Source organism: Cupressus sempervirens, chromosome 4, assembly GCF_028749045.1.
Source record: "Cupressus sempervirens isolate cs-2001-9-10 chromosome 4, ASM2874904v1, whole genome shotgun sequence".
NCBI classification, from domain to species: domain Eukaryota; kingdom Viridiplantae; phylum Streptophyta; class Pinopsida; order Cupressales; family Cupressaceae; genus Cupressus; species Cupressus sempervirens.
In genome coordinates this window covers 150,476,096-150,537,043 of record NC_143121.1, presented here as the reverse complement: position 1 = coordinate 150,537,043, position 60,948 = coordinate 150,476,096, and the positions used below count along the sequence as shown (strand labels likewise).

Here is a 60,948-nt window from a genome sequence, read left to right as displayed (position 1 = left end):
AGTGGGTTAGATAGCACATGATTTATGTAATACCACTTAGTGGTTTTGTGGGACTTGATACTATATAAGTAGCCACAAGGGTATTTGTTGGTTTGAGTGAGAAGATAAAAGGTAAAAAGAAAAAAAAGAGTCAAGCAGGACAAGGCTTGACAGGTTAGCCAAGGGAGCATTTGTGAAGGTTGGAAGCATGGCATGGGATGTGTAGATTCATGCTTGCTCACATGGATTGCTTGGTTGTGGCTATAGCTTTAAAGGCTTCCATAGTTGTACTGCAATGGTATTTTTGCTAAATAATACATGGTGATGGATGCTTTTGGAGGCTAGCTTTTTCCCTCAATAAGGGTTTCCTAGGGTATATCTTGTGTCACAATTTTTGTGGGTATGTTGTCTATTCTCTTGCATGTGGATTTTAATTGCATATTTATTTCAGCTCTATTATTGGTTATGTGAAAACAATTATATTATTTGTTGCAATTTTCCTTAAATTAACCAATGTGAAACTAGTTGAGCTTTGTGGTGATGCGATAGGGTTGGAGAATGCTGGTACATTGTTAGATGTGGAACTTGAAATAGTGCCCACATTATTAGCATCCTGATTGAGTTCCATATTTTTTCTTGACATAGAAATCCATAGTGAATATCAATATATTTAAATTTGTATAAATTCACCCCTACGCTGAATAGGAAAATTGTAGTTACATAGTGTTTAAATATAAAAACCCATAGTGAATATCAATATAATAAAAGTCTCATTAAAAATTATAGTTACGTAGCATTTAATTATAAAAACCCATAGTGAATATTAATATAATAAAGTCTCATTAATTTATCAATTATCACTCTTTTTAATATATGTTTCCTCACCCTATGTTAACACAATTTTATATTATAACTTCATTCGTGCAAGATACTAAAAAAATTGATACTTAAAATATTATAACTTCTAAAACATATTTTATTGATTTAGGTCACACCAATTATAGGCGTCTAGGGCTTTCCTCTATATGCATTGCAACTTGTGCTTTGTAGAATTACTCTTTTTAGCTTATTGTTTATGTGTTGGTTGGTTGTTTTTTGATAATGATTGATTTCATGCAATGTTTGTTTATGTGGCATTTTATATTTCTCTCAAAATAGATTTGTAAACATGTGTTCCTATAATTAAAATTTAAGATTGACTCAATTATATAGTACAGATTTATATAATATTACCTACTTATATATTATATATTATATTATACAAATAATAATTAATTTATATAAGTTTATTAAATTATTAAATTTGTTAGTTTTTCTATAACTTCACTATTCATCCATTTAAATCACTTTTTTACCCATTAATAAAATTTATTTTAGAATTGAAAGAGGTACAGAATTATGTGGTTGTAGATAATCACTATTTATAATATATGTTTCCTCACTGATCTTAACACAATTTAAATCCATTCCCTACCCTAATTAAACCCTTGGGAAAATGTTTCCCTATGTTTGACCCTAAACCTATTGAAACCATATTCTAATTAACTCATAAGGAAAAAGTATAGTCTAATTAAAACACATTATTAAACACTAACTCTAATATTATATTATTGAATCATAAGCACAATTCTATCCGTAATTGGAAAATAATTTTAAACCTAACCCTAATATCATTTACAAGTCTTAGATTCATCGTACCCAAAACCCTAACTCTAATTATATTGTCATGGAGTGAAACATAAGTCTAAATCTTAATACTCTATGTATAAATTATGATGGAAATATATAAAACTAAAATGCAACCAATTATAAACTAGCATAATTATAACATTTATAAAACTATTTTCTAAGAATAAGTTGTACTTGAAACACTTTCAAATGTTGAATGTTAAATAATTTATCGTATCTTATTTTTTTGTCATTATGTTTAAATAATTCTATAATCCAAAATTAAGCACATTAACTAATTATCTTAACTTTATAAATAAAATTTATCATAATCAAGATTTATAAAAAAAATTTCCTATGCTATAAAGCATTTTAATTCTTAAAAATAAAATATATCATTAACCAATTTTCAAATCAAAAGTATTAATGCCATTTATTTCATCCACAACTAAAACTAAAATTCCTACTTTATATTTTGTTTATCCAAAACCAAAATCAAACTTTAGAATGAATTCCTATTTAGAAATAGTTATGATTCTCATAAGATAATTTCGAAAAATACAAAATAGTTATGATTTTCTTTAGGAGAGTTTCTTAAAAGAAAAATAATTACAATTATCTTAAGAGAATTTCTAAAAACCAAATAATATATGCTTAAGGGAAGAGAATAAATAGTAAGAAAAAAATACTTAAGCTAGGCTCTAAGTCTGGAATGCTATGCATGACATGGTGACTGCTCATTGAAGTGGAATGGTGTGAGTTAAAGAAGATAAAAATTAAGAAATTTAGAATTTTAGAGAAGGAAAATGTGTTATGAATATAAATAAAGGGTGAATCATATAAATGAGCAGTATCTTATACTAAAAATTCTCTTCATTCAAAATAACTAAGCTTTAGTGTATTTGATATTATACTTGTTGGAATTCTTTAGAATAACTGAGAGAGGCGGGTGAATCAATTATCCAAGGTCCAAATGTACAAATTCAAATTTTCAATGCTCAGTAGACCCATATCCATAAAACATGAAAAAAATGTAGGTTACTGTCCTAGGTCAAAATAAATTTGTAGAAATGTAAACATGAAAAAACATAGGAATATTCACACAATTTGACACACAGATTTTACATGAAAACCAAAATTGCGAAAAACCACTAGTAACATGCTACTAATTCTCACTCTTCTGAAGTGATGCCCTATGAAAGGCCAACTCTGTTAAAGGTTACAATACACATTGATAAATGTGACCTGGTTATAGAATTTCAATCACCCTATTTGGAGTGAGTCTTGTTAGAGGACTTTAGACCATTCCATTAAAATGTCACCTAGTTAAATGATTTACAAATGACTATTAAGTCAACCTTAATCCAAAGGATTTACCCTAGACTGATACAATGATTAGAAAATAACAATAAGGCTTGATTTGATAACAAATTACAACTCACTTGCAAATTATAGATCTTTGTTTCAGTCCTCCATTCTGTTTGGCATTCACACACTTTATCTCTAATAGCTTGTTCACACTTCAAGAATTCATACTCTTAAGCCTTCTTGCTTTGCATGCCAACTGCAATCACTTCTATTCGGTCACTAAATGAAGCAATACCCTAGCCTCCTTGTCTTTCTTAGGTTCTCGCAAATGGAAACCTTTTCTTTCGACCAATTATCTTTATAAATAGAGAATTAAGACCTTTTTAGGGTTATGTAGGATACAATGAATCTACCCACTTTTCTATTTGGTTTCTCAAGAAATTTCTTCTACAATATTCCTTGAATTTGCCTCAAAATGGTTTACCTTGAGTTTTGTTCCACCAATTCATCATAGTTATCTTCCACATGCTTACCACAATTCAAGAAAACAAAATAGTCGGCTTAGATTCACCAAATTTTGAATTTAGCATTGTTTTCTATTATTCAACAACTATATTGTTCAGTCACTCAACCAACATTAGTTCACTCAGAAAACACTAAAGTATACTGATGTTAAGCACCAACTAAACTTTACTCGGCATATATTAACAATCACCTAACTTGCATTATTTTTCATCTTTTATTGACATCTCTTATTTTTCACTCGGCTTCCACTAATTTCTACTCGACTTGTACTGACTCTTCGACAAGGTTTGGCAGACACTTTTCTTACTTGATCTTCTTCTAGTCCTCAATTGAGTAATCTTTCATTTTAGACTTTAAGTAGATAAACAATACACTATACTATCAATGTCTTAGTGCTTCTTTTATATACCAAATAACTCAACCTTTCGTTAGGTGCTATTGTTATCTTCTTTTTTCAAATCCTCTTCATCAATCAACTATATGATAACTTTCAAACCAAAAAACAATTGTCTCACCAATAGGTAGCAGGTTTGACATCAATTTAAAATATAAATGAATGCTTACTTGTCACATTGTAAACTGAAAAATGAAATATTAGTGTAATGGATCGTAGATGGCCATGTCTGAATAAGTAGCATTCGATATTGCCAGATTGTCTGAACATTCTGGTGACAAGTCTTGCAATAATAAGCCTATTGGCTTAATAAATAATATAATATAATATAAATTAACCAAGTGTAATAATTTTTTGTTCTAGTAATGGATCCCACTTTTTGGGTAACTGTAACACTGAAATAGATATTTTTCTAAAAACCTACATTTTTTAGATGCGTATTACTAAAAAGTGTAAAGAATTTGAAGATGATATCAACTAATTTTTTTTAGCATTTTCTTTCTAGTTTCTATTTTTTAAATTTTTTTTTAAAAAATTCATTTAAAGTTCATTTTTCCATCTCTTTTGAGAAATGGTTTATATGAAAATTGACATTTTCAAAGAGTGATGTGTGGTTTGATCAACATAACTTTTTAAATTTTTTTTTATCAACAAGCCTACATGTAACATCAAAGTAAAAAAAAGGAAGAAAAAATGGCATCCGCATCCATTTTGTTGCCCAAGTCTGTGTCCTTGGCCTTCTCCGCTTCTGGGCTTGATCTTAATCTAGCTTTTGTCTCTATGCCAGCGGTCATAGCTACTCACAATGGGGAACTTGAGTTGGTTTTTCCATCAGTTACTCCTGACTCTGACTTCTATAGCTTTGCCCTAGCAGGGGTCCATTCCATCCTCCATAACTCATCTATTAGGGTTGGGTTATGATCAATTGGTGGTAATTCCATGGTGTCTCCACCTCATGGTGCTAGCAGATCTGTAATATCTTACACTAATGTTGCAGCTTATGAGGTAGGCATCAAAGGGTAGCCTGTGTGTTTGGGGTCCCAAGATGCTACACCAGTTGCAGTTAGTAACTGGATAGTGCTTGATTTAGAGCTAGATATTGTTGATGAGGTCTCTACTTATGTGGATGATCTCTCCTCCAATGTTGTTATCTTTCATTTTAAGGGTTTCTAGCCCTCTTTGCTAGAGCTACACGCTTGGATCACCCAAGTTTGGAAGCCAGTCATTTTAGGGACATCTCAGCTATACCTTGTTACAAGGGGTTTTTTCATTGTGAAATTTGAAACTACTAAATACAAAAATGCCATCCTGCATTGTGGTTTCTCATGAGGGAGAAGTTTCCCTTGATGGCTAAACCTTGGTATAAGGAGTTTGACCTATCGACAAAATCTTTTAATAAGATCCCCATGTGGGTCAGGTTGCCAAATCTCCCCCTTCACCTTTGGGTGGATTCTATCTTGGGGGCAGTGGGGGAAGCCCTCAAGGACTTCTTGTTGGTAGATACTACATCTTCCAATGTGTTTAGGATGATGTATGTCTGTATCCTGGTTGAGATTGACATGTCTAAGGGACTCCCTGAAATGATTAAGTTGACATCTCTGCATGGCCCTTGGAAACAACTTCTTGATTATGAGGGCATCCCTTTTCGATGCAGGATATGCCACAAGACTGACAACCTTGCTTCCTAGTGCTCTTTTGAAAAAGCTAGACTGAAGAACTATCCTTCTTTGGTGGAAGGGGGTTTCACACAACCACTACACAGTTTAGAAAGATTCCTCTGATGGGAATGGTGACTCTTCTCAGGACACTTTGGTGGAAAACTCGACTGCTATTTCTGATGGCATGACTATTTTTATGATGGAGACCTCTTCTAATAACCCTCATATAGATTCTGTCTCTAGCAATTTTACTCTTGTCCCACTTACAACTTCATCTCTGGATATTGCTGCCACATCTTTGGATGTTATTGATCATTCTTCTACTATGGTTCATTCCCCGACTGTGTAGGTTTTAGGGGATGGTTGTGGCATTGATTTATTGGTAGAAGGAATTTGTTTTGGTGGAGGATGGATGGACCATAGTTAAATGAAAAAAGGTCAAGCCCTCTACTCCTTTTGATATGGCTTTACATTCCCAAAAGTTGGGACCGAAAGGGAAAACTTGAGTTGTGGTTGTCCCTTTTGTTGGTTTTCCTTGCTCTTTGGCCTGTTGTTTCTTTGTTGTTTGACATGGTAAGGGAATTATTGTCTATCCCTCTTTTTTTTACCATGGGGCTTCAGGTGCCAATTCAAAACCTATTTGTGTGGCTGATGAGTATTGTATTATCTATGATGCCACCCTGGTCACTATCTCTTGCTAGGTGATCCATTTCACCTTTGGTCTGTAATTTTGTTTGGTTTGGGCTTCATTGAAAATTTTATGATTTTTAAAGGCTTTCAAGCTCTTCAAAACCTATTTTCCTTATCAAAAAAAATAAATATAACTTCTTTTTTTTCCAAAATATAAGAATGAAAAAATTCTTTCAATGCTAGAATAGTAACATCAATATCTAGAAAGTTGAGTTGTTCTTTTTCAATTTGGTTAATAATTTTAGATTTTATTGAGTGGCAAAGTGATGCTAACAATAGTTTAGATGTAGGTTGTTTTTTATCAGTACAACTTGGTTTGTGTTTATCGAATTAAATTTTTTCTTTATTATCTAGAAAGGTAACACACATACTTTTGATGAAAATATCAAGAAAGAATATCACTTTTACATAAGTGAAGATAAAGAACATGATATTCATTATGCATAATATTGTTTCAAATTTTTTTTGTATGTATCAAAGAAAGGGGCGTAGGTATTGATAAAGATTATGTTTGGTTAGATAGGTGTGCTGTGAAATTCAAATCATCTAGACCATTTTATGCATTTTGTTGACATCATCATAATCAAAACATACCATGTGCATGCAGTTTCTTTGAAAGTGGACATGGAAAAGGTGAATATGATGGTGTTGGAGCTTGTATCAAACACGACCTATGAAAATATCAAATGAATTATAAGTGAGTTTGAATAAAATATGCACATGATGTTGTTGAATGTTGCAAGACATATTTTTCATCAATCAAGGTTGGTGCATCATCAAGAATGACTTAAGCAGTACCATGTAGAGCCTTGTGGGAGATATCAGGTACATGCTCATATATTTTTTCTTATTTAATTTAAGATAAATACACATGTATATATATTTGTCTCTAATTTTTTTGTATATAATAAATATGTCTTTAGGTGTGGATAGAAAAACTATGCATGGTTGCAAAAGGATAGAAATAACATGATATTTACAATCTTTTATGAGTACCAATCATCAAAATTAAACATTGTACATGAGAGACTATTCATGTTCTTGTTTGTGTTGCATTGCTCAGAATTATTTTGAATGCATCAATCAGGATCATGGATATGTAGGTCCATGAACTTTGGTGTCACTTGTTGTTACTAATACATATAATGGAGATGAAGATGAAAATTATGATGTTGATCCTTTGAATTCTACTGATTATAACTATATCTCTGGACTAGTTTGAATTGGGAGGTATTTTTAATTTAAAAAATAATATATATTTATATTAAAGTCATAGGTAAAAGCACAAACCTGTGTCACCCTTTTGTAAAGGAAAAAGCTAACAAAAGTATAACTGTTCAACTCTAATGGGTTAAAATTGGTATTACTATTTTGAATTTGAAAATGAAGTTAATTAATGAAATGTGTAGAAATAGATGAAATTTAGGAATATAATTTTTCATAATTATTTGGAATAAGAATTGATATATTTTCCAAATTTTTTAAAGATATTTTTTAGCTGCTGAAAAATGCTAAAAGTTAGGGATCTAGTTCGCACCCAAAAAAATATGGAAATAAACTTATTTGCCTTTGATCTCAAACTATGTTATAGATAACATATATAGCTAGAACAATAAAATATAAAATCGCCTTTAGACCAATATTTTCTCTTTTATAATGATTAAAATTTCAACTCACCTAAAATTAATAGTTTTGATCTCCCACCACATTTTTCAAAAAAAATCTATTCTAACTAGGAGAAAAAATAGACATTCTAAAAGATGACTCTCTCCTCTAGAACGTCATGTAATTTTTAATTTTTTTTGATAAGATTTAATACTTTTTTCTTTCTCAAATCAGCATCTTTTTTAATGTTAAAATATGTGCTTGTAGAATTTTTTAATTACAATATACTATATTTAATTAAAACACTATAAAATCTATATGATAATATTCTTGACTCTGAGTTCTATAAAATGGTGTTTATATGCTATCAAAAAAAATCATAAAAAATAGTAAGAGTCATTGAAACACCACTTTTCTGAAATAATTTTATTTCTTTAGTAATTGGGTATATACTATTATAAAACAAGCATGTAATAGACATTTCCAATTGAAAAAGTGTGAGACCCTACATAACTTAACTAAAACGAATTTATCCAAATCATATGTTTGAATAAAATTGATTTTTAGATAGAAATACTCAAATTCAGTCATTTGATAAGTTAGCTTGAAAGGTGACACAACTTTGTACTTTTACCCTCTAAACAACCTGACAATTTAGCTCACATATCCAAGTGTGCATTTCTTGTGTATAGGGGAAGTCTTGGCAGTTATTCTTGAGCCTAAAAATATAGAAAGAGTGAGTTACTATTTATTGTGTTGCACTTCTTAAAGGATGAAGTTAACTGAACCTGAAGAGAGAGATGGAATGCTATTCCCTACAATGTTATTTCTAATATGTGTGTGTGTGTGTGTGTGTGTGTGTGTTGTTTCTTATTAAATGGTGAATTTATTTATTACTAGTACACATTTTAACATTTAAATGCATGGTGTGCATGTTTAGTTGTTTTGAAGGTAACATATCTCAGCCAAAATAGATTAGTGAAACATGGAATTCACTTTGTTGATTACCAACCTAATAATAAGGTGCTTCAATATAGTCACCATGTTATTGCTACCACCATTACTCTGCATCTAGTTAAACATCAAACTAGACATCACAAGTGGAGACTAGATATTGAGGACCATGAGAGAATATGAAATGTTCTCCATGAGCATGTGGAACCACTTGGAACCACTTGAGGTATTTCATATTTATGACTTGCCTAGATATTTCATAAATTTACCAAGTTACTCAAGAGATGTTTAAAATATATTTTCAAATTTAATACATCTAGGACTTATACATGTATGTTCATTTCATGTTTAACACACACACACACACACACACACACACGCATGTAACTTCTAGGACTATATATATATATGTATTTATGTATGTATGTATGTATGTAAGCATGTATGTATGCATGCATGCATGCATGTATGTATGTATCTTTATTTAATACATTTAAGACTTATATGTACATGTTCATATCATGTAGCTTAGGACTTATATGTACATGTTCATTTCATGTAACTTTGGACTTATATGTGTATGTACATGTATTTTCATTTCATGTTCAAGACATAAATGCATGTGTGTATATGTATTCATGCATGAATGTTTAGGACTTATAACATTGTACATGTGCATTTTTATTCTATGTAACTTCTAGGACCTATGTGTGTATGTACATGTGCATTATATGCATATGTGCATGTTCATTTTACATAACTTAAGACTTATATACAATGTATGTACATGCATGAACCCATTTCATGTTAATCATTTTAAGCATGCACTACAATGCTGAATTACCTAAATTGAACCAATTATGTACATATAATGTTCAATCATGTCTACAATTGAATCAATTGAATATCTAATCATAAATTGAACTAATCATGTGTCTGATCATAAAGTAGAAACATATATCACATGGACCATTTAACCTAGAAACATATGAAATATAGCATATAAAATAGAAACATATATAACATGTCCAATCATACATCAAATCATATACATGAATATGTCTTGAGAAGATCAATGATAAAGTACACACGTGCATGTCCTGAACTAGAGAGTCATCTAGACACATACCAAAAAATTGACCCTCTAATCAAGAGTCATGAGTATCATGTGTCTATGGAGTATCAATTGACCCTTGAAAATTAAAGTAGAGCAATTCATTAGACATACATACATTTATATATAGAATTTACTAATTTAAAATATTTGTACAAATTTATATGCATTGACACAACTTCATGTATCTAGTATTGAATTAATTAAAAAGTCTATTTAAAAATCACTTGAGCACTAGTGGGTGTGACATCCATTAGATCTGTACACTCATGAGTAGTAGGTGTCACATTGATAATGTCTCTCCTCCCACCACAATCAAAGCCCACACTAGAAGAAGCATGCTCTGCTATATGTGCCTAAAAATTATAATTTATTTGCAAATATCAACACATGAATACATAATTGTATATAGATATTAGTTATTGTAATTTTTTTAAAAAAAAGAGCTACCTAGGTTTGAGGTGCAAGAGGGTCACCAGTGACATGTACTAAGGTGCCATCAATAGAAAGCCCATATCCAATTGTATCAATCCTCTGTAATAATGAGGAGTGCAAAGGAGTAACAAGCTAGGATGGAAGTGGTGTAGAGTCATTAGATGGAAATAGCATCTATACATCTACTTAGAGTGTTAGATGTAATACTCTAGGCTATAGTTGTAGTGCATCCTATCCGATCAACCACTTCCCTCTGAGAAGTAATGACAAATCTATCTACAATACCAACCATTATTGGTGTCACTGCTAAGGTTTTATCACCCACCAATGCACAATGAGCAATAATATGACGAGTTGGATCATGATACATATAATGATAAAAAACTCTATTGCATCCCTAACCATAAAATCCCAAAAGATCTAAATAGTTGATGCAGTACCCCAAACAGAACTCTATGTACAATTGCTAAGCAAAATACAATGGAATTTGGTTGTTATTGGGATAACGACCATGTGTTTCTAAGAGTTGAGGGTATATCATACAAGTAATCTATTGAATAATATATTTAGTAAGCTTATATCCCCTTACCTGGTTCTTCACCTTATAAATGGGAAGATCTCTTGTTTGATAGCCTCATTAGAAACTAGACTTTGAACCTACACTAAGGATATACCATCCAAGATCTTTTCTTTAAGCTCAATGAAAACTCCTATCTATAGACTATCATGGAAATGTAGACTTGTGATCTAAGTTTGTCAGTAAGATCCTTAAGAGTAGCTAAAATTTGTTGATAGATGTCTTTGTATAAATGATCTTGAGATCTCTCAATAGATTTGATCTTAGTATAGAAATCTTAGAGGTGGAAAATTGGAATGTAGTCTCCAACCATGGAGTATGAGGGTGGATAGGGGGTACATAAGCATGTGGCCCTCTCCTTGTCCCTCTTCCCGTTCCTACCCCTACCCCTCCCCTTGCTCCTGATCATGTCTGAGTCCATGTCCTTGACCCTCTCCCTATCACTGATCTTAAGGCTAAGGCTATCCATGATCATGGGATGTCATCTATGGGTAACATGTGCGAACTAAATGCTAACTTAATATTAAGTATTTGAGTATATACAGGAAGAATTTAGTAATCTAAGGTCTTAAGGGGTCATAATAGGTCCTATTACACACTATTAGGTCCTATTAGTATTCTAAGGTCTTAAGGGGTCCTATTACATCCTATTAGGTCTTATTAGTAATCTAAGGTCTTAGGGGTTCCTAAAGGTCTTATACATTAAATGTACACATGCATAGATAACAAATAAATTAATTACATGTACATCTAAAAATAAATAATGAAAGAGAGAGAGAGAGAGAGAGAGAGAGAGAGAGAGAGAGAAAAGATAAAGTGAGAGGAGCTCAAGAAAGTGAGGAGAGAGAGTGAGGAGAGAGAAAGTGAGAGGAGAGAGAAAATTCTCAGAAAGAGAAAATGCTTAAAGAGAGAATAGAGAGAGAATGGAGCAAGACGATGGAGAGAGCATGAGAAGAGAGAATATGAGGAGAGAGAAAGTGATAGGAGAGAAAATACTTAGAGAAAGTGTTAGGAGATAAAATACTTAGACAGAGAATGAAGAGAGAGAAAGTGAGGAGACATTGAGGAGCTTGAGAGTGAGGAGAGATAAAGTGAGATGTGAGTGAGGAGAGAGTGATAAGAGAGAGAGTGAGATGAGAGAAAGTAAGACGAGAGAGAAAATGAGGAGAGAGAGTAAGGAGATAAAGTAAGGAGCGAGAGTAGAAAGAGAGATAGATAGTGAGGAGAGAGAAAGTGAGATGAGAAAGTGTGAGAGGAGGCAAAAAGTGAGGAGAGAAAGTGAGAGGAGAGAGAGGTCATAAGGAGTCCTATTACACACTATTAGGTCATATTAGTAATCTAAGGTCTTAATGGGTCCTATTACATCCTATTAGCTCTTATTAGTAATCTAAGGTCTTAAGGGGTCATAATAGGTCCTATTAGGTCTAATTAGTAATCTAAGGTTTGAAGGGGTCCTAATAGGTCCTATTAGGTCTTATTAGTAATCTAAGGTTCGAGGGGGTCTTAAAGGTGTTATAGATTAAATGTACAAATGCATAGATAACAAATAAATTAATTACATATATATCTAAAAATAAACTTTGAAAATGAGAGAGAGAGTGAGGAGAGAAAAAGTGAGAGGAGCTCAAGATAGTGAGGAGAGAGAAAGTGAGAGGAGAGAGAAAATTCTCAAAGAGAGAAAATGCTTAGAGAGAGAATAAAGAGAGTAAGAGGAGAGAGAAAGTGAGGCGAGAGTGTGAGGAGAGAAAGTGACAGCAGAGAAAATACTCAAAGAGAGAAAGTGTCAGGAGAGAAAATACTCAGAGGGAGTGAGGAGCTTGAGAGTGAGGAGAGATAAAGTGAGATGTGAGTGAGGAGAGTGATAAGAGAGAGAGTGAGGAGAGAGAAAGTAAGATGAGAGAGAAAATGAGGAGAGAGAGTGAGGAGATATAGTAAGGAGAGAGAGTAGAAAGAGAGATAGAGAATGAGGAGAGAGAAAGAGAGATGAGAAAGAGAGAAAGGAGGCAAAAAGTGAGGAGAGAGAGAAAGTGAGATGACAAAGAGTGAGAGGAGTCAAAAAGCGAGGAGAGAGAGAGTGAGGAGAGAAAGTGAGAGGAGAGAGAAAATGAGGAGAGGAAAGTGAGATGTGAGTGAGGAGAGAAAGAGAGAGGTCTTAAGGGGTCATAATATGTCTTATTACACTAAGGTCCTATTAAGGTCATGAGGAGTCCTATTACACACTATTAGGTCCTATAAGTAATCTAAGGTCTTAAGGGGTCCTATTACATCCTATTAGCTCTTATTAGTAATCTAAGGTCTTAAGGGGTCATAATAAGTCCTATTAGGTCTAATTAGTAATCTAAGGTTTGAAGGGGTCCTAATAGATCCTATTAGGTTTTATTAGTAATCTATGGTTTGAGGGGGTCGTAAAGGTCTTATACATTAAATGTACACATGCATAGATAACAAATAAATTAATTACACGTACATCTTAAAATGAGCAATGAAATAAGAAAGAGTGAGGAGAGAGAAAGTGATAGAAGAGAGAAAGAGAGGAGAGAGAAAGAGAGAGTGAAAGTGAGAGGAGAGAGATAATGAGGAGTAGAGAGAGAGTGGGAAGGGAGAAAGTAAGGAGAGAGCGAGGAGAGAAAAAGTGAGAGGAGAGTGATAGGAAAGAGAGCGAGGAGAGAGAGTGAGGAGATAGTGGAGAGAGAGGAGAGAGAGTGAGATGGTAGAGAGAGAGTGAGGAGAGAGAAAGTGAGGAGAGAGTGAGAGGAGAGATAAAGTGAGGAGAGAGAAAGGAGAGAGTTAGGAGAGAGAATATTGAGGGGGGATGATTGTTCTAAATTAAACTTATTTTCTGTATATATTCCATTTGTCCAAATCTCTATAATTTAATTTAATTTTTTTCCACTTGGCATTGTTGTATTGGAGAGAGAGAGAGTTGGGCGAGAGAGCTCGCGCTAATCTTTACTAATTTCATGAAACACACCAACATATATAATTACTACTACTATTCAAAGTAGCTATGAACGATAAGCTAAATTAAGCGAAATGATTGGGAAAAACATTTATGTGCTCAGGCATGCCTGAAACTATTCGCTCCGTGGATGAAGCAGAGATATCAGTAGAGATTGTGGGGCAGGCGGGGTCTTATAATGGCCTCCAATGGACTTGATTTGTTTATCGTGAGCCCGAGCCCCCCGCTCAAGTCAATTTCATTTCCCTCTGGAACAAACCATTCGAAGTTCTGAAGCAGACGCCCTAATGTATAGGGCACCACAATCAATGCCAAAGACATGCCCGGGCACATTCTTCTCCCCGAACCAAACGGAAACAATTCAAAATCATGCCCTTTCACATCAATCTCTTTGCTGCTCTTGAGAAAACGTTCAGAAATGAACTCCGTGGGATGCTCCCACACGGCCGCGTCCCGTTGAATCGCCCACACATTCATCAGCAGTTGCGTCCCTGCTGGAATGTGATATCCTCCAACAGTACAGCCCTCGGTTGATTCGTGAGGGATCAGAAGAGGTATTGGTGGATAAAGTCTCAGAGTTTCTTTCATAATTGCCTGCAAATATTTCAGCTTGTGCAGATCTGATTCCTCCATTAATCGATCCCGTCCAACATGTATATCAATCTCTTGCTGGGCTTTTGCCAAAATGTCCGGATGCTGCATGAGACTTGACAGCGCCCATTCGATGGTCATAGAGGATGTTCCAGTACCTCCGCTTATGATGGTCTGTGAAAACCAATAGACAAAGCTTTTAGGAAAGATTGTACAAAAGCCCATGAGTTGAGGTCAATTTTTTTGGGCGTGTTGTGACCAAAGACACGTGTTGTTGAGATTCACTTAAACTATGAGTGCCTTGTCCACAAGACAGTTGCTAAAGATAAACCCATTTGACTCTTTTTTGATGAGGAGTTAACAAGAACAAAGTCTATAATGGGCTCAAGAAATAAATAAATAAAAAATTACAAGGAAACACTAAATATGAACAACACTTTACAGGGTACATGTGTTCATTCATAGCAAGCACATAGGGATGCTGTCTTACCAAACACATGTTTCTTCAAATTGTAGCCCATTCCTACAAATGGCCATGAAGAAAGTAATGTACATTCCTCCTACCCGCTCTCCACCACACTTAGACCACTTCACATGGTGATTATGAGAGCAAGAGGCATTACTGCGCAATTTAATTTTCAGAGATTTTAGTGTGAGTCTGGCTTTCTGCAACGATAACTTCTACAAAAAGAAAACAATGCTACTACTACTATTTTATTCAGAAAACGACAGATATGATATGCATCCCTAATCAATAAAATAAAACCAAAACCCAAGTAGCAAGAAAACACTACAATTTTATTTATTTCATCTGTTCATCTCAGTCCTTCTTCACACAGAAAAGAAAAATCTCAAATCATACTCTCCCAAAAGATTTCGGAGAGAATTTATAAACAAAGCCAAACAGTTAAGAACTGATTTTGGCAACCCCCAGACCTGTAAAGGTTTTGTTTAAACCTTTACTGAAGTTATAACAAAATATTAAATTAATTCCTAAATTAAACACTACCTCAAATGCAATGCAAACCCTAAAATTTAATAATTACAAAAAATATTTAATCACCATCACAATTGCAAACCAAAAATTTATTCCTGTGCCAACACTTGCTCCTGCAACATTTCTCTATAAACATCAAATAATCAGTGGATCTTGCTGAAGAAGTGACTAGTTTTGGACGAATTAAGCAAACAAATTAAAACTTGGAATTGTCCTACACGAATAGTTTGCAATCTTAAATAGTATACACAAAGTAGAAGTGATATAAGAACATACAAGAGTAGTGGCTTTCATTGTATCGTCCTTATTGTCAGTCTCAATTTCATGATTGTCCGTTGCAGAGATGAGGAAATCGATCAAGTCTGGAGCATGCTGCACCTTTCCTTTCTCTTGGTGATCGTGGAGCAATTTGTTCATATACAGCTCCCTTTTCTTCTTTATATTCTTCATTGCACGCACTGCTCCATTCGGATCAACCCACTTGAGGAAAGGCAGGTAATAGCCTATATCTAATGCTCCAGCAACCGATGAACCTTGTCTTAACATCTGCTTGAACTATTGCGCTTCTTGGAAATCTTTAGAATTCAGATCTGGGGAGAACCTCTTGCTGGCTACTATTCGCATCATGATATTATATGTGAGATCGAATAGCCTCAACTTCATGTTCACTGGATTCGTCTGATCTCATTCCCAACTCTCGAAGAGCGAATGGGTGATGGCTGAAATTTCCTCTTGGCGGACGTGGTGGAAAGATTGGATCCCGTTAGAAGTAAAGAGGTGGAGCCTGCAAACCTTTTTGATACTTCGCCAGTATGAGCCATAAGGAGCCCAACTATCATGTCCCCTTTTCAAATAATTAAAAAATAATAATCTTTGCTAAGGCAGGCAAGCCCAAGAAAGTGAAGTTTCGGAAAAAGGGGGTTAATCTTTGGAAACCGTTGGACTAATAAATGAAAATTATTATTAAAATATGTTTCATTAACCTCTCTTGGATGTGAGTTACAGTTATGCCCTCTTTTAAGGGGTTTGGAGGCATTTTGGGGGGATTACAGAACTTGATTTTCGCTCATTCTTTGTTATTCTTTAGAGGCTGCCAAACCTGTGGAGAAGGAGACCCAAGAACGGGACCTAGGAAGGCCAAGAATGGGAGTTTGAAGCCATTCCATGTGCATGCTCATACAGAGTTTGCCTTTGTGTTGAACAGTGTAGATTTGCGGGTTTTTGGGTGTGTTTTTTGCATGAGTTTGGTGTTTTCAGTTGAGCATTTCATATCAGTTTTGGTTGCTGCTGTTTTTCAGACTTTAAGCTTTTAAAATAGAGCTGAATATATGTATTGGGACGTGATCAAACTTTTGAGATAGATTATTAGTGTTTTTGTGGTGTTTCCGAGCATTTTTGTGTTAATTTCGGGAGCCCGATGAGCATAGTTTTTGTCCTACATTTGAGAACTGTTGTGTAAAGGCTATATGGATCTGGAAATGTTATTTTGTAGGCTGTTATGCTGCTGAAATTTCTGTAAAAATGTCCACTTCCAGATTTATTAATAATAGGTGAAGCGGTGAAGCTTTTGGCACAATTTTTGGCATACCCGATTTGGGGTTTCTTGAGAAATTTGGTGAATCTTTGTGATATTAGTTGTTTGATCTTGAAAATCTGAGTAGAGGTTGGAAATATCATACAAAAATCAGAAAAGGGACATTTTAGTGGTATCAGAGCCATGATCTCGCCAGCCTGAGGGTTTGTAGAAGTTTGCATGCCAGTTTTGACAACTACCCAGATCTTGCATGTCAGTTTTGACAACTACCCAGATCTTGCATGTCAGTTTTGACAACTACCCAGATCTTGCATGTCATAATTTATGATTGCATGTTGCTTCTAATCAGCTGCATGTCAAAATTTATGGTTGCATGCTACTTCTAATCATTTGCATGTTAGTTCTTGGTGAATTTGGTGGTTGCATGTTGCTTCTAATTAGTTGCATGTCAAAATCTATGGTTGCATGCTACTTCTAATCATTTGCATGTTAGTTCTTGGTGTTTGAAGAAGTTATATCCTATTGGGGTTACACTCTACTTTATCCAGAATGGACAGGTATAGTACAGAGTCTCAGAGGACACGATTTTGGACAATTGATAACCAAAGTCAAAATAGTAGAAAGGATGGTTATTTAGACATTCGAGATAAACTTATAAAAATAAGCCATGACATGTCTAAACAGTTGATTGAGCACCATCGTATAATGAATGACATGTTGTCTGACCCAGCTAAGGTGGATAAGTTGACTGGATTTCTCTTTGGCAGATTTTCTCATAAGACAGATGACACAATTCCCAAGAACTTGCATGAGGAGTTTGAGAAACTAGCTGATAGCCAGGTAGAGGTCTCAGATTCTACTCTACCATAGGAGGTGGTGGGAAAGGATATTACACAGATTGATAGTAACGGTCAACTTGATACTCAAATTGAGACAATAGTTTACAGGTTGTCAAAGGGTGATGCCACCGGTATTCAGGATGGTATAGTTACAACAGGCAGTGACTACAGTGTAGTGGGTTCAAATGATGATTATGAGGATGTTGTTGTGCAGGATGGTGAGATATCTGGTAGAGATGAGCAGACATTGAGCATTCATGACTTTGCTGAGAAAGAGTACCAGGCACAGTTAGATGCTTCATCACATGAGGTTGAGGCTGGTAGTGCTTCACATGATTTGTCCAGCTAGCTGAAGGTGAACAAAGATAGTATTGTGACTTCATTATCTCATCATGATAGGTATGTGGAGTTAGTTGGTATTGGTCATATTACTCAGGTGAGGAGTTTGCTTGAGTTACCAGTTGATTCTAGTTTATGGATATGGACTCGAGATTGTTATATTGGCATTTGGGATTCAGCTAACTGGAGATCTTTAACACTTTTTGGTAGCAGTGTTTGTTTGGGTGCTATCATGGATTTGATTAGCAAATCACACGGTGTTGTCTTTTCTTGTGCCAGTATCTTGTCTGATGTTGGTATTAGTTTTTATACACCGATGTTGGGCTTTGTTCATATATCCAGTCGACCATACTTGCTGGAATGTGTTGATGATATTTCATATTTGGCAGTGTGTATAGATGAGTCCCAGGATCATATTGGCATTGATGACATCCAGGAGGATGCAGTGGGCAGTTTTGAAGACTTAGTTTCCTTGGGTATAGAGGAGTTGGACAGCAATGCTAATGTTTTTGATACTCTGTATGTTGATATGAGTTTTAGATTTGATTCACAGGATATGGATGGTAATACTCTAGAGACTAGTAACTTTGAGGATACTCCTTTAGACAGTGCATCACAGGAGGTTTGTAGGAGACAGTCAAGCCAGTGCCATCATGTGTCTAATCAGTTGAGAGTTAGTGATCGAGACATTGCTATCACTTGCCAACATTTCGATGCTGCTCGTCAGTTGTTAGCAGTTTATGGATGGGGTTCTCCTACTAGTGATGAGCAGGGAGGCAGTTATCTTTCCTTGACAGAGTTCCACTCTTTATGGGAGGCTACCCAGATTCTGAGACAGGATTATATGCAATTGGTAGCCGACAGAGATTATCATATGAAGTGGGGTAGTACAGCATATGATGCATTGTTGGCCAAGGAAGATGAGGTGAGTGAGCTTACTGAGCAGCTTGAGGTGACTTCTGAGATTCTTGAGAGTACACAGTTGGCTTTCAAGGAGTCACAGTTTCATTTGGCTAAGGTGACCATGGAGTTAGAGCGACTACAGTCTTTACCTGATTCTATACACTCACAAGCTGTGGTGTTTGGTGATCCGAGGATGTCCATGGCCGAGATTGTCAGAGACAGTGGAGATGGGGATGCATCCATTCTTGATACTAACATTGGCATATCAGGTTCATTCCCACTAGAGTCAGGTTCAGTTGAGTTGGGTGCTGTAGTAGATTTTTGTGGTATGCCTGACATGGTGGTGACCTCTAGCACTAATGGCACGAAGACTAGAGATGTTGTATCAAAGACCATGTGTGATGTTGGTGAGCCAATAGTTGGCATGGTTCTTGCTAGTAATACTACTCCCTTGGTGATGTCTTTAGAGGTAGTAGTCAGTTCCAACTTGGTTAGTAATCGACTGCAGTTAGTTACATCTAGATTGCAGTTTGAGCCACTGACTGAGATTTGCGCATTCTATCGGCATTACACTATGAGGTACACTCATCAATTTACCTTTGATGACCATGTTGATGAGATGATGATACAGAGATGTACTTTGGTTTCTAGTGCTTATCATCAGTTATGGGACAGTTTGATGCCTCAAGATGAGAGTTGTGATGGGCATGACATGGTGATAGGTTCTGTAGCTGACAGTTTGATAATATGTGACTTAGAGCAAGAGTTTGGGAGTGATGCTTTAGTGGGTGTTGTTATTGATTCTACTCCTATGGCTATGACATCTCCTGACTTAGCTAGTGATCAGTCATAGTGGGTTGTATCACTTGTTCATGGTGAGCTATTGACTGAGGTTGGTTTTTTTAATCAGCATTATATTGCAGGGTATGTACATAAGTTAGCATTTGATCCTTGTTTTGAGGAGTTGATGGCAGGCAAATTTGGTTTGGATTCCATTTCTTACTCTTTATCTTGTAATGTCTTTTCACCATCAGCAGTGCATGGGAGTTATGGTTATGAGATAGTGGCCGGTGATTTCCAGAGTTGTGTTGACTGTAAGAGTTGTACAGTGTGTGGATTCTCCATACTTGGTACAGTTTCATTCAAGAGTGTTCACCATTGTTGCAGAGTTGGATTGTACATTTCGTATAGGCCAGTGGGATGCGTTGATGGTATTTACTGTGTTGGTAGTTTGATTTGTCCACTTTACTTGGGTTATGATGTTCTAAGAGTTTGTGTCTCATGGGTTTTTGACTGTGGTAGTGGTGATTTTGGAGTTTGGTTGAGCTATAATTGTCAGTTTGATTATGGATTCCTCTTGGTCATATTGCAGAGGATATTGCAGGAGCATGTGTTAATTGGTAGTAGTATAGTTCATGACTACATTTGGGATCCAGCTGGATTGATTGGTTTATTGTTTAGCCATTGCTTGAGGACAAGCAATGTTTGGGAGGGGAGGACTTGTCATGTCCCCTTTTCAAATAATTAAAAAATAATAATCTTTGCTAAGGTAGGTAGGCCCAAGAAAGTGAAGTTTCAGAAAAAGGGGGTTAATCTTTGGAAACCGTTGGACTAATAAATGAAAATTATTATTAAAATATGTTTCATTAACCTCTCTTGGACGTGAGTTACAGTTATGCCCTCTTTTAAGGGGTTTGGAGGCATTTTGGGGGGATTATAGAATTTGATTTTCGCTCATTCTTTGTTATTCTTCAGAGGCTGCCAAACCTGTGGAGAAGGAGACCCAAAAATGGGAGTTTGCAAGTTTCCAGGGAGACCCAAGAACGGGAGTTTGCAGGCTTCTAGGAAGGCTAAGGACGGGAGTTTGAAGCCATTTCATGTGCATGCTCATACAGAGTTTGCCTTTGTGCTGAACAATGTAGATTTGTGGGTTTTTGGGTGTGTTTTTTGCATGAATTTGGTGTTTTCAGTTGAGCATTTCATATCAGTTTTGGTTGCTGCTATATTTCAGACTTTAAGCTTTTAAAATAGAGCTGAATATATGTATTGGGACGTGATCAAACTTTTGAGATAGATTATTAGTGTTTTTGTGGTGTTTCCGGGCATTTTTGTGTTAATTTCGAGAGCCCGATGAGCATAGTTTTTGTCCTACATTTGAGAACTATTGTGTAAAGGCTATACGGATCTGGAAATGTCATTTTGTAGGCTGTTATGCTGCTGAAATTTCTGTAAAAATGTCCACTTCCAGATTTATTAATAATAGGTGAAGCGGTGAAGCTTTTGACACAATTTTTGGCATACCCGATTTGGGGTTTCTTGAGAAATTTGGTGGATCTTTGTGATATTAGTTGTTTGATCTTGAAAATCTGATTAGAGGTTGGAAATATCATACAAAAATCAGAAAAGGGACATTTCACCAACCCAGGCTTTTGAAATCATACCCAATATGCTTTCCTATAGACAGAAGTGGGCGCGTTCTCTTGCAAGATCTAAAGAAAGTCAATTTGACTATTTAATACTTTTGGTCTATAAATTAAGCTTAGTGTTTAAACCGTGGCGCACCGCGAGTTAGAGATGTATGATGGGGCCATATGTTTCCGAGAGAGAAGACAGAAGCCTGTGAATGGGCTCTTTGCTTCTGCTTATTAGAAGAAGATGCCCAAGAATTGGCCACGATGGAGGATGCGGCGGCTTTGACTTCACGCTACGTCCAAGAATATTTGTAGTTAGGAAAAGGGCAGACAGTACCACACCAAGAATGACAAAGGAAGATGTTTCCCACGCCATCACTCACGGCCCAATAACTGTGATTTGGGTAAACACGGCAGAGTTTAGTACGAACACAGCTCCATTATAAGCTTTTCTGAGTGTTTCATTAAAAACCGAGTGTGAAAACGTTTATATGCTATAAAAGAATATAAAAGCATACAGCCATGTGATGAACACGTTAATGATGTAAGCAATGCTATTGATAAACTTCCATCGGTAAGAACATGTCATCCATAACCTTCTGGCATTATTATATGGGCGCATAATTATATTTGGCACTGGCTAATCTTCGTTTCAAAGACGAAAAAAAATAAAAGTTATAATTTTTCTTAGATTCACGAAAAGTGATTTTGAAATAGATTCACAAAAATAAGTGATTTTGAAATAGATTTACAAAAATAAGTGATTTTTTTTTCAAAATTTTTGTTATTTTGGACTTCAAACTATGCAGATCATTAAGATGACATGTTAAAAATTTGAAGAAAATCTATGATATTTTTTATTTTTCAAATTTTGATCATTTGTGCATTTTCTGTGGAGCTTAGGTGCACCCTCATATTTTGCTTTAAGGAACAAAAATAAGAACAAACAATGTTTTTAATACAATTCTTAAAAAAATCGTATAGTTTTAATATTAAATTGCAATTTTCTAAAAAATGAATAAAGCTTTAAAATTATGTAGATGCAAAATATAATAGATGTAATATAATATTTGTTTCATAATTTATTATCTTTACTAAGATTAGACAAATAGTTTAAAATTAGTGAGTGTCAACCATTCCAACAATTTGTAATAGAATGCAAGAATATATTATATTTGTCTTATTGAATAACTATGTCATAGATTCTATCTATTTCTAAATTTTAGAATTCTTTACTTTACTTCTTGTTAATGTTTGTAGTCTATTTCTATATACAATGAATTGGTCATTTTAACTTCTAATTTATAGGTAACAAGAAGAAGAATAATAACTTTTTTGTGTTAAATCATTTAAGGACATCTACTTAATAACTAGATAAATAATAAAAAATAATTCTTTCAAACATATAAAATGCCCTAAATACTTGCCTCTTGTGCATATGCTAGGTCAAACCATGAAAGTATATGTAAAACATTAAAAAATAAAGCTTTCATGCACGTATACCTTAAATAGTTCTCAAATAAGCACAATTTTCTCTTAGTGTTCCTATTAAAGCATAAAATATAAAGGATGTGTATTTCTCTTACATCTGACTAAGCATACATCAAAGGTATACTAAGTGTATCAAGTTTATCTCATGTCATCAACATATATAGTGCATATCATACAACCATATGATCTAAATCTCAGACTTGACATAAAGGAACAAACATGTCTAAGAACTCCCATTGGATAGGTATTGAAAGATCTTAATATGATCCAAGGATAACTTTAAGAAACCCCCTTTAGAAAAATGTATAAAATTTTGGTGAATCAAACATTAGATCAGGGAAAAAAAAAAATTTCTATTGGCAAATTTTTAATTTTAAGTAGGGAATTTTTAAATTTAATTAGCGATTATTTTTCAATCATATGATATAAAATCCTGGCGAATGTTTCATTATTGGTGAAAATCATGGAAAAAAGTATACATACCTAGAAACAATGATTTTATTATTATTATTATTATAGGGATCCTAATTAATTATCAAACATTAAGGTTAAATTTGGCCCACTTTTATCATTACAATTTCCCTCCAAAATATTGAATGGTGGTTTGGGGGAAGCACCCCTATTATTTTTAACCATTGGATGATCCTAAATCAATGACCTAAATCCTATTTAAAGCCAATCTTTTAAAAGGATACCAAGTTTTAAAGAAGTTCCCCAAAATAAAGACATGTGTCCTCAATCAAATCTATTTCGTGGAAACGTGAGAAAGGATAAAAAGTCTTCAAAATAGAGACACATGTCAAATATACATACTTAGTCTATAATGTAAATTAAAATTTTACCAAATATTGGTGAATATGATAATCAATTAAGACAAGCCTTGAAAATTGTAGGCAAACATATTTAATTTAATACATGGAAAAATTAGAATCCATTGGCGAAGTCATCACCTAAATACAAACACTTCTATACTATTATTGCAATTTTCGTAAGCATGGCACCAAATCTTGGTAAAGTGTAGGTGACATGGACACCCCTAAAGTGCAAAAAAAAAGCCAAACCTGGAACCCCGATGAGTGAGATTAACCAATTGGCAAATATTAGCCACTAAAGTTATCCTTGATATGATCTACATCCAAAGATCCATTAATAAGGCCATATATATAGTGAAACCATAGCCATGTAGTACCAAAAAAAAAATCTACTACAACAAACCAATAAACTATAATTATGAGGGTGAATGCATGTCACCTTTGTGGTCAACATTGGTGTTTAGAGTGAACTTAGTTTGTTTGGACCGATTTGGGCCAAACTCGATTTGGTTGGAACCCTGTTGTAGTGATTAGGAACCACATGATTGTTGGAGTTAATGTTCAAACAATAGTCAATAATAATTGTTGCACATGTGGCAAACCTTGTTGAGTTGTTGGCAACACAAATTTAGTTTAGGTGTGAGTTAAAGAGTTTTAGTTTGAATCAAGTTCTTATTGTAGATGTGTTGAGTTAGGTGTCCATAAGTTTCTCTTAGCTATCAAGTTTATGTGTGTGTTGTTAGTCATAAAGTAGTTCATTGTCAATCTAATTAGTAGTCATTTAGGAATGTTTTTGAGTTAAGCTATTGTATAAATTTGCATCTATTAGTCAATAAAATTAAGTTGGAAGTTCTTTCTTTCTCTATTTTGTTTATGTTGTTCAATTTTTCAATATGGTATTAGAGACATCTCCGTTTCAAAGGTAGTTGCTTCTATAAGAATGTAAGTCTCATCATGCTACTACAGATTTTGTTGCTGTGCAACATTAGAAGGTATCTCTATATTTTTATTTTAGAAATTTTATAAATTGATATGCCTATAGAAAAATACAATGGTCAAAATTGTCATGCATGGAAAGTGAAAATAAATATGTAGTTGTTGAATAAAAGTTTGTCAAACATTGTAGTGCCTACCCCTAGGTTGCATTTTTGTTATCATTGTCGAACTCTTTTAGGGCTAGTTTTATGTTGATGGTTAGTAACATTGTTTTGAGACTATCAGATGTTGTGCTATGGATTTAGTTGATATATGATGAGATTACTTAGTACTTTATAGTTCATGTATGCATGATGATTATTCAAGTGATTTTAGTTATTGATGATGATTAGATTGATGGTTTATTCTGTGTGTTTTCTCATGGGTACTTACCCCATACTTGCAGGTGTATGGTGTGCATGTTTGTTTTCTTTCTGTATGGCGTTTCTGATGTGGTTAAGGAAAGGAGTCGTAGTCACCTGCTAGTCGGGATCTACACGATGCACCACTTTCTGCCATTGCCTGTTTAGCTTAGCATATATAAATTTATTGTATGTACATGCATGGATTTTATGCAAGTTGCAGGTACCGGGTATCGACTTCCTTGAATTGCCAGGATGAGCATACCCTATCGCATTATCTCAATGGTAAGAGAGGGGAGATAAATTCTCAAGTCCAAATCCCAAATCTTTAAGCCATTTGTCCTAATTGGAAATTAGGACAAGTATCTGAGTTGAGTACCCTTTGAATGTGTCAGATGACGTAATTCATGATATTAACCCTTTTGGTTTGATTTTGTATGTGTTTTGCTATAGTGGGTTTTTCGTATTTTATTTTATGAGTCTTTAGTGTATTTTCTATTAATTGAGCCTAATTAAAAGATTTAATTAATGAAAAATTGTAATAGAAAATTAATATGGTATTTTAATATTTATTTTATTTAATTAATTGAGAAATTAATTAAATAAACTAATTAAATTTGAAGATAAAAATTATAATTTTAAAGCTGGAATGTGATAATATTTATTGAAGTTAATAAATAATTTATCAATTAAGTTTCGAAAATGAAAAAAGATATTAAAATTGTTAAAAGATTCTAGATTGCATTATGTGTGCATGTGATTAAAATATAAATATATTAAGATAAAACAAGTGGAGTTATTAAAGTGAGTGGATAAGATTTAAAAATTAATAAATTAAATTGGAAAGAGTAAAGTGAATATTAAATTAATTAATGTGCATTATTTTAATATTTAGGAGTTTGCGAATTCTTGGGAGTTGTCATGTAGACAACACAAGAGTTTTCACTCTAAGTATGCACATGTTGTCTACACTTAGGAGTTAGCATATTATTTAAGCACATGGTGTCTACCACATTCTAGACACCTCATCATGTTCATCTTTTATCGTGGAAGTTATGTGCTTGGTTGTCATGCTTATCTCCTAGTTCCTTCTAGACACATTTTAGATGCATCTTAGAGGCCTTTATATAGAGGCTCTCCTAATGTATATGGACATTGGGGAGAGACTTCTACAAGCTCATATGCTTCTACATGTTCATATGCCTCGACATTCTCAGATGCTTCCACATCCTCATATGCTTCTACAAGCACTTCTAGTCACTTGGGGGTTTCGGTTGGTTCAGATCTTGGAGGGTTTGCGAATGTTGGAGAAGGAAGGGATTTTTCTATGGACTTCTGAGGCATAGCATAGTAGCATCAGTGTCCAAGTGCACTCATGATTTTTGCATATTCTATTTGCACTCTTTCTCTTCCTGTCTTCATTGTGTTTGTTATATGTGTTTGAATATACTCTGTAAATGAATCTTCAATCTTTGAAATAGGAATCTAGATGTGTATGTTAATTTTTATTTGGTTGCGAAGAAAAATTAGAAAACCCTAGCTTCCATTCATGAAAAGGAATTAGATCTAAATCAAGTTTGGGTTCAAATTGTAATAAAATCGAGGATTTGATTAGACAAGGGTTTGTATTTTAACAAGAATTCTAAGTTAAAAAGTTATAATCGAACCTACTAGAAGAATTATTAGGTAAATTTAGAGAACAATTATTTGGAAAGAAAATTCTTAAGAATTAGAAAAGCCCTGTTTGTTTAAGAACTATGTATATGTTCTCTTTTCAAATTATGCAAATCTGCGTACACACACACACACACACACACACACACACACACACACACACACTTACACTTGTATATATATATATATATATATATATATATATATATATATATATATATATGTTTATTATTAAAAAAAATGTTGTAATACTCTGCGTGTATATATATATATATATACATATATACATATACATATAAATATATACATATATATAAATATATACATATAAATATATACATATAAATATATACATATATATATATAAATATATACATATATATACATATACATATATATACATATATATATATATATATATATATACATATATATATATATATATATATATACACACACACATACATATATATATATATACATATATATACATATACATATATATATATACATATATATATATTTATTTGTTTGTTAAAATGCTCATTAAATCGTAGTCGAAAAGTAATATTATTAAAATTCGATTTCGCAAATGGGAAAAACGATTTAAAAGAATATTTTCTTTTAAAAAAAATAATAAAGTAATTTAAAGTGGAGGGGATGAAACCCGCACCCCTGTACCCACTGCGGTCGCAGTGTACCTGCTATTGCAGGTACTACGACAACAGGGGTACTCTATACCCATTGACGTCGTAGGCCCTGCGACTGCAGGGTTCTGCGTACCGCCAATAGTACACATGTATTATATGTGTTTTGTTTTAAATTGTTTTTTTTTTGTTATATGTTATAACAAATGTTTTATGATTTATATGAAATCATTTTTCATTATTTAATATTAATAAATTTTTAATATTAAATATTATTAATATTATTAATAATTTATAATTATTAAATGTTATATAAATTGTTATGAAGTTTACAAATTATCATTTTATTAATAATGATTTCTGATAAAGTTATATATTGATATTTTAGAATATTTTAATAATATTTATCAAGTTTTATTAATAGTATAAATGCATAGTAAATTATTAACTAATTTAATTAAATCTAATTTAATTAAGATTAGTTAATAATTGAAGAAAATTAATTTATTTATAATTATAATGAGTCTTAGTAAATTTGGAATTTAATCCATTAAGGGATCATTAGTTATAGTGATCACTTAGAATTGTAGACCGTAAATTATATTTTTTATTAATTAACTTAATTAAATGTTATTTAATTAAGATTAATTAATGGGAAAGTTGTTGAGATTAATCTGAAATTGATTTAATAGAGATAAGATTAATTTGTGGAAATTCTAGAGCATTATTTTAAATGATAATGGAGTTGTTAATATAGTTATTTAGTTTAATTAATTGATCAAATTTAAGCAATGGGTTTAATTGAAATGATTATCAACATTACGGGTTTGTTAAGGAAATGTTAGTATTCATTGAAAGAATGATGAATGTGGTCATTATAGATTTATTAATAAGATTTTCAATATAACTTGTTATTAAATAATAACAAGTCAGTATTGAATTATTAATATTAGAGAATTGGATTATGGTTGATCTTTAACTTGCAAATTATGGCTAGGTAATTATTAATTAAATTAATTAATTAGAGTTAATTAGATTTAATTAATAATTAGGTTATGTAATAGAGTTTTAATTGATATGCTAATATCGATTCTTTTAGTGAAATTGTTAAGTATTTACATCGAAGTTGATAAGTCTTATTCTAATGACTTGAATAATGACTTTAGATATTTTAATGGTTGTTAGTGATGATTTAAATATTATAACGATTAAATTAAGAGACCTAAATTTTAGTAATATTTAGTTGAGTTCAACTAAGTATTGTTAGAATGATAAAGTGTCATACCTATGTTAATTATTAATTGATTTAATTAAAGATTAATTAATAAAGTGAATGATTTAATTAAGGGTCAATGAAGATTAGTTTAATGAGTAAATATTTATCCTTTAGTTATTCTTAGAATGTTATTTTAAATAATGGAAGGATAATGTTATCGAGGGAACAAACGGGTTGACTTGTAGGTCAAATAATAAATCTTATATACTTGAAGTATACTTGCAAACAGAAACTAAAACCTCCATACTCAATTCAACTATGTAATTTTAGTAAACCAAAACATGTGCTTGCGTTTTGTTTTCTCTATGCTTCTTGTTTTGGGTTTTTGGGTTGACTAGTGTTGACTAGTTATAGGATGTCTACCAGAGGCTCGGGGGTTATGATTGTGATGTCATGATGATGTCTTTTGATTTTGATCTTTATAAGCCCAACCATGGTAATGTGATCGTATGCTCTATAAGATGTTTGTATTTACTGATTGTTATTGCTCATCAGTCGTCATGTGTGAAGCTGAGATGTATGTGTATGAGACACTTGAGCTAATCATTTTTGAGTCATCGATCATTTATCCTTGGATTACTTTCTAGTCACTATGATGGGACTAAAATGTTGATTTATTTCTTGATGATGTCATGTTGTGACATGTTTTGAGTCAACCATTTTGGAATCTTCGATCAATATGATTTTGAGATATATTTTGGTTATTGAGAACCAATGGATACTTTTGATTATTGGTGATACCTTCAGTTGCCAATACAGAACTATTGTGGTCATGATTATCTATGGATGCTTTTGAGTTATTCATGGAGATTTGATGTTTATATTGCAGATTATCTTTTGGTATTTCTTTTCAGTTGCTTGTATAGGACTGTGGTGATTTTGTGATTTATGATTCCATGAGCTTAGGGTAGATTATCTACTTGTAGTGTCAGGAAGTGGCTTTCAATGGGGGCCGGGGCCTTAAGTGGCTGCCAGGGTAAATCATTGTAAGTTGTTTTAATAAGTGAAAACATTTACACTAAATAGGGATTAAATGAACCTAATAAGATAATTTTTTTGTTCTTGCCCATGCCTTGAGTGCTAGTACAAACTAGGATGGGAGTAGAGAGAATGCTTGGTTGTGACCATGTATTCTGTAGTATGCCTCGTCTGTATGAGAGGATACTAGTGGCCGCATAAGGATTAGTAGGGACCTTGGAGTCTTAAGCTAACTGCCAGGGTAACTTCTACATGATTTATGTAATGACACTTTCCCGCTTATAGAGTAGGTTTCCTACATGTCATTGTGTGCCTCTGGGATTAGATGTTAGTTTTGTGATTGGAACCTTTGAGTTAGTATACTTTTAGGATTCCTGGACTTAGAGAGTATTTGTGCTATGTAATTTGATATCCTATTTGGGACTTGAGATTATCTCCTCAACACAGTGGGAGTGGACCATTTAGGTTTCATACAGTCAGGTGGTAGTGCTTTTTCACTCTTATCATTTGAGATCCATCTAAGACACCATGGCTGATGCATTCTTTGTTGGAATCTATTTTCATGGATTATGATGGTGGAATCGTATCCTTATATTGATGATTTGCATATGTTAGATCACTAGTACATTTGAGACCATTTTTCGACCATTATTGGTCAAAATTTTGACCCAATTTTTGACCAAACTTCGACCAACTTCGACCAACCCATTGGTCAAAATTTTTTTGGTCAAAATTTTGACCAATACATTGGTCAAAAAACCTCAATAGCCATGTGCAAGTTCTAGCAGGAATTGGTCAAAATTTTGACCAGTAAAGGTAGAAATTTTGACCTAATGAAAGAAAAAATTTTGACCGAAAATGGTAAAAATTTTGACCAACGAGGGTTAAAAATTTTCATGGATTAAGGTAAAAATTTCGACCAATAAAGGTCAAAAATTTTGACCACTGAAGGTAGAAATTTTGACCAACGAAGGTCAAAAAATTTGACCAAATAAGGTAGAAATTTCGACCAATGAAGGTCAAAAATTTTGACCAACGAAGGTAGAAATTTCTACCAATAGGTAGGTGTAAATTTTTTCAGGCATTCTATAAAACAGTCACATGTCTTGCTTATGATATGACATTTTGCATGCATCCTACACTCTCTCATTTGGCTGATGATGGATTACAGAGAGTGATTTGAAACCATGATGCTAGAAAACACACACAATCAAATCCAAAATGAACTTGCATTACAAATGGATTGTGGAAATCTAATATTGTTAATTTTGCATGCATGTCTACCAAGACAAATATATGTTTAAGTTGTGATTGTCCTAGTAGACATGTATGCAATTTTACCAATATCAGATTTCCACAATCCATTTGTAGTGCAAGTTCATTTTGGATTTGATTGTGTGTTTTTTAGCATCATGGTTTCAGATCACTCTACGTAATCCATCATTAGCCGGTTGAGAGAGAGTGCAGGATACATGCAAAAAGTTATATCATATGCAAGGCATGTGAACTATTTTATAGAATGCCTAAAAAACACTGACAGTGACTAATATGAAAAATATATAATTAGTTATATGATTGAGACAAATCATGTACCAGTGAGTTGGTCAAAATTTTGACCAGATAAATTTTGACCAATGTGTTCGTCAAATTTGGTCAAAATTTGGGTAAAAAATTTGATCAATGAAGCTCAAAAAATGAGCCCAAATGCACTAGTATGCTCGCCAAGTTGACTCTTTGAGTTCGGTCATCAAGTCACCCCACCAAAGTGCCTCAACAAGGTCAATCTTTAGGTCCACTCATCGAGCTTGCTCACCAAGTCAGCTCGCCATGTCACATCTCTAAGTGGCCTCGCTAAGTCAGCTCGCCAACTTGCCCCACCAAGTTGCCACTTTAAGCCCACTCACCATGTTAGATCGCCAGGCCGGCTCCCGGCCAAGTCAGCTCGCCAAGCTGACAATTGAAGTATGCTCACCAAGTTGACTCTCTAAGTTTGCTCACCAAGTTCGCCCCCTAGGCCAACTCTCCAGGTCAGCTCACCAAGTCACCCCCACCCAGTCACCTCAACGAGTTGACACATTAAGTCAGCTCACGAAGTCGACTCACCCAATGGTTTTACCACCTTGCCCCAACAAGTGGGCTCACTCAGTGTGCTTACGAAGTTGCCCCATACAGTTGCTTCTCTAAGCTCACTCACCATGTAAACTCACTTGGTCGGCACGCCAAGTTGACACTTTAAGTTTTCTCATCAAGTCACCCCACCAAAGCACCTCATCAAGGTTAGTCTTTAAGTACACTTAGTAGGTCAGCTCACCAAGTTGCTTCGTGAAGTTGCCTCACCAAGTGGCCTCAATAAGTCAGCTCACCAACTTGCACCACCAAGTTGCCACTTTAGGTTGACTCGCCATATCAGCTTGCCAAGCCGACTCCCATAGTCAGCTCGCCAAGCTGACAATTCAAGTACGCTCACCAAGTCAACTCTTTAAGTTCACTCACCAAGTTTTCCCCCTAGGTCAACTCTCCAGGTTAGCCCACCAAGTCACCCCCACCGAGTCACCTCAACGAGTTGACTCTTTAAGTCAGCTCACCAAGTCTACTATTCAAGTATGCACGCCAGATCGGCTCGCCAAGCCCACCAAGTCATGTCACCAAGTTGATTATTCGAGTACACTCACAAAGTTGACTCTTTAAGGTCAGCTCGCCAAGCCAACCTACCAATTCATGTCACGAAGTCACCTCACCAAGTTAGCTCGCCCACATGTCCCACCAAGTCCCCAAGTCTGCTCGCCAAGTCAACAATTCAAGTGCACTCACCAAGTTGACTCTTTAAGTTTTCTCACCAAGCCCATCGCCTAGGTCAACTCTCCAGGTCAGCTCGCCAAGTCACTCCCACCCAGTCACCTCAATGAGTTGACTCTTTTAGTCAGCTCACCAAGTCTACTATTCAAGTACTTGAAGCACGCTCTGCCTCAACAATACTTGAAGCACGCTCTGCCTCAACAATACTCAAAGCATGCTCTGCCCCAACAATGGTTGTTATTCGAGATGTATATTCCCTGAAATACTGTACTTGCTTCCACAATGCTCATTTAACAATACCTACACCAATTAGTAGACACCAAAGAACTAGCAAATTCAGAGCTAGATGTTACAAACACATTGCAGAGCTAAGTCTTATATGACAAAGCATTATCTACAAAATTTGTGTTGGGTTCGTTTAACAAAATTTGGAAAGACTTTAGCAGGAATATGACAAGGACCAGACTTTTGCAAGAATGGGACCAGACTTTGGGCTTGCCAATGAAGAATTTGATAACATAGTACTCAATGAAAAATTCTTGCAAAATATATACTTTCAAAAGAAATTTTGACTAGAAAGGCACTTGATAAGCTAAAGGTTCAAGACAAAATTTTGTAGGAAGATCAGAGCAGAAGACACCACTTTCAAGACATTCAACATGGCCTCCAATATATGTTTCACTCTCAAGTAGATGCCCATTGTAAAACTTTTCTGGTTCAAATTGATGCTTGTTGGAACAAATGATGTTTGCCTTGAATGCCTACAAAGGTTCATACATTAATAAAAATCCAACAATAATATCATCAAAACCCTATATTATAATCACCAAAGCGCTAATAATCATGGTTAAGCCTCAAAGCACCTTTCAAAAAACCTATGAACAAAAAGGATGAAATCGCTAAAGAAAATAAACAGATTTTTCTAGAATGATAATCCGGGACTTGAAGAAAGCATTTAAGCATTATAACACTTAATAAGATCTAGCTTGGATTTAACTAATGTTGTACCAAAATAGTAGGGAACAACCAGGAATGTAATTATTTCAATAGCCATTTCATTTACAAAAAATCTTTAAAAGTATACATTATTGAATTTCAGTTTTCTAAATGTGTGAATATTCCAAATTCCTTGATAGATTTAAGTGACCCTAAATTAGATTGGAACAATTTATAAAATATTTCAAGCCATTGAAAGATTAGTCACTTGAACCATAAGCAACATTTCACAAAGAGTTCCACTGCCTTTGCGTAAAACTTCATCATGGGGCATAGGGATTATTGTTGCTAAAGAAAAGATAAAAGGGTGTACATATGTCATGTAAAGGTAATATGTTGCAACTGCATCAAATACTAAATAGGAAGCCATTGTCTACACAAAATAAGTATCAAAAGAACATATCATGGCACTTAGAAATGGAGAACAATGAAACCAGTACACTGACAAATAATTTAAACAAGCAATGTAAATAGCAATGCAATATTATCTTTTACTCCTACCAATGAAATACAAAATGAGTGAATCAAGAAATTGGCATCAATATTCAAGTGTATCATTATGACTGACCTGTAGCTCTTCCATTGCAAAGCATACCATATCCTCAGGATTTACTTCCAATGGATCATAACCATGAATGACCAAGAATAAGTCAACAGGATGGAATGTACATAAGATATAATACAAGCAAACTAGGAAAACTTGTCCTAGGACAATTAACTGAATTGTTAAGCACTGGCATAATACTTGCATATTTCTGATTCGTTGTCTATAGCTTAAAACAGGAATACATCTACTAAACAAAATACAAATAACTCAACAAATTTGAATGTGGTAGAAGAGTGATCAAAAACACAATGAACCGAGTCTATAGGTTTGTGGCATTGACGGCACTTGCTGGCTTGAGAATAGATTCAAAAGGAGGCCTGGTTGAGGATGCATTTCAACAGCAAGCAAGAGCAAAGACATGATGCAACCATCACTCTGATGAAAAGATTGGCAATGAATAACATGCAAACATATGCTTATTTTATAAACTTCAATGAAATCTATTTTCTCCTGATCAGATCAAAAGACTGCAAGACATCACTCAAGGCCGTAATTCAAAATGGCATGTTCTAGGTACTACATTCAATATGGCATGTTCTTATTGCACGTGAAGCATGAGCTCTATACTAGGAGACAAAATCACCTCTCTAAGGGAGAACAAGTTCATCTTTCCCTCTCAACTAGTCTCTATTTTCCTGTCATATATTACTAATTTCTTCAAATATCGGTCAAGTTCAAAGATGATGTTTACAAAGCATTCAAATACGATTACTTGACAGAGGAACAACTTATGTTCTGCTTGTAAAATTATGACATATCGTCAGGCTCGGCTCTGGTTGGGGGTATATTCTCATGTGAACATCTCAAGGACAATAGTGAGTTCATATTGATCATAAACGGTACTAGGGATTCTCTTCGCCTATGTAATATTTGTTAGTTTTTCTAAATTGTATAAAAGGTTGGTGGGCTTGTTCGGGTGGCCACCATTAGAGAGATTTTCACTAAGTTCCATGTCATTCTCACAATTCTGGACCATGTTCATCCGATTGAGATATCAGCTACACCAGAGGCCTGGTTACCATTTACAACTCCTAAGAATTTGGTGAGGGACCAGACGGATCTTGTAGAACTTGTTCCACAAATCTATTATATGCCTGAGCTTGCTTCTTTGTTCATTCATGTTCTCAAAGAGCTCATCTCCAAAAATATTGCTAAACATGGCTGTGGACATTGAAGTCCCGTCCAAAATCTGCAGTTCTTCTAAAATTTTGAACTTGTCACCAACGTCTCATTGAAAGTACTTAATTATAACATATTTGAATCTTATGAAAAATATTTAATTATAATAGATTTGTACTGCTTAAAGAAATGCATAGATAACTTCAAGGAAAGAAAATTATAATAACATAAATGCTCTTACCTTGTTGCCCATCAAAAATTGCATTATGCTCTTTGTTTCCTATTAAGTTTTTAATATTGAGCTAATTGAGAAACATTATAGAAAGACAAATTCATTGTGAAGACCATTGCAACTATAAACAAAATATCAATGCACTGGCTTGGAAGCTATATTGAAAGAGAAACTGGTGATAACAATTATTCAGTTGCAGCGAAATTGACTCATGTATGTGGGATCTGCATTAATCAAGTTTGCTAACCTCATATTCTCATTCTCCATCTAAGACTTTTGTTGCCATCATTAATGAGGACCAAAAGCTTTTGCAAAGCCAAGAAATGTCAGCCCTAATTTCAATGCCCAGGCACATCATCATTATCTTGTGATGCAACTGGACTAGAAAAGCATATGCTTGTTTGAAACTTCCTCAACCTCTAGTTTGAAATATCTTTATCAAAGCAACAGTAACAAGACATACCTATTTTTTATATATTTATAAATGCTCCATGGTCAAATATTTGTCATGAAAACAAGAATAAGAATAAGAAAATGCATAGTAAATATCACTATAAATCTACAATTTACAAAGGTGTTGAAGCTTCCATTGTGTACCCACGAAGCAAGCTAAACAAACTTATAGTAATAGAGATCAAATACTGCATAACTTCCTTTTGTTGTTCAGTCATCTTGATGTTGCACTTCATTTTTGTGGATATTTAGTGCTAAGGCTTTTGGTACCTCTACTGCATCTCCTGCTTGTAGTTGCTTCCAGTCTTTTTGATCTTAATAATTTTAGTCATCTAGCTTGTCTTTTTGCTAGTTTTCTGATGGCATGTTTTTCTTGCAAACTTTGGGTTACAATTTCAATTACCTTGAGCTTCTTTATTACTTATAATTTCTACAAACTACAATGTTGCATGTTACTATTTACTAGTTAAGTCTGCCTAGCAGTAATAACAGTATCATGAAAACGTTGATTAAAAGGTACAGTATGATGATGTGTGGCATAGTATGTTCATGTCTGTTCATGTATGTTCATTTCTTGACATCTCTATTTCTCAAGCTTCTCTAAGATACTCATCTTACTCCAAAAATCAATGTAGCGGGCCTTCTTAAAATGATGCTTTCCCTCATGAATAACCATAAAGTGACTGTGTGCTTTAGATAAATCGAATAGTGGACAGACATCCGTTTCTGAAAATTACCCATGCATGGGTAAACTCCAAATCGACAAAGAACGATACAACTTTGAGAAGCAACATTGATTAAAGCTCACACTAATGGTTCCTTAAATTACAATATGATGAGGTCCATGCAAAGAACTAAACAATGTTATGGATCTTTAGTAGAAAATTGTGAAACATGAATGATGTTTTCTCTTCCTAAGTATTTCTACGGCAACACCTTAACCAAATCATAATGATTGTAGCTATCAGATCTCAGTGACTGATCTATATCACCAATTCTGATGGATCTAATTGGTAGGAGTTACTTTGTGATGGCCTAAAAAATCAAGGGAGAATCTTCTTGTGATTTTCATAAAAATAAGCTGATTTATGTTGGACTGCAATTATAGAAGGAAGAAAAAGAGAAACTAGATGATAGAAATAGAAGAGTTGACAATGAAATCGAATAGAGAAATAGAGAAATAATAGAAGCAACAATTGAATAGCCACTTGTAGGTTTATGCATCTTTTTGGCCTTCATGGAGCATCACAAATCTTGGTGTTACTTTGATTTCATCTTGAAGCTTTTTTCTATTTGTTTGAAGCTATCCTGGGTCAATCATTTTTCTCTAAAAAATTAATGACTTGAACTAACAACTATATAGAAACCACATATTTGTTAAAAAATAGTGCTATCATAACAAAAGCATTTTTGGTTCTAATGGGAAATTTTTCATACCCACACTTTCTTCTTCATTATGGACTTCGTTTGGTTGGTTGTTCTTTATGCAATGACTAGTGCAAGTGGCATCTTACAATGTGGAATAGTCTTACTGATCCCTAATCATGTACCCAACCTCATTGCCTCACTATGGGAAGTCCTTTTGAGAATATTAAACTATACATTCTCCTCCTAGGTGCTCTTAGCACTGCAACCAAAATGCACTGTCAAATTGTATAGTTGCACCATATTTTTTAGATTGTACCCTACTGCAAGACCTATTGATGAGCCCTAGAGATACAAGGGGCCTAGAAGGCATGATATATGTGCTCAAAGGTCATATGGACCTAAACTGATGTAATGAAGCCTTTAAAGACATTAATATATAATAAGCTCAACATTGGTGTCAAAGGACCCAATTGTCAAGAATAATGTAAAAATGGTCAAAATGACCAAATGATATAAATATGGGTGTTTAGGGTCTAGGAGTATTGGGATAATTGTTTTAAATCATAAAAATCATGATTAAGTCATTTTGATGCCTTTTCAATAGGTGGAAAGAGTGAAGCAAATTGAATACAAGTAGATGGGTTCAAAACTTTGCAATTTTAAAATCTTGCTTCAGGAATGCAATATAGACACTAGTCACATGGTGCAGAGGATGAAGGATCTACCCAAAAACTTGCAAACTCAAACACAATATGGAGCCAAACCCCTATGTTTCAATGGTGTTCCCAAAAGCACACAATGCCACCAAAGACTCCAAACTTGGATTTACCTTCACCGAGTGTTTCCTCCACCTCTACACACCTTAAAAAACTTCAACCAACATGTTTATAAGGTTTCCAAACCCACAAATCTTTGGTAGATACAAAAAAGAATAGTTTTCCCCTTTACTAGGCTATTCTCTTCTTTGGATCAGCAGACCCTGTTTTCTTGATTTTTCTCTAAAACTTTCCAAAAAACCAAGAAAATAAATAGGCTTTTCAGATACCCTTTTGGGATTTCTATAACATACTCAAAAATTAATATGGACTCCTTTGGAAAAATATGCCAAAAATCATGACTGTCACTGTTTTTCAAGGGTAAAACATGAGGTTTTACAAAGCAACTATGCAATATACTTATCCCAACTCCACCAAATTCATAGATTCATCATATTTTTTTCCTAATTAGACAAATCCATCATCAATTTCATCCTACGAGGAGTTTTGATATGAAACCCCTAAATTCAAGCCTTAAAACCCTCAAAATCAAGGGTATCACCAATCTAGGTCAAGCACACACTTATAGGATCTAAAACTTAGGATTCACCATCCAATCATCATTTATTAAAATAATATCAAATAAAAAGTATACCTTGTTAAGCCAGATGTACGGCTGCATAACACCTAGCACTCATTTGGGAACCCAAATTAGTCCTTCCAGCACTCAACTTTGCATTTCTTTCACAATAACCTGCAAATCTTCACTTTTCTTGCATATTAGAGGTTAGTTGGTCATGTTAGTGCTATGGGTTCCATCCCAAGAAGCAATTAAGAGTACACATTGGATGGAACCCTCATTTCTTCATGTTAAACTAGGCAAAACTGTGACTTTTAGTGTGATAGCAGCAATAAAGATTTAAACCTATTAATAAATGTATTAAATCTGATTCAAAGTCTCTTAATAACACTTTACCAACATGAATGAAAGATTAAACCACCAAAATATGCTTCAAATGTGCAAGAAAACTCAGAAATTTTATTCAATTCTTGGTTGTCCGTACAATTTCTATACTATTCCGTACATACCAATATAGACACTAGTCATATTAAAAGTAATTTACTTCGAGATTGAAGATTTTTGGTGATAAAATTCATATGGGGGGATCAGTTATGAAGTGTTTATGCAATTATTTTGTTCTGGTGATATGGTTAGAGGTCCTGTTGAACAGGCCCTAGATTAGTGACCCCAAAACCAAGGGTTTGGTGGAAAATATGTTGTGTAAAGGGTAGAACCTTAAAATCTTGAAAATCTATTGTTTCTCAACCCCTAGAAGGACTGTTTCACCCTTTGGAATCGTAGGGTTCAGTGGAGTTGTGGGTTGCTGTGTAAAATTGGAGAATTAGGCCTACTGTGTATAGGCTAGGGGTATCGGATCTTGGGTATGGTCCAAAAGAGTTGATATTGAAACTTAGGGAGGATGTATAGATCCCAAAAGGGTATCTTAATCAAGTTTTAGTTTCCATATTTGTTTGGGAACTATTGGAGAGAAATCCAAATTAGTGACTGGTGAGGGCTACTAGCTTTAAGGCTAGATATGAATGTTGGGTAAGAGATTAGTTGTCCAAAATGAATGGATGGATGGAAAATGGTGCAAAGGCCATGAGGAGATGATTCACAAAGGAAGAATGAAGGTTGAAGCCTTGGAAGAAGTTATGGTGTTTGGGAAACTCTAAGTGCACTTGGGGTAGCCTGGAAGGTAAGTCCTTGAGGGGACATAGGAGTAAAGAGTTGTTGCTAAATGAATGGATTTTCTATCTCATATGAAGAATATGGATACCACACACCACCTCTGCATCATAGACTAAGAGTTCATTGCGCTTGTTATGGCGCTTGGGAATGTAGTTTCTTCATGTGATGCATTGGTCTTGGGGATCAATCTCGATTGGGTGTCAATGTTGGGATTTCTCAACAAGAAGTAACGAAACTAGTTGGGATTCACTGGAGTGACCTTGGAAGATATAAGGATGAAAGTTTTAGATGTTTAGGTGTTATTCACCATTTGACTAGTCACTTTGTGTCCCTGTTTCATCTAGAGATTGATTGGGACAAGATTCTCAATAAGGATTGGAGCATTGATCAAATTGGTACACTTGAGATCGTTGCTTTGCAATCCTTGGTGAAGGAAGGCTCATTCCTTTAATTGTGAACTTATTGGTTGGTTGCAAACCAGCCACACCACTCTGTAGTTTGCCATAATAGTAGAGAGTTGGCAAGTTCTTCTTGGCCAAGGCGGGGAGAGTTCATAGTCTCAGATTCGTGCAGGCTTCTTCTAGCCACTTCTGAGGCAATCTGGACTGAGGCATTACTCAAAATTCATGCTAATACTATAGACCACTCCTATGCTTCGAATAGCGTGTTGAAATTGGTGATATCAAAATGTATTTCACAAATTCATGTTATGGGCAGTAGTAGTCGTGGATCATTTTAGACCTACCACATGTGAAGTGTCCATTTTATGTTAGTTTGAGCTTCACTTGGTTTCAAGAATACTATAATATTCTCTACTTAACAAGGCCAACCATGTGAAGGTGGAAGCTCATCTAGCCTCACCCCCCTCCTCCTAACATCAATCTAAAGTACCCATTATCATCTAATTACATACTTCATTGATTCATTCATCCATTTATGAACCATAACATTCAATCAATACAATCACATAACATTCATTAATATGATATGAAATTCATTAATACACAATACTAATCAAGAATTCATTAAGACATAACAATATTCATTAACATAAGATAAAAATTAGTATTAATACGCATCATTCATACATAATTACTTAAAACAAAGTTCTTTCATTATCCAACAAGGTTTATCAAAGAAGATTTTTAAAACATCATTTCTTCTTTTTGTTTTTATGAGCTCTTTTAAGAAAAGCACTCATAGGAGCATCCATATCTGCATCATTCTCCTCCTCTTCTAGCACATGTAATGTCAAATTACGATGGCTCCTTCTCTTTTCAGGAGCAGGAGGCTGCTGCACTAAAGGGGGCTCTGTTGCAAGAACAAGTGAATGGGATAAATTGACATACTCTTTTTCTTTTTTTAACTGTTACCAGTCTATAATTAAGTACTAGTACAACATAACATGCATTTTTCTTACCTGACAATGCCACATCATGTACATTAACATTTTGATCCGCTGCCATGTCAACATGTTGAACACTTGGAACATGTTCCACTCCTTCGACATGATGTTCAACATGCTCTGAAATATTCAAAAAAATATTATCATGAGTGATGGATTCATTTTGAGCACTGCACATGAAATATGAGTCAATAAAGTTGACTCAAATACTACACAGTTAAATCATGATAGCAATATCACAATATTTACTCTATGAGATTTGTTAGAACAAATGATTTATCAAAGTACAGAGTTGGAAATCATAATCAACTACCGATCAAAAGCTTAAAGATCCCTATTTTAAAATAATGAATATGTTTCAACAACCAGAGATAATCTTTAAAGTAGTGTTAGAGAAATAAGAACAAAACTATGTGAATGTTGCAAATCATATAATAAATTGCCTTGCCAATCTATAAACCTGGTTGTTGTTGCTCAAGAATACCCTAAATACATAATACAAGAAATGCAAACTACTATGATTTAATAAACAACAAATAGCGAAGAATATATGAGCATAGAATATATGTTTGGATAAGACCATGCTTGGACAATAAATGGAAGGAGAACATTTCATATTTTTGATTGTATAATTAATTTCCAATAACAAATTAATACCTCCACCATTATAATGCACATTATGGCCTTTGTCACGAGCAGGTTCTATGGTAGGAAATGAAGGCTGCAATAAAATGTTATGCACATTGTTATGTAGTCAATTTACGTTCAAAACTAATACCAAAAAAGAAAAGGATCAACTATTCAATTTCATTTACTTTTCATCTAACCAATTTACCTATGAGATATCATTTGGTGAACTGGATTCTTGGGCAAGGCTTATAGGTTCTTCGCGTAGGCATGTAGCCAGGACTTTATAGCCTTTCTTCAAGACAAGTTTTCTATCTTCATCTATCACCTCCACATTGAATTCTGTGCCCTATATTTTTTGCTTAATATCTTCAGTTTTGTATGTATGGTTTCACTAAAAAAAAATTGTTTGTAACATTATATTAAAAAAAATTATTTCATATCATTGCTCCTACTTACAACTCGAGACTGGAGATTCATATAGCCACTAGAGCCAAGTTTGTGTTGGCCAAACTTTTCTAGTCTCGCTTTTGTAGCCATGGATGTGTCCTGCAATCTATGAACAATTTCAAACATCTTAGATTATATATTTACAAATATGAATAATTAGTGCATGATTACAATGTACTTAATACTATCATGACATACCTCTTTTTGCCCTGTGCTGCTTCATTACCTCTATCTTCACATAGCCTTTTCTCCTTTGCATCTTCTACTATTTCATTCCACTCCATTGGTGGAATCATAGCTGGACGATCGTACTTTGGGTTATCCTTAAGAGCCCTTCTATATTGATCCCTCACAGTCTTTAAATGCTTTGCTGCTCTTTTGAGAAGTAGGCCATTATCAAACATGTCTTTTCCAAATTTCTCGTCAAAAGATGCAATGAGCTGATTTTTTAATTCCACGGTTTGTAAATTCCACCTTTTTGAAAACAAATAGATTGTTAGATCAATAGCTTTAATATATTACAGTAAATGAAAGAAAGAAAAAATTATGTAGAAATGATATGAAACTACGTACCTTTTACGTATGGTGGGTCCGAATAGTCTCAATGTCATATGAAAAAGATGATCAAAGAAAACATTTTTACCTACAAAAAAATAAAGGATTTATCAGTCCAAAACGAGTAATATAAAAATAAATTAAATTTACACTTTAAATAAAAACAATTTTAAAGCACCTGGAAGCTTTCGTTCTTTTAACGGAAACATAGTTTTCTTATTCAACAATAATGTCCCTTCATATGAATTAGTACTAATCACACGAACTGCTCCAGGAAATGGATCAACTTCAGCAATACTGCTCTCTGCTAGTCTGTCAACTAAAACATCATGACAATTAAAGTAGACACCAAATGAATTAAAGCATACTTATGGATATAATCAAATTGAAGAAATTGACTAGCAAAAATTTTTTTTCATTAGGTAGTCAGTTTTGTAAAAATGCAAAAAGTTGCATATAAAAGTTGCTGACAACTTTTAAAAATGTTGCTCGGTATTGTTTAAAAGTTGTTATTGTTTGTTTTAAGTTGGGGAATGGCTACTTGGTTGTTCCAATGGTCCTATAGGCCTCTATATATATCATGTGTGATCTTAGAAGGTGAGGGAGATCAGGTTGTAGTCGATGCTTGGACAAAATGAATAAAAAACCTCTGATTTACTGGTAATTTTGCTGTTACAGTGGGTTGTACGGTTCCGTACGGTACTGTTATGAGTGCTAAGTGTGTGGCTTAGTTGCAGGGGTGTGGTCATAAGTTTTTTGGCTTTGATTTGACATTAATTCAAAAAGTAGCACAAAATCTTGCCTATGTAGTACAATATATGCATGTATGTATGTATGCGTGGTGTGTGTATGCATGTGTTTGTGTGTATGCAAGCTTCTGTAGACATCATTTAAGCACTGATATGCTACTTTGTCATTCATCAACTTGTACAAATACATTACAAAATCTAGCAAAACAAGTTTTTACCAGTTCTAGTGGGTATAGATGAGGATGTTCACGTGGCCCTTGTTGCCGACAATGCAGTAGGCAATATTGTTAGCAAAGACATTTGCAATGGATAAAGATCAAATGGGATACTAGCTAGAAATGTCCACAAAAAAAAAGTAACTGTTATAATGTTGATGAAAACAAACAAAGTGCTATTGACACGAAGGTTGTGCGCAACGACCATCACCATGTTCACCATGTGATGTCACAAATGGCACAAATGTCTATACAAGTACACATAAAATTAGAGATCAAGATCCATAAGATAGTATAAAATATTCATATCTATTGAACTTCTATTATTGCTTTAGTCGAATTACTGCTTACCTGCAAAGATTGGATTCTACGGCCCAATTTTGTTCTCAGTGCCTCTTTCTCCTCACTTTTGTCACCCTCGATGATAATGTTAACAAGTTCATCAGTGTATCTTTGCTTGATTTTCTGGGTGATGAACACAGGGTCAATACTAAGGGCGATGTTATGTAGATATGAAGCCCGTATTTCAGATTGCATTTGATCAACGGTCATTCTAGCTTTTTCCTATCATTTGTGACATTAAATATCAGTAAAATTTCATCAAAACAACTCCAAAGCCGTAAAAAAAAGAACATAATAATACGACATCTGTTTCTATATTAACATTAAAATTTACAATATTTAATGTTTACCTCTACTGAAGGTGTCTGAGATGGTGCATCCATATCGCCCTATGAAAAAAATTAGTAAGTCTTAGAAATCAGCAGCGAAATTAAAGTAATAGAATTACCAAAAAAAAATATTAATAATAAAGTAGATTGTATATGTAAATCATTTGTCTTAAGTTAAAAATTTAGTGTAACTAATGTGTATATCTAATTTTTTTTTGATATGTTCTACTTAATGTTTATATGTGCACATATGGTTTAGAAAGAAAAGTTTGGTCGTACAAGACTCCATCATAGTTGACATTGATCCTAGCTGGACATTTCATTGATCATCATGATCTTCATCCATGCCATCATCATTATCATCATCACCATCATCATACTTGTCACTTTGATCATCGTCGTCACCACCACCATCTTCTTCGCCATCATCACCATCTTCATCGCCATCATCATCATCTTCATCACCATCATCATCATGACCATCATTGCCATGATCATGATCATCATCAACATCATCATCATCATTATCACCATTATCGTCAGCATGACCAAAATCATCACCATCTTCTTCATCTTCACCACTGGGTAACTGTTGTTCTTGATAATCATTTACTTCCTCTTTTGCTTCTTCAATTTCTTCTTCTTCGATCACATTATACTTTACTGGCCTTCCTCTTGGGTCATGTCTAACAAAAAATGACCAACTTGGTTTTTGTGGAACACCAAAATAAAACACTTGCTCACACTGGCTTGGAAGAACATAGGGCTCATCTCCGACTGGCTCAAATGACCTTGTATTAATCATAGTAAATCCACTATCATGTTCAATAACAGTCCTATCAGGATCATTTCGATTCAGTCGTAACCTGAACCATTTGACGAAAAATAGAACTATTTTGAATGAATTAAAGTCGCATTTAAGTATATCATCCAAAATGCCATAGTATCAATTTTCAGATCGTTGAGGATGTATGTCAGTTCTAGATGAAATATTGGTGACTGCGAAGACAACACTTATCTCGAAATCAAACATTTTCTTCGTTTCATCTGACTTTTTTGTGTGGAATTTATAGCCATGGTAGTACATAGCTTTGTGGTGTTTGACTTGCAATTATTCAAACATTTCAAGATTATTTGCATCGATCTGTGAGTTGATATTAAACTTATGTGTGATGATTAGTAATCTTATGCATACCTTTGTATCTCTTAAGCCATATATTAGATCAAGTACCATTTGTGTAACATTGGGATCTCCATTATGATGAGCTTCTTTAATGTATGATACAACACCATCCCATGTTAATGAGAGACCATTTTCTTGAGACTACTCAATCCATACCGTCATCCAATCAAGATTGTTTGCAATATATAAGTGTAGTGCATCCCACTCACGACCAACTATAAAGAAGACAATTACACTAGTTAGAAACAACTTATATATATTGATGATGAATAATAATTATTAAAGTACAAAAAAAAAAACTTATAATTACCTCTCACCCTCCTCAATCTACCTTTCCCCCTCAGGTACTCCCCTTTGAATTTGTCATTAGAGTTGAGATCCCAAATGCGATCTACATGGATATCTACTACAAACTTTGAAAGATATTCAGTAATGTACACCATGGTCTGGTATATCATATATCCCTCTATCATAGTACCCTCAGGATGTGCTCTTTGTTGAACCAAGCCCTTCATAAATTTCAAGTGCCTCTCAACCATCCACATTGATCTAGCTTGTATAGGTCCACACAATTCAATCTCCTCAACTTGATGTATGAGGTAGTGTTCTTGAGCATTGAAAAAGGTTGGAGGTAAATACTTTTGCATTTCACACATAAGCTATGGAATTTTTCTCTTCCAATATTTTATATCTTTTTTGTCAATTTCTTTAGATGATAACCACCTAAAAGAGATTCAACACACAAAACCACATAAATGAGATTTCAAATAAAATTATACAATAGATTTAAGAGAAAGCTACAAATCTAAGAAAAAACACTTCTAACCTCGTGTATTTTCCAAGATCATATATAACTTATTTAATACTGTTGTCAAACTGTTGTGGAAGGGATAGAGGTAGGACAAGCTGCAATCATTAAAAATGATCATTTTAATATATTATTAAATAATGCAATAGGTAGTACATTCAATCTTACAAATATACTGTAAATAGAGAACATGACTTACCTTGATGAAGGTATGCCAATCATGTGTTTTCAACCCAGGGCCAAAATCACCTTTCTTTGATAGAAGAGTGCTTATATTTGCAACAAATCCTATTGGAAATTTTGTTTTTTTTATGACTTCTTTTAATGCATCACTCTGTTGCTCTGTTAATAACCAAGGAAGGGCGCTTGTATTTATGCAGTCTCCATTTCTATTTGATTCAATGGAAGCTTTTAGTGTATGATTGGATTCATGAATGTCGGTACAAATTTTGGTAATTTGTTCTCTATCATGCCTTCCATCTAACATTTTCCATAGTGTCTCTATTACATTCTTTCCAATGTGCATAGCATCAAACAAATGCGCAATTGGGAGATCGTTGTAGTACAGTAACCTACTAAATTGAGTAGGATAAATTTTCATTCCTCTAGGAAGTTGGTCATTGATGCCTTGACGACCTTCACAAGCATCAATTACAATGTTAGTAAATATAAGACAATATCAAAATACAAATTTTAAACTTCGGACGACAAATTGGATATTACCTCGACAATTTAGTCGATCATATTCTAACTTCCATAAATGAGGTGTCATTCTTCGTGGCCTTGATGATGTCTCTTCTTTCCCATTGAAAAGATGTTTTTCGGCAATTCGATACCTATGATTATTGTGGAGAAAGTGTCTAAACTCATCAAACACCTACTTTCTTAAAGTTCTCGAATGACGAGATTTCATCTTCGGACCACAAAATGGACATGCGAATTTTCCCTTTGTCTGAAGACCTACAAGATCATGTAGAAGTGGATCATGCACAATTATCATGTGCAACTTAAAAATTTGATAGTAATGTGTAAGCACTATAACAGACCAAAAATATGTGATATTAACAATATAACATACCACAAAAATGAGTTAACCCAGGGGCATCATGTATTTTCCATACAAGCATTGCATGGAATTGAAATTGTTGATGTCCTATCGGTCTAGAGATGTCATACATAGTGATGCCATTCCATAACTTCAACAAATCGTTAGTTAGGGGCTCAATATACACATTCATATCTTTCACTTGGTATTTACCTAGCAATTGAATGAACATAAACATTACATTATTATTATGACCATTTTCATGCACTATTTATAAATTAATTTAGATAACTATAAAATGATAAAAATACCTGGCACAATCATTGAAAACATTATGTGCTCCCTCTTTATGGACATCCAAGGAGGAATGTTATTATTAATAACAAAAATAAGCCACACTGAGTAAACAGATCTCATGTCTCCATATGGATTGACACCGTCCGCTACCAATGAAAGCTTCAAATTACGAGGTTCTTCTTTAAAGTGTGACCATGTTTCTTCTATCTCTTTAAATGAAAAACCATCGGTAGGCATTCGCATAATGTCATCCTGACTTCTATTGCGTGCATGGTAATCCATAAATTGTGCCAAGGTAGCGCACCTAAATAACCATTGAAGACGTGGAATAATGGGAATGTACCAAAGAACCTTGTGAGGCACTTTTTTTGTTATTTGATCTGACTGATATCTACTAATATGACAATCAGGGCATTCTACTACAAATTAATATTGTTTATGATATAGAATGTGATCATTGGGACATGCATGTATTGTTTGATACTTCATTCCAATCTGATCCATAATGTTAGATAATTCTCGGTACGACCGAGGCAAAATGTTTGATGGTGGTAACAAAAACTCACTAATCAACCTACAACAACAAATATGCATTGTTAATATAATGAATAGTAATTGTATGCTAACATTGAAGATGACAAAAATGACATATCTTAGCATATGTGACATTGCTACATTGGATATACCATTCATAACCTTTAAGTTCACCAACAACACTATAGCTGAGAGTAGAGTTGTTTAGGAGCCTTCATATAAGGGCTCGTGTGCCTTCTCAAGTAAAGGTATATCAAGACCATCTTCATCATCATTATCAGATTCGCTAGTACCATCATTGTGAGCCTCTTCATCACCTGCCCCAATACCATCTTCTTCACTCATGTCCTCTGGCACATTATCATCTTCTTCCATGAGAGTGTTATCCTCATCTTGGATATTCACACCTCCATGTTCCTCCAGTAGGAAATCCACATCCAGCAATGGACAAAAATCGTGGCCCCCTTCAACATGACCATGTTTCCTACAATGACTCTGGGCTATTGTGATTAGAATTATTTGAGTCTTTAAGCCTTTACACTTCTTGCAAGGACAGTAACATTTATTAGGTTTTCTTCAGAACTGAGCCCACAATGCTTCACAGGAAAATATATCTGCAAATAAATTGGACATGTTGTGATTAATGTTTATATCTGCACATATGGTTTTTCTTGATTAATGTTTTCAAATGTAACTAAAATGATCCTATAATTTCTAGAAGGTGTAGATGTTTGGTATGTATAATTTCCACATGTTCAGTTGATGGTATAAATAGCTATGTAGTTCGTACTTCTAGCCATCTTAAGCTAGGCATTACTTTCTTATGTCAATCATATTTCCTGAATTGGGCATAGCAAGTCAGCAAGAACAAGGCACATCAAAATCCTTTAAGAGCACTCAAAAGTCTTGGCACTAATTGGTGGATACTTGTTGTAACAACTTGGTCATCCATTGCTATCTGGGATCTTAGTCATCCATTACTATATTAAGAAAGATATTGGCAAATATTGTGGTTTGATGTGCACCAATATGAGGAATTATAAGATAAGGAATCACATTAAGAAGTCAAATGATATGAAGGTATCATGTCGATACTAGTGATAAATTAATTCAATCAAATAAAACATATTCATATAGAATTATTGACTAAGACCACTCTTAAAGAGGAGAGATCCACTTTTAGAGTAGGCCTCCGGTGTTCATCATTTACCTTGACATCCTAGTAGGTGCTTCCAGGTCTACCAAGACACAAAAAAATATGTTGCCATGCATCCTCTTTTGAATCTAGAAATTTTGTATGAACCTAAGATCCATGATTTTTATTATGAAAAAAATGATGGAACGATGTGGAAGCATTGAGAAAACATTTTAACATAGCTTCTTCCCCAAAAATCTCACATTGAACCTCAAATGAAGTTTGAAAAATGTCCTCTAAAAAAAATATTTGTACAAAAATAAATAAAAGAATGAAAATTTTGTCATTTAAGTGAAATGATATCACTATAACATAAATGCCTCACTTTGTTAGGGTATTGAGTGCAAAGATGGCTTCAAAGGAAGAACTTGATGATTCAATGTTCATCCAAAATATTAAGAAGAAGAAAATCTGCTTGGATAACATTTCAAGTTAAGAGAATGAGGGGAGTGGCGAAGGCTTAAGCAAGTCTCCATACAACAAAGCTAAGGCAATGACTGCACCAAATGAAGGTGACTTTGGATCAACTGAACCATATGCCAATTGGCTTACCCTTGAAGAAGGCTCATACATTGAAGATGGAACCAGTAAGCATACAAATTTCATAGATGAGGCCAATGCTATAGAAAATAGAGGGGAGGCTTCATCAAGTAGTGATGATGGATCAAACAAAAGAGTAGAAGGAAGGGAAGAATTTTTTTTTCCATGTCATATTCCAGAGGAAATCTTGACCTTGATATTTTGCAAACTTCCTCTCCACACTGTACCAAATGCAAATAGTTTCTACTTCATAGCAATGTACTATTTTTGGATCTATTTACTTTCACAATCTATGGGAGCAGGTCAATGCACAAAGGTGGCTGGTGATGGAACTTTATGACAAAACCATTGGATCTTCCAAAGGTCTTGTTTTCTATGATGTCAATTGAAGATGAAGGTACAAGCAGATATTTAATGAAGACTAGAGATGTAGTGACTTGCAGTGGTGTCTGAGAGCTGGAGATGGAGGCCTCTTGGCATATAGCTGTAAGAGAAATGGGAACCTTCAAGTGTTCAATCCACTGACTATGCAGTCCCATTATATTGAAGATGTAAGACTGAACAGAGAAACCAAACTTTCATATTACATAAAAGATTATAATGATGATGTGGCTGTTCATCTCAATTGTGATCCCAAGATAAAAACCTATCAGGTAACCCTTATAATTGGAAATCTTTACCTTGTCAGAAGTAAGAAATTTGTTGTTCTGATTTATAAATCTATGAATAAGAGAAGGGAAATAAGAGATGCTCCCTTTGAGAAAAGAAGGTCTTATGACTATATGCCAATTGGCTTTTTACAAGTATTTTCATGCAGAACCAGAAAATCTATTGGGTTTCTAAAGATGGGACATATGTCTTTGTCTGTGATTTGAATAGAGATGGCAATATCAAGTATCTTTGGGTTCTACTAAGGATGCAAGGTAAAATACATCAGATCTTGGGAATTTTAATGTACAACGACAAAATTATAATGGTTTGTAGTGGTGATACACGATATCCAAATACTCTTATTTTTAATGAGCTTGATGAGCTTGGGGAGATCTGGAGATTTAAATATGAACTAATTGTAGCTTCCAAAATTTTGTTTTTTGGAATAACTGTTTTAAATTTGTTAGCACTATCAACTTGATCTATGGCTAATACTTCTTTAGAACTCTCATTCTACTCTAACATTAGTGAAGCAACATAAATCCCTCTAAGCTTGGCCTTCGACACTGCTTAAATAATAGAAGATGATGGTTCATATTATTATATGCAAAATCGGTCTTTGGTCAAGCTCAACACATTATTATTGCACCCTCATCATAGTCACCACATCAACAACACCTTTGATTTCTGAAAATACTTCTCAAATAGAGGAGTAACTGTATTGCAAATTTTGTACAGTATCACAGAAAAGTTCTAAATGCACTTATGTAGGACCAACTTTCATGCAACATGAAATGAAGTAATGTGTAATTCGTTGTCTTAGATTCTATCATCAAGATACAGAGTTAGAATAGAAGAATTTTTTTACATCAACATTTCAAATCCCATTTTGTCATTAGTATAATATAGAGTCAGAGATAAACATTTCTAGATTGACATTTTAAATCACATTCTATCGTCGGTATAACAGAGAGTTAAGGGAGAAGAATTTTTTTGCATTGACATTTCAAATCAGATGCTTGTATTGCACTGGCATAAATTGAGAATCCATCATCAGAATAATAGAGAGCTTGAAAAGAAGATATGTTTTTTAATAACTATCTAAAGCCCTATTATATAACTAGGATATTACAGGGGTTGCGAATGAGAACTTTTTGCATCAATGTTTCAATTGTATTGTATTTTCTGTGTCAATACTTTGAATCATCCTCTGATTTTTCATCCAAATAATAAAATCCTAAATAAAATAATAAATCACTTTCTTCCTCTAGTCCATCATATCATCCTTCCAAAACTATCTCATAGAATATAATCCTCTTCAAATAATGTTCCAAATTTGTCACAATCATATTAATAGTCTAATGTCTTGTTATTAAGAGATAGGAAAATATATGCTTGAACATATTGTACATTCTATTAGATAAACATCACAAAATGTTTAAAATGTAATTAGTTTTATGTATAAAAAGTAAATTAAAAGGAAGCACATAAGTAGTTGCACTACTTACAAATATTAAAAAAATACATTGCTTTTATTTGTGTAATCTTATAATCAAATTATAGGGGCCAAAGTATTTGATTTGTGTATTCATTTGCATTTCCTTATGGCTCAAAATATTTTTTGCTTTTGATTTCCTAAAACCATTAAGATGTTATCAAAGATTGTACATTTCTGCTTTCCCCTATCCAACTTATTTCTGATGGTTTGCAATGCTTGGTGGTGTGATGATTTTTTGCTCTATAAAGTAACTCATAACTGATCTCAATGCTTTCTAGTAAAAAAAGTTACTGTGCTTATGATGCAATTTTTAATTGCTTTTTGCAAGATAAGTCTGCTCTATCTTTCTGTCTATAATGAATGCTTGAATGCCAAACAAGAATATAACATTTTTGATACGGACCTGTGAATGATTGATAAGTGCACAAAAATTATGGGAAGTGTGCGCTATTGTATTGCCATGTTCCAGCTGGGAAAAATGTGGTTGGCACACTACATTTTACACTGATTAATGGACCAGCTGAATGAGAGTACTTTTAAAAATTTTCTTGTCTAGGCACCAGTCTAATAGGTATCTCACAGACAATTAAGTATTATTCTTAGTACTTGAGATTAATGGAGAGTTCAATTTGGTCTATTTCTGAGAAGGGAAAAGATTTGTTTTTTCTTTAAGGCACACCTTGATTTCCATGTCCAATACAATGGTAGATAGAGCACCTGACACAGAGTACCTATTGAAAACATGCAAGGACTCTCCCTTTCTCTAATTATATAGTGTTGATCATTTTCTTGCAAAAGAAGTCTGGTCCATCTTCCACTCGATGTCGAATGCTTGGATTCCAAGTAAGTGTCGATGCATTTTTTCTATTATTGTGGGTCTTCATAAAACTTACAAATAATCTTGATAATTACAAATGGGTGGGAGAAAAGGGAGAGACCTTCACTTTGCCTCTATGTCAGCAGGAGAAAGACAAGCAGTGTTAGGTCAAGGACACCCAAGTGACTCCTAAAGGTGAAAACCATAAACAAGAAGATAACTATCTCACCCTAGAGAAGCTTTAAGAAACTACAGGAGAGGAAAGATATTATTGAACAAAGATTTGATGATGTGGCCAAGTTTGTGGTAGGGTTATGCACTCGATAATTGGGAACCTTCACCTGCTTCATGCTGAAAAATAAGGCCTCACTACTATAGTGGGGGTGGACATCACTAGTTCTATATATATGTTCTTAGCTGATGATTGGTTGTAGCTATTGTTAGACAAGAAGGAGGGAAAGGAGACAAATCAGAAGAAATATCTCTTCTCTTCATTTGGGATTTTGTTATATGTTTTTTACTGCAGCACTTGGCACAAGTGGGCTATGTTTGTGGTACTATATATCTCAAATGAAAATCTACACATCAAACGATATAAAATATTGACTAAAATATTTATGAACTAAGAAATTTTAAAAATTTAAATGCATGATGTGTCACTTTAATTTTTTATGGTATTTTTGCCCTCGCAAATTTCATCATATCCCTAGCTAAAACAGTTTAGTAGATGACCACTATAAAACTCCCTCACAACTTTGTTAGGGTATTGAGCATAAAGATCACTTGAAGGAAGAACTCCATGATTCAAGGTTCAAGCAAATGAGAAATGTCTAGTACAAAAAAAGGCAAACATTGTATAGGGTGCATATAAATATATTCAAAACAAGGCAAGAAATGTCAATCTATAAAACAAAACTTCAACTCGCCTTTGTAACACTAGGAAGGAGACTCTTCAATGTTTCCAGCTGTTATTTGATCCTTTCATGCCGCCTTCTTTCTGAAATCTCTTTCAATGTGACACTATTAAACCCTTTTTCCGCGTACCCCTAGCCACAAATCGTAGTGGTAGAAAATGGTTTAGTGCATGAGTCTTCTGGGTTGCGTAACAATAAGATTAGGGCAGAAAACATAACATTTTTTCAATTTTTCCTTAGTGTGAGCTTGTGTTGGTCAAAATTTCAACCAACACGGGTTCATCTTTAACTAAAGCCATCACAATTCAACCAAAATTACCCCAAACTATTAGATGGTCGAAAGTTTTGGTCAAAAATTTGAGTCAAATGTACTAGTGGATGGTGTTATTTTATGCTTTACTTGCATGTTAGATTTCTTTCTACATATGATGTAGTATGATTTAGGAGTGAGATTCCTACTATGTTAATACTGATGATCTCTTTGGTGATTTGGAATGTTACGCATGGAGGGATGGTTAGGATCCACGATGGTCTCATGATGCTATTTACAGTTGGGAGGAACCATGCACTTAGTTAATTATGTTTGCTGATTTATGGTTATGATGATGTATCATGTATGGTTTGTGGTTTCATTTATTTTATTGCATCGTGGATTAGAGTTAGTGTGATGATGTAGTTTACTTAAACATATGTATATTCTTTTAAGCCTTTCATACCCTATGACATGTGCAGTGGATGATTGAGCAATTTGAAATGTAATTACAAAAAGGACACTTGTATATTGTTTAAATATGTTGGGTGTATCATTATTATTTTATGTGGATGTAGTATTAGATGGAATCATCAATAGTTAGTTTAGATGTAACTCAACATTAAGGGATCCTTGAAGAATGTAACCTGTTATGTTATGTTATGTTTACTTTCAGTTGAATGTTTGTTATTGCTTTCGCTACTAAGTTATGAATGGTTTTACTTTAATGAAAAAGAAAAAATTCTACCAAACTTAATGAAACTTTAGGTTAATTCTTTGGATCTCTTGGCGGGGCATTACAGACATAGTTAATGGCACTAACATAGTACCTACATATGCTAAAAAGAAGATTGATTAGGAAAGCCGAGTTGAGAAAGCTAAGTCTATTATTGGTCTTGCTCTTTCAGATTCAAAACTACATCATGTTGATTTAGAGAAATCATCTAAATAAATTTGGGATGGACTAACTCAGTTTTTTGGAGTAAAAGCAACAAACACATTTTTTCTTTAAAGTTACAACTATTTAGTTTTAAAATGTCTGATGAAATTACTATGTTTAACCACATTAGTAATTTGTGATCTCTAATCAAACAACTTACTGAAGTTAGTGTTGTAATTTATAAAGATGATGCTAAAGCTATCTTTCTAAATATGTTGGCTTCAAAATATAGCAATGCTATTTTTACTCTCAGTCAAGTGTCTTTAGAGACTTTAGAAGATGTGACTTCAACACTCTTGGTTGAAGAAAACAGAACAACTACAGGAGATTCAAGAGAAAATACTCAACTCATTCATGCATTATACTCAAAGAATGAAACTAGATGCTTCTATTGTAAAAAGATAGGACATATTGCAATGAATTGTAAAATTCATGCAAATGACCTTCTCAAAGGTAAAATTAAAGAATCAACAAATATAGTTGTTCATGCTGAATCATCTGATGTTGTTAGTGATGATGAAATCATTGAAAATGAAGATCTTGTTTTAAGTTGAAGAAGTCTATGCTCTGGAAATATGAAAGAATATAGTAGAGGCTAGATGGATGCTCAAATAATTTGAGGTGCTATAAGATCAGAGAGGCTATACCTTTACAAGGGTTATGAGGCATTCCATGTGGAGATGGTGTGTCCAATAGTTTGGGGAGATATGAAAGCCTGGAAGCTTGGCATCATACTTTTACGAGGGTTATGAGACATTTCATGTGGAGATGGTGCATTCAATGGTGGGTATGTGTAGGATCATGGTGTGCCAAAAAGTGGCGGTGTGAAAAAAAAAGAGTTTGAAGATGCCTAAAAGCATTTCAAAATCCACTCTAACTTTTTTTCACCTATCCAGGAACCAAACTTGGAAGGTAAGGCTGAGCCTTATCGGATATCCAATTTGACATCGGATATCCGATTTAAAATCGGATATCCGATATGATATCGGATATCTGACATGTGACCAGATATCTAATAATTAGAGTAATAATATTATACCACTATTATTATTATTATTTAATATAATAATAATAATATAATAGTATGATATATTATTTAATATTATTATTATTATTATTTAATATGATATATTATTTAATATTAATATTTACTACATGATATTATTATTATATTAAAAATTATTATTATTATATTAAATAATAATATAATTATTAAATAATACTAATAATAATAATAATAATATTATTATATTAAATAATAATAATAATAATATTATATTAAATAATAATAATAATAATATTATATTAAATAATAATAATAATAATATTATATTAAATAATATATCATATTAAATAATAATAATATTATATTAAATTTTATATCATACTATTATATAATAATAATAATATTAAATAATAATAATATTATTTAATATAATAATATTATTATTATAATAATTATTATACTATAATATAATAATAATAATATTATTATATTATAATCGTATAATATTATATTATAATAATAATATTATAATGTATTATATTATAATAATATATTATATTATAATAATATAATATATTATTTAATATATTATAATATATAGTAATGTAATATTATATATATATATATATATATATATATATATATATATATATATATATATATATATATATATATATATATATATATATATATATATATATATATATAAAAGATATAATATAATAATAAAAAGTAATATCTTATAATATAATATATAATAAAAAGTATAATATATTATAAATTATAATAATATAATATAATACACTATAATAATATAATATAATAATAATATTATTATATAATATAATATCTTATATTATAATATATAGTAAATTAATATAATATATATAAAATATATAATAATAATAACAGAAATAAAAATTACGAAAGACTGCGAAAATTTGCGAAAATGCCGATCCCTTCCTTACCCGCGAAGTCTCGAAGGAAATTCCTGTGAAAACATGCAAACTCAAGAGGCTGCAGTTCAATTTGGCAGAAGACTTCAACAATGGATGTCACAAATTGGCAGCAGAAGAAATCACAAAGTACATTTGATAAGCGATATTCAATAAACATAGCGAATAGGTTTGAAATATTTAAAAACGATGCAGAGGAACCTCACAGCCATCAACGTAACAGAGGAAATAAAGATCATAGGAATTGTGTCCAAAATCGTCTTCCCCAAAACTCTCTAATCTGATCGGAGGTAAAAAAGTATTCGATTCACCAGTTCTTTATGGTAGATCAACTGGACAATCAAATTTGCATCTTTAACTTAACGAGATATGCCCACCCGGAGAAATACAAGGCTATGGTTCCGGATCCATATCAACCAATTTTATCCTAGGCAGAAAATTTATCGCCTAAATCTGCTTCCCCAGTATTTATATCCCCATCCATCATAGAATCCATAATTCATCAAAACCTGTGAACTCTAGCCCATCTACTAGGTCATCTTTGCATTACACAAAGGAGGAATCTGTCAAAATTTCAAGAAAAGCTATCGAATCTGCATGGGATAAATGCTTAAAGGGAGGCATTTTTGCTTTATGGAATGGTCCACAGGATGATTTCCCTCTGTTACTCGACTGGCTGGAGGAGTATTGCGAGAACCAGGTAAGTATTTCCACTTTCTCAGATAGCACACTATTTTTACAATGCTTAGATGAGTCTATCAAAAAAGAGTTTTTATTATTATCTGAATGTTTTTTTAATGGTCACTGTGTTAAATTTATAGATTGGTCGCATAATTTTAAATTAGAAAATATAGATTGCGAGATGCCCTCTTGGTTTGTTCTACCATCCCTCCCTCTAGAGCTTTGTCATGAAGACATTATTAAAGTCATAGGGTTGGAGGTAGGAGAGGTCAAAGGCATTGATGCTTCTTTCTACTGCTGTAACAATGTTAAGGTGTTAATCGGTGTTAAGCTTAATCATCCATTGGAATTTAATAAAAAAATTATAACTAGTAAAACATCTTATGACATCAAGTTTCAGACATATAAAAAGAGAATAGTTGACATATTAAGGTTTGATGATTTTCATAAAATCATGCCCAAGATCCTTCCCCTTACCTCAGATATCAGCAGTCAATTTTCTTGATTGAGAGCAATGAAGAACAAAACACTAGAAGAACACATCTCACCTATAGCATTCCAAAATCAGGCTAATCAGAAAGAAAGGATAGTTACAAAAGCTTTAGACAAGGTTTTACCTAACAATAGAAGACTCAAATCTATTATAGTGTCTACTCCTAAAGAGAATACAGAATTGGGTTTGGATGGAACTCGCTCAAAAAGACAGAAATGGAAAAAGAAAAAGGTTGTAGTTGAACATGACAAGGAGATTTGTAAATCTAATCCCTCAACAAAAAAATTGGTAATCGGAGACAAAGATGCCCTAGTGAGGAGTGTTACAATGTCCACAAAGATCATAAACCAAAATTCAAAGCAAGACACAGAAATACAAAAGGTTCCTACAGAGTACAAAGGAAGCTATAATATGGAAGATGGAAATGAAAAGAGTCAATGGGAAACATATATTATAAAGGGGTCCTCTTTTCATAAGTATCAGAAGGAGCTTGATGAGAATAAGGAAAATGAACGACAAGGAGAGATACAAAATAGAACTATAGAATCAGTGAATCATCAAGACATAGGTGAAGCAGAAAATAACACGCTCTTCTCTTCACCCAAGGGTAGGATGGACAAAGTAGTTTCAAGAACAGAAAAACACGAATCTCAGCAGATGAATACTGATATATTCCCTAAAGCAGAGTTAACCAATCTGTGACTTGAAGGAGACAGTAGAACTTCAAAATTTTGGCAAACTCCAGATGGACAACCTTCCTCGCCATTCACCCCAATGGAGGTTTAGTCACAAACATGGATTGATGGCAAGAGCCCAGAAGTCTCTATTGTAAAAGTCCTTCAACACTTTTTAAATGAGGATCTAGAATCTATACCAAAAATTGGAGTGTCAAAGTTTGAAGATAATAGTCTTGACCAGTTAGTAGAAGAACTTATTCAAGTCTTTAACTTTGATAACCTAGATAAGAGTACTACTCAAAAAGAAGAGATGATCCAAAAAATTATCAAACTGGGAGGAGATGACTATACAGCTGAGGATCTCCAAAGGGATATTATAGAGATCCAGATGGAGGAAAGTGTAAAGCAAGAAAAATAGAGTGGGATTAAATCAAAAGGCAATCAGGAAGTGGACAAGACAAATATGGGAGAGTCGATAGAAATAGAGGATAAAGAATTTGAGGAGGATAGTCTTGGGAATCAAATTTGCAAGGAATTGGAAATGGAAGAGTTTGACAGAACAGAGGAAGGCTTTGCATTAATAGAGCAAGAACTGGGTATTTTTTAGCAAGAGCTAGGTATACAAATGAATCAGGAAGGTCTAACCTTTCCTAATTATGGCAAACCCAAAGGAAAATGGGGTAGGAGATCACTGAAGGAACTATGTGAAACTGAAGGTCTAGCTAGAGAATAGAGGAAAATTGACGAGCTTCTTAACATAGGGAAGGGGAAATACCTTCCTAAGGCAGTACGAGGATAACATCTTGGAACGCTAGTGGTCTTAATGCCCCTAGCAAAAAAGGTTTATTTAAACAATATTTAAAAAACTTTAATTCAAAAATAATATTAATTCAAGAAAAAAAACTTAATAAGGAAGAAGGAGTTAAATTTAGTAAGATGTTGGGGCTATGGGATTCAAACTTCATAGAGGCAATAGGTGCTTTGGTGGCTTAGGAATTATTTGGAACTTAAGGAAAGTAACTCTAACATATCTAGTAAATAATAATAATTGGCTGTGTGTCAGGATACAGAGTCTAAAATCAGATATGAAATTCATTCTTATCAATGTGTATGGTCCTAACAGTATAATAGGGAAAAAAATTATTTGGGATGAATTAAGTAAGGTTATTTCAAAGCACAAAGATAGCGCAATTATATTAGGAGGTGATTTTAATACGATTTTGAGTTTAGATGAGAAAGTAGGGGGTACTAAACATTTGTCGCTCTCATCCATAGAATTCAAAATATGGATTGACAAACTTAGTTTATTAGAAATTCCATCAAGTAATGGAATATTTATGTGGAATAATAGAAGAAAGGATAATGATTATATTGCGGAAAAGTTATATAAATTCTTTACTGTAGGTAATCTATCTTCCTATAATAAGGAATTTCAATCCTCCATTCTGCCCTTCGCAGGATCAGATCATTTCCCTATTTGTTTGTAAATGTCAAAACCTACTAAACCACCCAAAAATCCTTTTAAGTGTGAGAAGATGTGGTTTCAAGATCCGAGATTTTTGGAATTGGTTAAGACATGGTGGATTCAAGCAAATTTTGCAACGTCCAAAATGTTCATTTTTGTTTCCAAACTCAAAGTACTGAAAGAAAATATTTTGAGGTGGAACAGAGAACACTTCAACAATATTTCTAAAGAAAAACTGGAAACTGAGGAAAAACTAAAAAACCTGAATCAGGAAATTATAAAATATGGTATGAATTATGAGAAATACACTTTAGAAAAAGAACTCCTCATGAGACAGGAAGCTATTTTATCCAAAGAAGAAACCTTCTGGAGACAAAAATCTAGAGAGAAATGGTTGGATGAGGGTGATCGAAACAAAAAGTTCTTTCATAATTAAATTGTTCAGAACCGATCTCTAAAGAAAATTACTAGTATCTCGACTCCACAAGGTTTTCACACATAAAATCCACTAGAAATATTAGACATGATAGTGTCTCATTATCAAATTTATTT

General features: G+C 33.7%; 1 protein-coding gene across 1 annotated transcript; it reads right to left on the bottom strand.

The window, feature by feature from the left end:
* Positions 1-14,010: 14,010 nt before the first annotated feature.
* LOC149560414 (cytochrome P450 82A3-like) lies at positions 14,011-16,000 on the bottom strand. The gene is made up of 2 exons (XM_089827604.1): positions 15,731-16,000; positions 14,011-14,631 (listed from the first exon to the last, which is right to left on the bottom strand). The coding sequence occupies exons 1-2, from the start codon at positions 15,998-16,000 to the stop codon at positions 14,011-14,013; spliced, it is 891 nt and encodes a 296-aa protein (XP_089683730.1).
* Positions 16,001-60,948: the final 44,948 nt, after the last annotated feature.

What these genes read in the sequence shown, in the direction of transcription:
- LOC149560414 (XM_089827604.1), bottom strand. Translation starts at nt 16,000, where the DNA reads ATGTTAAGACAAGGTTCATCGGTTGCTGGAGCATTAGATATAGGCTAT. An exon ending in CAATGAAAGCCACTACTCTT is followed by an intron (nt 14,632 to 15,730) that starts GTATGTTCTTAT and finishes TGGTTTTCACAG; the next exon opens with ACCATCATAAGCGGAGGTAC.